At 40.3% G+C, this 72,089-nt stretch overlaps 2 protein-coding genes and 1 long non-coding RNA gene across 3 annotated transcripts; 1 reads left to right on the plus strand and 2 right to left on the minus strand.

Moving 5' to 3' along the window:
• Nucleotides 1–20,865: 20,865 nt before the first annotated feature.
• LOC148208622 (uncharacterized) lies at nucleotides 20,866–21,354 on the minus strand. The gene has a single exon (XM_088119127.1). It carries the CDS (start codon nucleotides 21,352–21,354, stop codon nucleotides 20,866–20,868), a length of 489 nt encoding a protein of 162 aa, XP_087975253.1.
• A 22,709-nt stretch (nucleotides 21,355–44,063) lies between these two features.
• On the minus strand, nucleotides 44,064–50,215 carry LOC148208623 (uncharacterized). The gene is made up of 12 exons (XM_088119128.1): nucleotides 49,375–50,215; nucleotides 49,201–49,298; nucleotides 48,935–49,064; nucleotides 47,853–48,017; nucleotides 47,384–47,732; nucleotides 47,148–47,266; nucleotides 46,870–47,057; nucleotides 46,645–46,710; nucleotides 46,003–46,166; nucleotides 45,688–45,859; nucleotides 45,361–45,477; nucleotides 44,064–44,165 (listed from the first exon to the last, which is right to left on the minus strand). Exons 1-12 carry the CDS (start codon nucleotides 50,213–50,215, stop codon nucleotides 44,064–44,066), a joined length of 2,511 nt encoding a protein of 836 aa, XP_087975254.1.
• A 17,343-nt stretch (nucleotides 50,216–67,558) lies between these two features.
• Nucleotides 67,559–70,289, plus strand: LOC148208624 (uncharacterized). The gene is made up of 3 exons (XR_015788416.1): nucleotides 67,559–68,237; nucleotides 68,329–68,366; nucleotides 69,983–70,289. It is a non-coding gene; the product is annotated as an uncharacterized LOC148208624 (long non-coding RNA).
• The last annotated feature ends 1,800 nt before the right edge of the window (nucleotides 70,290–72,089 follow it).

Consider the following 72,089-nt stretch of genomic DNA (forward strand, 5'->3'; position numbering starts at 1 on the left):
ACTGATTTCACCTTCTCTCTCTTTTTGCTTTTCTAGTTGTTTTCGAAGTCTTTGCTCCTTTCGAGTTTTTCGAAGGGTCCGCTCAATCTCAGGGTCAAGGGGTAGAAGAAAAGATCTTGTGCTCATGCACTTTAACTTACCCTTGTCAGATAAACGACCAAAAATATAGAACAAAAACGGTGGATGGAAATTACACCCAACAACAATTCACAAAAATAAAAACTAAAAGAATTTTAAAATAATTTTAAAACTAAAGTCCCCGGCAACGGCGCCAAAAACTTGACTGGTGGTTATGCTGAACGCACGCACTAAGCGTGGTAACAATTATATAGATGCAAGCGCACACCTGTCAGAGTAATATAAAATGGATGGAGTATCCAAGTATCGATCCTCAAGGACTTCTAAATAATTTCCAAACTCTAAAGTTTTAAAGAAAAGTGAATGTCGAAATGAGTGATTCTTGTAAAATGGGAAGTGGTCACAAATAATGGTTTTGGATTTGGGATTTGGACTTATAATGATAAAACCTAGCCCAATTACTTCAAGTTAGCCAACAAAGAATCAAGGACATGCTAAGGACAATATGCATTTTACTTTAGAAACCAACGACTATGCTTCTCACTTGACTTATGTCTAAGCAAGTTCAAAGTCCTAAGACATTCCCTAATATGACTATTACGAGAGATATCTTAGTTTTAGGATGGAAATAGTCGCAACCTCGGGTTAAGGTTCTATGTCTAGGCTACTTAAGCGGAACCCTTATGTATAAGGCGCTCCCCTCCTCGGTTTAACCACTCAACAATGCAAATAAGCAACCTTTTCAGTATTGACTTGTTAAGACTTACAGTGGCCTTCTCTAAATCCTAACTTTTTGAGAAAACATGTTGAGCAATGAATGGAAAGCAAAAACACTACTTCTTAGCAACCCTTTTTAGAAATAAAAGGCTAACTATCCATAACCGGGCTAGAGACGGGAATTTAGAAAGACATATTGAAGAAAATACAGCAAGTAAAATGGTTGAATGTGAAATGCATGTGCGAAAAACAAAAGTTAACTAACGGATAGTTTTTCTCGGGATTGAGAGCTTCGCCCTTCTCTTTCAAGCAAGGGGGAGTGTCACATGCTCTTTCCTCCAAAAACACAACTCTCTTAACTAAAAATAAAGTAAAGGAAAAGAGAAGAGAAGCAAAGTGCTGGATTTTTATATATTTGAATAAGTAGAAAATAACTAAGTACAAATGGAAACAAAACAAAGCTCAATAAAGGAATGTAAAGTACTCGGGATTTAAAAACCAAAAGCAACTAATGAAAGCAACTCAAAAGTACTTAGAAAGCAACAAAGAAACACTAAAAAAGATCAAGAGAAGGAAGCAAGGCTTGATGAATTTGGTGGAGAAGTTGCTGGAATTTATAGCTGTGCAGAATTGGTTAGGTAGGTCCTAAAACGATGGTGAATCACCTATTTCCAACTCTTTTGACTGACCAAATCGTGCTCAAACTGATAGTGGAACACTTCTTCTACACGTATGCATCGGTTGGAACCACCAAAACGCATTGGAAGACGCGTTTCATTAAGGGCAAAGTTGGAAGAAAAACTGTTTTTCTGCAGGCACGCAGGCGCCTGGCGCCTCCCATGAAGCTTTTTCCGTCTTTTTGCTTCTTTTGATTAATTTGCACTCCCAAATGGTCCTAAAATGTCATAAATACAATATAAGCCAACCACAAACCATAATATATGAATTTTGCATGAATTGGAACTCAAACGACCGAAAAAAATCCGAAACAAAGCTGAAACATTGTAAAAACAGCATCTAAAACCTTCTTTTTACGCATGTAAACAAGCGTAATCACAGACCAACACGAGTCCACACGAGTCCTTCTAGCATGCTTTGTCCTCACTCACATGCTTCCTAGTAAAGCAACTAGGAAGTCACCCAACCTAAGATTGCTCCAAGCCAAGCACGCTTAACTTTGGAGTTCTTACGATTCAGCCACCGAAAAGGAAGGTACACACCTTGTTGGTATAGGTAGTGACTATCAATTCTTTTTAACCCTTTATTGACCATTCTTCAATAATCTCAGGATCCCTCTCATTCGGATGTGGTATCGGTTCATTCATGTACCCCTCCTCTCGGGCGTCACATGTACTGTAATGCCCCAAGATGTTATTTACCATCCTAGGCAACGCTAAATAATTCACATGGCTAGCCTTAACTCTAAACACGAGATAATCAACTGCCTGGGAAATAATTTAAATGAAATAAAGCTTCGACTCCCATACGTTCTATCAAAAATATCAATTTTATAAACTTTCAAAACTTCGCTCTCCGTGGGCAATTTAAAAACAAAGACATCTCATATCTGCCTCAGTGGCTAAAATTCTTAAATAAATAAAACAACGGTACACCTAAACTCCAACGACAACGGTGACGTGTTTACCAGCAACATCCATAACAAAATAAAGTAGTTCTAAAGAATACAAAATTCCTCCTCGGTCCACACTTAGCAATAACATAAATCCCAACGCTACTCGTACCAAACGTCGTTTCCCTCTATCCTCACTATCGCGACTAGTGATCTCTCCTCGGTCAAGCCCTCTCCACGTCATCACCGCGGTTGACCCTGTTCACGCCTGAAAACAAATAAGGATAAAAAGGGGGGTGAGTACGTAAGGTACTCCGTAAGTAGCACTTCTTAACTAACATAAAAATCATGCTCACAGTCACGACATATAAAATAAACGATAGCAAGGCAATTAAATAGACAGCGAGAGATAGCGAACAATAACTTGACATTTACATGCAATAACCATGCGTCGGAACTACCAAGACTACAACCAATGATTCACTAGCCCTTGTCCCACAGTACTAAACCTCCCTCTACACCCCCCCTGTGTTACTCCCCGTTTAACTTCTCGAGGCAGGATGGCTCTTGACATTTATTCCCCAGATACCGCCCCCGCTCCTTTTACAGTACTCGATGTTCGACCTTGCCATTTATTCCCAAGGCCTAGCACCACTACCTCGCAAGCACCACTCTACTTTAATCCCTCAAGCCTAACTCCTCGAGTCGCATTGACCCTCGACATTTATCCCCAAGGCCTCAATACTCCTCTACAGAAACTTGATGTTCAGCCTTGCCATTTATTCCCAAGGCCTGAACTGTGCACCGGTCCTTGCCGTTTATCCCCAAGGTACCGATGACTTTCCAGCGTATTGGTCCTTGACATTTATCCCCAAGACCCCAATACTCATTTACAGAAATTTGACGTTCGGCCTTGTCATTTATTCCCAAGGCCACTACTCAAGGCTTTGAACCTCCAAGCGATTTATATGCATTTTCAGGTCAGAACACCCATAGTTAACGGACTGCCAACCCGTCCCATCACTTTTCACCCTTCACCACTTCACTAACCCTCCCATGACCACCTACAGGTAAATTTCCCACATTCCAATTCACTGCACAGTTCACAAGCATGCTTTTCCTCGTAATAAACAAGACACACCCAACAGCTCACAACTAAAACAATATAAACTAAATTATCAGTTTAACAATGCGAGCATTTCATTTACAACATATTTACAAAACGTCATGAGCCAGTTACTTCTAACCACAACAATTCAGAATCTACTAGTCACCTACAACAATAAGAACAGAAAGCATGTTTCCCATAAGTGTTCAATAATAAGAATACGGCAACAAAATCACTAGAAGTTCACAAATCAAAACTAACAATCCTCACATGCTCAATTAAATTATTTTAGCAAAAAAATAGCATCAAAACCATTACGTTAACGCTAAAAAACGTACGCACTCGCCCCCTGGTGCTACTTACACAACCACGTCCTTAAGTTTGCGTCGAACTCACACCTACGCACAAAAACAGAAAAATACAGCAACATAAATATAATGTTCAGCCTTCGAAAACAACTCTAAGAGGGTTCAACGGGTCTCATTACCGCAAAACGATTTCGTGTAGGTGTGGGTAAATTAGATCTAGCTTGCAAAAGGGTGGGTAGTGTAACTCGGGCTTCGAACGGATGAAGTTAATCACCGATACCACCCAAAACACTGCTGTCCACGTTTTTACAGCAGCGAGAAACGCCCAAAATGACCTCCAACGGCTTCGATTTGATGTCCGTTACTACAAAACAATTTCGCTTAGGTGTGGGTATTCCAAATCGATTTCGTTTAGGTGTGGATAATCCAAATCTAACTTCGAACAAGGGTGGGTCAAAGAAAATTACAGGGCTTCCCGGATCTAAGCTATTCGAGTCGTTGGAGTTTGTCGGATCGAGGGAAAACACCGTGAACAGCCACCACGCGCCGCCCCGCCGCACCTGCTGCTGCCCGATACCACGCGCCGCCGCCTGCTGCTGCCCGACGCTGCTGCTGCGCTGCCCGACGTCGCCTGCTGCACCGACGCTGCTGCTACGCTGCCCGACGCCGCCTGCTGCTGCCCGAGCCCGACGCTGCACCTGCTGCTCCGATGTCGCCGCTGTTCGTCGCGTCGCCTGAACGGAGTTGCTCGCCGGAGAAGAAGAACCCGAGTGGGGGTGGCCGGCGGCTCCAAAAAGAGAGGGAAAGGAAGGAAGAAGAAGAGGGAAAAATAAGGGCTAGGGTTTTTCTTTGTTTTAAAACTTTAACTCCCTTGGGCTTGGATTCTTTTCCTTTTGTTTAAGGCCCACTTACCCGACCCCTCCTTGTTAAAACAAACCAATAATATAATTTCGTAAATGACCCAATGGTCCAAAACAAGTGTCACATAGCGGAATCCGTACTAAACCATAACTTGATAAATAACTACACGCTACTAACTCACCACTAATTCTGTAACAATACACACTAGCCGAGATGCCACACTTAAATTAAATAAAGATAACTGATGAATCAAATAAAATAAATAACTAAATAAAATCTATTTTGTTATAAAAATTTCCCGGAACTCGAGGCAAGCTAACCTGAGTAACGCGGGACGTTACAGAAAAGAGTGGTAAAAACAATGAGAGTTAAAGAAAATGTATCTATGATTTCTGTGTCCTACTGTAGACACCCATTTAGTTTTAGGTTGGGTGTTGACTTTGAAAATAGCAGTAAGGATGGTGATAAGTGACTTCGTGTTTTTCATTGTCGTCGTCTTATGACCTAGCTGTTAGTTTCAAAGTCTTTCTACGAGTAGCTGTGGTTCAAACCATGTTAGTGTGTGGAAACCTCAGGGGCTAGTAGCCGGTCTTTCAGATGTAAAAGTCTCAATGTAAAAAGGGAGTGTGCAGATTCCTTAGGGGTATTTGAAAACGTTTTCTGTTTTTTAAAGGAAAAAGGATTTTGAAAGAGAAAGTTTTTATCATTTCAAACTTGGTTTATAGTGACTAAGCTTACAAAGGCAATAGAATGGTAGGCTTTGACATCTTTTCCCTGAGACAATTTATGATTGAACATCTCGGTTGCTTTTGCTTTACCTTGTCCATGTGTTAGAAAGCTGCCTGAGGACAAGCAAAAAGATAAGTTTGGGGGTGTGATTACGCTTGTTTACATGCGTAAAAAGAAGGTTTTAGATGTTGTTTTTACTATGTTTTAACTTTGTTTCAGACTTTTTCTCGGTCGTTTGAGTTCCAATTCATGCAAAATTCATATATGATGGTTTGTGGTTGGCTTATATTGTATTTATGACATTTTAGGACCATTTGGGAGTACAAATTAATCAAAAGAAGCAAAAAGACGGAAAAACCTTCATTGGAGGCGCCATACGCCTGGTAGGCTGCAGAAATCCTGGTTTTCTTCCAACTTTGCCCTTAATGAAACGCGTCTTCCGATGCGTTTTGGTGGTTCCAACCGATGCATACGTGTAAAAGAAGTGTTCCACTATCAGTTTGAGCATGATTTGGTCAGTCAAGTGGAGTTGGAAATGGGTGATCCACCAGCGTTTTAGGACCTACCTAACCAATTCTGCACAACTATAAATTCCAGCAGCTTCTCCACCAAATTCATCAAGCCTTGCTTCCTTCTCTTGATCATTCTTAGTGTTTTTTTGTTGCTTTCTAAGTACATTTGAGTTGCTTTCGTTAGTTGCTTTTAGTTTTTAAATCCCGAGCACTTTACATTCCTTTATTGAGCTTTGTTTTATTTCCGTTGTTACTTAGTTATTTTCTACTTATTCAAATTTATAAAAATCCAGCACTTAGCTTATCTTTACTTTTCCTTTACTTTATTTTTAGTTAAGAGAATTGTGTTTTTGGAGGAAAGAGCACGTGACACTCCCCCTTGCTTGAAAGAGGAGGGCGAAGCTCTCAATCCCGAGCAAAACTCTCTGTTAGTTAACTTTTGTTTTTCACACGTGCATTTCAATTTCATCCGATGTCACTGCTAAGGAGATCATGGACTCGCTGCAGAGCATGTTTGGACAACCGTATTCATAGGCTCGACATGAAGCCCTTAAGTTCATTTACAACTCCCACATGAAGGAGGGCTCCTCAGTGTGAGAACACGTTCTCAACCTGATGGTCCACTTCAACGTGGCAGAGTCGAATGAGGCTGTCATAGATGAGCAAAGTCAGGTTAGCTTCATTCTGGAATCTCTTCCGAAGAGTTTCCTTCCATTCCGCAGCAATGCGGTTATGAATAAACTGGAGTACACTCTTACCTCACTCTTAAACGAGCTGCAAACCTACCTGTCTTTTATGAAGAGTAAGGGACAATAAGGGGAGGCAAATGTTGCCACCTCAAAGAGGTTCAATCGAGGTTCGTCCTCTGGAACCAAGTATGCGCCCTCTTCTTCTGGAAGTATGACTTTTAATAAGAAGGTTGCTGGTAAGGGGTCTAAACCTGACTCCGCTGCTGTCGCTGCCAAGAAAGGCAAGGCCAAGGTTGCAGAGAAAAGAAAGTGTTTCCACTGCAATATGGACGGGCATTGGAAGCGCAACTGCCCAAAGTACTTAGCCGAAAAGAAGAAAGTCAACAAAGGTAAATATGATTTACTTGTTTTGGAAACATGTTTAGTGGAGAACGATGACTCCGCCTGGATACTGGATTCAAGAGCCACTAATCACGTTTGTTCTTCATTTCAGGGAATTAGTTCCTGGAGGCAGCTTGATGCTGGAGAGCTGACTCTCAAGGTTGGAACGGGACAGGTCGTCTCAGTTGTGGCGGTAGGGGAGCTCAAGTTGTTTACAAAGAAGAATATGTATATATTATTAGATAATGTGTACATGGCTCCTAATATTAAAAGGAACTTAATTTCAGTTTCTTGTTTGTTAGAACATTTGTATTCCATTTCATTTCATTTGAATGAAGCGTTCATTTTAAGAAATGATGTTAATATTTGTTCTGCTTTGCTTGAAAACAACTTGTATGTGCTAAGACCAACCATAACTAAAACAAATTTAAATACCGAGTTGTTTAAAAATGCCAGAACCCAAAATAAAAGGCAAAAAGTTTCTCAAAAAGAAAATACCTATCTTTGGCACTTAAGATTAAGTCACGTTAATCTCAATAGGATTGGGAGGTTGATTAAGAATGGCATTCTAAGTGAGTTAGAAGACATTTCTTTACCACCATGTGAGTCTTGTTTTGAAGGCAAGATGACTAAAAGACCTTTTACTGGAAAAGGTTATACAGCCAAGGAGCCCTAAGAACTTATACATTCAGACCTTTGTGGTCCGATGAATGTTAAAGCTCGAGGAGGGTATGAATACTTCATCTCTTTTATAGATGATTATTAAAGGTATGGTTATTTATACCTAATGCAACATAAGTCTGAAGCTTTTGAAAAGTTAAAGGAGTACAATACTGAAGTTGAAAATCAATTAGGTAAAACCATTAAAACATTTCGATCTGATCGGGGTGGAGAGTATATGGACTTGAGATTCCAGGACTATATGATAGAACATGGAATCACATCCCAACTCTCAGCCCTGGTACACCTCAACAAAACGTTGTATCAGAAAGGAGAAACAGAACCCTGTTGGACATGGTTCGATCAATGATGAGCTATGCTCAGTTGCCTAACTCGTTTTGGGGTTACGTAGTGGAGAATGCGGCGTATATTTTGAACGTAGTTCCATCAAAGAATGTTTCTGAAACACCCTTTGAGCTATGGAAGGGTTGTAAAGATAGCTTACGTCATTTTTTCGTATTTGGGGATGCCCGGCACACGTGCTCATGACTAACCCAAAGAAACTGGAGCCTCGTTCAAAAGTATGCCTATTCGTAGGTTACCCTAAAGAGATAAGAGGTGGTCTCTTCTTCGATCTTCAAGAAAACAGAGTGTTTGTTTCGACAATTCCACTTGCTTGGAAGAATACCACATTCGAGATCATAAACCACAGAGTAAGATAGTGATTAACGAGATTTTCAAAGAGGTTATAAACACGTCAACAAGAGTTGTTGATCAAGCTGGCACTACAACAAGAGTTGTTGATGAAGCCAGTATATCACGTCAGTCACATCCACCTCAAGTATTGAGGGTGCCTCGACGTAGTGGGAGGATGGTGTCACAACCTGACCGCTACATGGGTTTAACTGAAACCCAAGTTGTCATACCTGATGACGGCGTCGAGGATCTATTGACCTACAAAAAGGCAATGGAAGATACTGACGAGGACAAATGGGTCAAAGCAATAGACATGGAAATGGAGTCGATGTACTTCAATTCCGTATGGGAACTTGTAGATCAAGCTGACGGGTGATTACGCTTGTTTACATGCGTAAAAAGAAGGTTTTAGATGCTGTTTTTACTATGTTTCGGCTTTGTTTCGGATTTTTCTCGATCATTTGAGTTCCAATTCATGCAAAATTCATATACTATGGTTTGTGGATGGCTTATGTTGTATTTATGACATTTTAGGACCATTTGGGAGTGCAAATTAATCAAAAGAAGCAAAAAGACGAAAAAGTTACATGGGAGGCGCCAGGCGCCTGGGATGCCTGCAGAAAAACAGGTTTTCTTCCAACTTTGCCCTTAATGAAACGCGTCTTCCAATGCGTTTTGGTGGTTCCAACCGATGCATACGTGTAGAAGAAGTGTTCCACTATCAGTTTGAGCACGATTTGGTCAGTCAAAGGAGTTGGAAATGGGTGATTCACCATCGTTTTAGGACCTACCTAACCAATTCTGCACAGCTATAAATTCCAGCAACTTCTCCACCAAATTCATCAAGCCTTGCTTCCTTCTCATATCATTTTTAGTGTTTCTTTGTTGCTTTCTAAGTACTTTTGAGTTGCTTTCATTAGTTGCTTTTGGTTTTTAAATTCCGAGCACTTTACATTCTTTTATTGAGCTTTGTTTTGTTTCCATTTGTACTTAGTTATTTTCTACTTATTCAAATATATAAAAATCTGGCACTTTGCTCATCTTCTCTTTGTCTTTACTTTATTTTTAGTTAAGAGAGTTGTGTTTTTGGAGGAAAGAGCACGTGACACTCCCCCTTGCTTGAAAGAGAAGGGCGAAGCTCTCAATCCCGATAAAAACTCTCCGTTAGTTAACTTTTGTTTTTCACACATGCATTCCACATTCAACCATTTTACTTGCTGTATTTTCTTCAATATGTCTTTCTAAATTCCCGTCTCTAGCCCGGTTATGGATAGTTAGCCTTTTATGTCTAAAAAGGGTTGCTAAGAAGTAGTGTTTTTACTTTCCATTCATTGCTCAACATGTTTTCCCAAAAAGTTAGGATTTAGAGAAGGCCACTGTAAGTCTTAACAAGTCAATACTGAAAAGGTTGCTTATTTGCATTGTTGAGTGGTTAAACCGAGGAGAGGAGCGCCTTAGACATAAGGGTTCCGCTTAAGTAGCCTAGACATAGGACCTTAACCCGAGGTTGCGACTATTTCCATCCTAAAACTAAGATATATCTCATAATAGACATATTAGGGAATGTCTTAGGACTTTGAACTTGCTTAGACATAAGTAAAGTGAGAAGCGTAGTCGTTAGTTTCTAAAGTAAAATGCATATTATCCTTAGCATGTCCTTGATTCTTTGTTGGCTAACTTGAAGTAATTCGGGCTAGGTTTTATGATTATAAGTCCAAATCCCAAATCCAAACCATTATTTGTGACCGCTTCCCATTTTACAAGAATCACTCATTCCAACATTCACTATTCTTTAAAACTTTAGAGTTTGGAAATTATTTAGAAGTCCTTGAGGATCGATACTTGGATACTCCGTCCATTTTATATTACTCTGATAGGTGTGCGCTTGCATCTATATAATTGTTACCACGCTTAGCGCGTGTGTTCAGCATAAACATCCCAGTCAACGGGGTAAAACCCATAGGGTGCAACTGGATCTATAAGCGAAAACGAGACGCCGAAGGAAAGGTACAGACCTATAAGGCGAGACTTGTGGCAAAAAGGCTACACAGAAAGGGAAGGGGTGGACTATGAAGAAACCTTCTCCCCTGTAGCTATGCTTAAGTCCATTAGTATACTTTTGTCTATTGCCACATATTATGACTATGAGATATGGCAAATGGATGTCAAGACTGCTTTTCTGAATGGCAATCTTGAAGAAAGTATTTATATGTCTCAACCCGAAGGGTTCATAGCTCAAGGTCAATAGCAAAAGGTTTGCAAGCTTAAACGGTCCATATATTGACTGAAACAAACATCTCGATCTTCGAACATAAGGTTCGATACTGCGATCAAATCTTATGGTTTTGACCAAAACGTTGATGAGCCTTGTGTATACAAGAAGGTCGTCAACAACATTGTAGCATTCCTAGTGTTGTATGTGTATGATATCCTACTCATTGGGAATGATGTAGGATACCTCACTGACATAAAGAAGTGGCTAGCGACTGAGTTCTAAAGGAAGGATTTGGGACAAGCTCAGTATGTTCTTGGCATCCAAATTTTAAGGGATCGTAAGAACAGAACGTTAGCCTTGTCTCAAGCAACTTATATGGACAAGATGCTTGTTCGATATTCGATGCAGTATTCCAAGAAAGGTTTATTACCCTTCAGGCATGGAATTCATCTGTCTAAGGAACAATGTCCTAAGACACCTCAAGAAGTTGAGGATACGAGACATATACCCTATGCTTCAGTAGTTGGCAGCCTGATGTACGCTATGCTTTACACGAGGCCTGACATTTGCTATGTAGTAGGGATGGTCAGTAGGTACCAATCCAACCCGGGATATGATCACTGGACTGCTGTTAAAGGAATCCTCAAGTATCTTAGGAGAACGAGGGACTACAAGCTCGTGTATGGCTCTAAGGATTTGATCCTTACAGGATACACTGATTCTGACTTGCAAACAAACAAGGATTCAAGGAAATCCACGTCGGGGTCAGTATTCACTCTTAACGGAGGAGCGGTAGTTTGTCAGAGCATCAAAAAAGGATGCATCGCTGACTCCATCATGGAGGCTGAGTACGTTGCAGCTTGTGAAGCAGCAAAAGAGACGGTCTGGCTTAGAAAGTTCTTGACAGATTTGGAAGTCGTTCCAATCATGAACTTGCCCATCACACTTTATTGGGATAACAGTGGTGCTGTGGCAATTTCTAAAGAACCTCGAAGCCACAAGAGAGGCAAACACATCAAATGGAAGTAGCACCTTATACGGGAGATAGTGTAACGAGGAGATGTGATCGTCACAAAGATAGCTTCGGAGCACAACATTGCTGATCCTTTTACGAAGACACTCACAGCTAAAGTATTTGAGGGCCATTTAGAAAGTCTAGGTCTACGAGCATTGTACAGTTAGTCTATGACAAGTGGGAGAAATGTAATGGGTATAGTGTATGCCCTAGTTTATTGTATTTTCTCTCTGCTTTATGATAATGTACACCCCACTCGAGTTTAATTCAAGTGGGAGTTTGTTGGGTGTGTTGCCCTAAACTCGTAGTTTGTATTTTGTGTAAAAACAAATGTATATTCAATAAAGTTTTATTCAATAAATTTGTTGTTGAATTCATAGCATTGCATTATCCAAAATCCAATAAACTAAACATCCGAGGTTATTTTAGTGTAACCGGGACAGTATATGTACTTGGTATATATTTGATATACCCCTGATATACGAGGTATATGTTTGATATACCCCTAATATACAAGTGGATAATGTCTCGTGAATAACCTAAAGGGTCTATAGTATATGGATAAGGCTGGGTACCTTATCCTGGCAACACTATGGATACGGCCCACTCTGTAAAGATTACAGACGACTCGATCCAGGTCATTCGTGTGGAGACATGCGAGTGGGGGTATCCTCTACAATGAGTTTGTATAACACCAGACCACGAAATAGCCAATCTTTAGATGTCACACCGTTAACTAATAGATTGTTGTTTCTTAGGATGACCAGGCAACTCATTCTCAATCCTGAGTGAGTTATGGACTCCTGCCCGTGAAGGCTCGTCCTTTGATCTGTATGTGTGAGAGTGGTCCAAGTCGCCGACTCAACATTCCTACCATTTTGGGGACGATATCGAGTGGGGAGCTGGGAACGTAACTTCACGAGATGGAATTCATTCCTCCTCGACTTTAGGGGAGTAGATGAGTGTTCTCTTAGATGCTCACTCTGGGACTTGAACAAGGGGCCTCACCCTCTCATTGGCCCGATAGGGACTTCTGTTTATTGGTCGGACCATAACCGGGTTGTTCATTAGAGGAGCAGTGGTATTTAAGGAGTAAGATGTAACTCAGGGGTAAAACGGTAATTTGACCCAACTTGAGTTACGAGCACTCGTGAAGGATTGACTTGTCATTTATGGTCGTATATCGGTGGACACGAAAATATTCTGCAGTGAGAAGAGTGCAACTGCGGGTCTTTAGTGGAGTGACTCGTAGTTAACGAATGTTGATTAACTAAGTAAATGAGTTTGGCCGATTAATCTTGTATCGTTGGAGCTTCCGATCTGTAGGTCCAGTAGGTCCCCTTGCTAGTTCATAACGGGTAAAACGAGGATCTAGGTTTTGGAAGAATTTGAACTGTTCAAATTGCTAAAGGGAATATAAGTATATTGATATATTATAATATATATTTAATTCTAAATTAGAACTATATATTATGAGATAAATTATTTGAATCAATTATTTGAATGTGATTCAAATAAAATTAATATGAATATGACTCATATTAAAACGATAGGTTAAAAATAATGTGCATAAGATGTACATTACAACTATAGGTTATGCGAGAGAAATGTTTTAGAATATTATTCTAATTTTATAATAAATAATTAAGTGTGAATTATTTATTTGATTTATATATATATTTATTAATTAATTATTAATTGGATTAATAATTAATTATATTTATCAATTAATATGATTAATTAATAAATTATATTTGTATACATATATATATATATATATATTAATTATTATTATTAATTAATAATATTAATATATAAATTAATAATTAACTCCCTTGCAAAATTGCAGGGGAGTGGGCAGTTAAGTGACGTGGGGTAACTCTCCACGTCATTGCTTTTGTTTTCTTCTTTTGCAGTTCTACAAAAACATAACAGTAGAACGAAAGTAGTACTCAAAGAATTTTTCTCTCAATCAAAGCTCTCTCTTTCAATTCTCCCACTCATTCCAAACGAGGTACTCCCACAAGCACGGTCTCGAGACTCTAGAGGATAGCAAGGAAGATTCGGTGGTGGTGTTCGAGGGGAAATTGTTGAAGAAAAGTTCTTCAAAGGTAAAGTTTTTCCCCTGTATTTTCACTCTTAACACTTTTGATTTTGTTTCCCAAAAATCATGAACGATGGTCCGCTTCAGCTCCGGGATTCTCATCCCTTCATTGTGGAGAGGAAGATTTTCAGTGAGAGAAGGAGGAGGGGCAAGCTTTTCCGAGTCTTCGCCAACGGGAAAGGGCTTTTCAGGCTGGGCTTGAGAAGATGAGGCAGTAGGGTTAGGGGCGTTTACCTGAGGGCTGTCGATATGAGGAGGTGGCGGCGGAATCTCAACGTCAGCTGGAGTGTGCTTCAAGCTGATGGGGCTTTGCTGAGCAGGGCTCTGCTTATCGGAAGCCTCCAGCAGGATGGTTTTAGCAAGCTCCTTGAAGTCATCGCTCGACCCAAACTCGCTGAGAGTTCCAGCTTCAAGACTCTCTTCCTCTTCGCTCTATGCTTGATTCTCGACATTTTGGATTAGAGTGTTGGGAAGAAGAAGAGGGTTTTGGGAGCTTAAAAAGAGAAGGGGGAGGGGTATGGTTATGGTGCAGAGTGGGGATAGAAGAATGAGGGAGACGTGGGTCTTAAAGGAAAACAAGAAGCTGTTGTGGCCCATTAAAGAAAATATCTCCCACGATTTTCTTCCAATTAATGGAAATAAAATTCCGCCCCAAAACAAAAAATAATATCCACAAAATCTCTAGCAATTATGATTTATTCCCAAAACTTTAAAGTTTTACTTAACTCCCTCATTGGAAGCCGGAATTTGCTATAAATACCTTACTGCATATCTGCTACGCTATGACACTTTCACCTGCATCTCTCACCACGCTTCCGCCATAAAAATGCTTCCGCCTTTGCCCGTTCTCTGTGGATTCTCTTCCTGAGTCCATTTCTTGTACTTGAACTACTCCATGGGGAAATACATGCGAGACCAAAAATGGGTCTGACCATCTCGATTTGAGATTCCCGGGGAAAAGTTTGAGTATTGAATTGAAAAGCAACACTTGTTGCCCTTTTTCAAACTTTTTAGGATTGATTCTTGCATCGTGCCATGACTTTGTCTTTTCCTTATATAACTTGGAATTTTCGTAAATGTCTCTGCAGAATTCTTCAAGCTTTAGCAATTGTAAGCGGCGAACATCTCCTGCAGCAGCATAATCCAAATTTAACTTATTCACAACCCAAAAGGCCCTATGCTCCAGCTCTAATGGGAGATGGCAAGGTTTTCCAAAAACTAATTTGTATGGAGATGTGCTCAAAGGTGTCTTGAATGCTGCGCGATAAGCCAAGGCATCCAACTTCATCGCCCAAACTATTTGATCTGTGTTAACCACTTTTTCCAATATGTTCTTGATCTCTCTATTAGATATTTCAGCTTGCCCATTTGACTGGGGGTGATAAGATGTGGATACTTTGTGTCTGATGTTATACTTAGCAAGGAGAGATGATATAGCTTGGTTGCTCAAGTGGGAGCCTTCGTCACTGATCACAGCTCTGGGTGTACCAAATCTTGTGAATATTTGCTTGTGGAAAAACTTTGCTACCACTTTGGCATCATTGTTGGCGCATGCCACTGCCTCAACCCATTTTGATACATAATCGACCGCCAATAAAATGAACAGATTTCCATTAGATGAAGGAAATTGTCCCATGAAGTCCATGCCCCATACATCAAAAAGCTCCAACCCTAAGATGTACGTGAGAGGTGAAGGGATATGAATCCCGGAGCGGAAGCGGACTGTTGTTCGTGAAATTTGGGAAACAAAATCACAATGTGCAAGAAGAAAATACAGAGGGAAACCATTACCGTTGAAGAACGTTTCTTCAACTTTTTCCCAACAAACACCATCAAAAAATCTTCCTTGCTATCCTCTTGGGTTTCGAGAACCGTGCTTGTGGGAGCGTTTATTTGGAAGGAGAGGGAGTACTAAGAGAGCTTGGGAGAGATGGGAGTTCTACACTTTTTCTCTTCTGTTGTTCTGTTTTTGCAGAACGTTTCTGCAAAATATCCCAGAAAAAACAGTGACGTGGAGAGTTACCCCACGTCACTTAAATCCCCACTCCCCTGCAATAATGCAGGGGAGTTAATAATTAATTATATTAATTAATTAATATTAATATAATTAATATATTAAATAATTATTAATCAAATTAATAATTAATTAATTAAATGTAATATTCAATAATTATTAATCAAATTAATAAATAATTAATATTAATAATTAATTAATTAATTAATTAATTAATATTAAATAATTAACAATTAATTATTTAACATTTAATTAAATATATCATATTTAATTAAACAATATTCTCTCTTATAACCTATGGTTCTAATGTACATCTTATGCACATTATTTTTAACCTATAGTTTTAATATGAATCTTATTCATATTAATTTTATTTGAATCTCATTTAAATAATTTCTCTCATAATATATAGTTTTAATTTATAATTAACTATATATTATAATGTATCAATATACATATATAATCCCTTAAGTAATTTGAACAATTCAAATTCTTCCAAAAACTTGATCCTTGTTTTACCCGTTATGAGTTAGCAAGGGGACCTAATGGACCTCGTTTTACCTGTTAACTACGGGTCATTCCACTAAAGATGTGCAGTTGCACTCTTCTTACTGCAGAATGTTTTCAGGTCCATGGATATACGACCATTAATGACGAGTCAATCCTTCACGAGTGCTCGTAACTCAAGTTGGGTCAAATTACCGTTTTACCCCTAAGTTACATCTTACTACTTAAATACCACTGCTCCTCTAATGAACAACCCGGTTATGGTCCGACCAATAACCAGAAGTCCCTTTCGGGCCAATGAGAGGGTGGGGCCCCTTGTTCAAGTCTTGGAGTCAGCATTTAAGGGAACACTCATCTACTCCTCTAAAGTCGGAGAGGAGTGAATTCCATCTTGTGAAGTTATGTTCCCAACTCCCCGCTTGGTCTCGTCCCCAAAATGGTAGGAATGTTGAGTCGACAACTTTGGCCACTCTCACCCATACAAATCAAAGGACGAGCCCTCACGGGCAGGAGTCCATAACTCACTCAGGATTGAGAATGAGTTGCCTGGTCATCCTAAGAAACAACAATCTATTAGTTAACGGTGTTACATCTAAAGATTGGCGATTTTGTGGTCCGGTCTTACACAAACTCATTGTATAGGATACCCCCACTCACATGTCTCCACACGAACGACCTGGATCGAGTCGTCTGTAACCTTTACACAGTGGGCCGTATCCATAGTGTTGCCAGGATAAGGTACCCAGCCTTATCCATATACTATAGACCCTTTAGGTTATTCACGGGACATTATCCACTTGTATATCAGGGTATATTAAATATATACCTCGTATATCAGGGGTATATCAAATATATACTCAGTACATATACTGTCCCGGTTACACTAAAATAACCTCAAATGTTTAGTTTATTGGATTTTGGACAATGCAATGCTATGAATTCAACAACAAATTTATTGAATACAACTTTATTGAATATACATTTGTTTTTACACAAAATACAAACTACGAGTTTAGGGCAACACACCCAACAAGATGCATCTCTGATCTCCTGGAAATATTTCCAACTCTTTGACATTTATTACAATGTTGCACTAACTCATATGCATCCTTAAAAATGGTCGGCCAAAAGTATCCGCTCTAGAAAACTTTTGTTGCTATGCGCTGCCCTCCAAAGTCGCCACCGTATGGTGCTGAATGTCATTTAGCTAGCACCTGTCGTACTTCAACATTGGCGATGCATCTTCTGAACACCTTATCTTGGCCAATCCTATAGAGATATGAGTCATCCCAAAATTAAAACTTACTCTCATACAAGAACCTTTTCAGTTGTTGCTTGTTCATGTTTGCTGGCATAATTCCACTAGCAATATAGTTGGCTAGATCTGCAAACCATGGTTCCTCATCTTTCATCCAGAACTCCAATAGCCAACACTTTCTTATCTGGGAAGGTCCCTGTAATTTATGTCTCATGCTTGGAGCTTTCTAGAGTAGACAACCTAGACAAGTGGTCAGCAACCAAATTTTATGTTCCCTTCTTGTCCTTGATCTCTATACCGAATTCTTGCAGTAATAATATCCAGCGGATTAGCCTTGGTTTAGCGTCCTTCTTCGTCACTAGGTATTTCAGAGCTGCATGATCTGTGTAGACAATCACCTTTGACCCTACTAGATATGCTCTGAACTTTTCAAATGCGAACACCACTACTAAAAGCTCTTTCTCTATTATGGTGTAATTAATCTGTGTCTCGATCAAAGTTTTGCTGGCGTAATAAATTGGATGCAGCAGCTTCCCTCTACATTGAGTAAGAACTGCTCCCACAACATAGTCGCTGGCATCACACACTAATTCAAAAGGCTAGTTCCAATTTGGAGCTGTCATTATCGAAGCATGGGTGAGAGCATTTTTCAGTGTATCGAATGCCTGCAAACAGTCAGATGTGAAGTTAAATTATTTATCATTCTCAAGTAAAGAACAAAGAGGTTTAAAAATTTTCGAAAAATCCTTTATGAATCTACAATAAAAATCGGCATGCCCTAGGAAACTGCGGATGCACTTGACATTCACAGGTGGGGGCAATTTCTCTATTGCCTCTATCTTCGCCTTGTCTACTTCTATGCCCTTTCTAGAGACTCTATGCCCCAGCAAAATTCCCTTCTGCACTATGAAGTGACATTTTTCCCAGTTTAATACTTGATTTGTTTCTTCACATCTTTGCAGCACCTTCTCCAGATTATCCAAACATTATGCAAATGACTTTTCAAAGACTGAAAAGTCATCCATAAACACCTCAACTACTGATTATACACGGTCAGAAAATATGCCATCATGCACCTATGGAACGTTGCTGGGGCATTACAAAGCCCGAATGGCATTCACCTGAAAGCGAACGTTTCGTAGGGACAAGTAAAAATCGTCTTCTGCTGGTCTTGAGGAGCAATTGTAATTTGATATAACCAATGTAGCCGTCTAAAAAACAGTGATACTCTTGAGTTACCAGCCTATCCAGCATATGATCAATGAAAGGGAGAGGAAAGTGGTTCTTCTTTGTGGCTTTGTTCAGCTTGTGGTAATCCATACATATACGCCATCTAGATACTGTCCTTGTTGGTATCAGCTCATTCTTTGCATTTTCCACTACAGTTGATTACGCTTGTTTACATGCGTAAAAAGAAGGTTTTAGATGCTGTTTTTACTATGTTTTAACTTTGTTTCGGACTTTTTCTCGGTCGTTTGAGTTCCAATTCATGCAAAATTCATATATTATGGTTTGTGGTTGGCTTATATTGTATTTATGACATTTTAGGACCATTTGGGAGTGCAAATTAATCAAAAGAAGCAAAAAGACGGAAAAACCTACATGGGAGGCGCTAGGCGCCTGCGTGCCTGCAGAAAAACAGGTTTTCTTCCAACTTTGCCCTTAATGAAACGCGTCTTCCAATGCGTTTTGGTGGTTCCAACCGATGCATACGTGTAGAAGAAGTGTTCCACTATCAGTTTGAGCACGATTTGGTAAGTCAAAAGAGTTGGAAATGGGTGATTCACCATCGTTTTAGGACCTACCTAACCAAGTCTGCACAGCTATAAATTCCAGCAACTTCTCCACCAAATTCATCAAGCCTTGCTTCCTTCTCTTGATCATTTTTAGTGTTTCTTTGTTGCTTTCTAAGTACTTTTAAATTGCTTTCATTAGTTGCTTTTGGTTTTTAAATCCCGAGTACTTTACATTCCTTTATTGAGCTTTGTTTTGTTTCCATTTGTACTTAGTTATTTTCTACTTATTCAAATATATAAAAATCCAGCACTTTGCTTCTCTTCTCTTTGCCTTTACTTTATTTTTAGTTAAGAGAGTTGTGTTTTTGGAGGAAAGAGCATGTGACACTCCCCCTTGCTTGAAAGAGAAGGGCGAAGCTCTCAATCCCGATAAAAACTCTCCATTAGTTAACTTTTGTTGTTTACACATGCATTCCAATTTCAACCATTTTACTTGCTGTATTTTCTTCAATATGTCTTTCTAAATTCCCGTCTCTAGCCCGGTCATGGATAGTTAGCCTTTTATTTCTAATAAGGGTTGCTAAGAAGTACTGTTTTTGCTTTCCATTGATTGCTCAACATGTTTTTCCAAAAAGTTAGGATTTAGAGAAGGCCACTGTAAGTCTTAACAATTCAATACTGAAAAGGTTGCTTATTTGAATTGTTGAGTGGTTAAACCGAGGAGAGGAGCGCCTTAGACATAAGGGTTCCGCTTAAGTAGCCTAGACATAGGACCTTAACCCGAGGTTGCGACTATTTCCATCCTAAAACTAAGATATCTCTTATAATAGACATATTAGGGAATGTCTTAGGACTTTCAACTTGCTTAGACATAAGTCAAGTGAAAAGCGTAGTCGTTGGTTCCTAAAGTAAAATGCATATCGTCCTTAGCATATCCTTGATTCTTTGTTGGCTAACTTGAAGTAATTCGGGCTAGGTTTTATCATTATAAGTCCGAATCCCAAATCCAAAACCATTATTTGTGACCACTTCCCATTTTACAAGAATCACTCATTTCAACATTCACTATTCTTTAAAACTTTAGAGTTTGGAAATTATTTAGAAGTCCTTGAAGATCGATACTTGGATACTCCATCCATTTTATATTACTCTGACAAGTGTGCGCTTGCATCTATATAATTGTTACCACGCTTAGTGCGTGCGTTCAGCAAAACGCCAGTCAACAGTCATACCTCACTTCTTAGGCACACATTGCACTGGACTTACCCATTCGCTATTTGAAATCAGAGATATGATTCCTGCATCCTACCACTTGATAATTTCTTTCTTTACCACCTCCTTCATAGCCGAATTAAGTCTATGCTGGGGCTCTATAGAGTTCTTGTAGTTCTCCTCTAGCATGATCTTATGCATACAAAAGTTGGGGCTTATCCCCTTGATATCAGCAAAAGTCCATCCAATTACTCTCTAATGTGCCTTGAGTACACTCAACAGCATTTGCTCTTTTTCCAAGGGTAAGTCCACTGCTATGATGATTGGCAATGTCTCTGATAAACCCAGGTAAGCATATTTCAGATGCTGCGGCAATGCTTTAAGCTCCAACACTGACGGATCTTCAATAGATGGCTTCGGTAATCTAAGCTCCGAGGTTGTGAGGACTAAAGACTCAAACATTCTCTTCACAAATCTGTCATTGGCATTCATGCACTATGAATGGACATCTTCTAGTTCTTCTTCAAATGCGTTGGCAACACTTTCAGCGTCAACTGCTTTTAGATGCTCCAGCACGGCTTCTATTTCCAACTCCTCCATTAATGCTTCATCCAATATCTTTAATATTGAGCCCTCTTCTGATTCAGCAGGAAATTTCATGGAGTCATGCATCGAGAATTTCACTTCTTGATCCTGCACACGCATTGTGAGCTCTCCCTTGTGGACATCTACTAAAGCTCTCCTAGTTACGAGGAATGGTCTTCCAAGAATAATAGCAACCTCTTTATATGCATCATAATCCAAAATAATGAAGTCAGTAGGGAAAATAAATTTATCTACTTGTACCAAAACGTCTTCAAATTTTCCCTCTGGATGTGTAATGGATCGATCAGCCAGCTGCAATGTCACTGTTGTGGGCCTTGCTTCTCCAATTCCCAACTTCTTGTAAACTGATAACGACATAAGATTGATGCTGGTGCCCATATCACATAAGGCAAGTCTTATCTATTGTCCTCCAATTGAAACTGGTATGGTAAAACTTCCAGGGTCTTTCATCTTTGCAGGAATTTTGCTCGTGAGTATGGTGCTGCAAGCCTTAGTCATTGCTACAGTTTCATACTCTCCTAGCGTTCTCTTCTTTGTGAGTATCTCTTTTAGGAACCTCACATAATTAGGCATTTGCTCTAGAGCTTTCACCAACGGTATGTTCATGTGCAGTTGCTTTAAGACATCTAAAAAGTTCTTAAATTTAACATTCTGCTCCTTTTTCTGCAACCGTTTAGGATATGGTGGCGCTAGCCTGTATTCTCCTGGAACATTATCATGCTCTGCCTGCTTTCTTTTCTCGGGCACTCTGTTTTGTGTAGACCATGTCTCAGGTGCCCTAACAATTACTGGATTGACTGATTGCTTGGATCTGTTCTGAACCTCTTTTAGTTGTTCAGCTATCTACTCTTGTGGAGTAGGTACAACTACTTCTGCTCGCTCACTGTCTTGTTCTGACTGAGTTTCTCCTTTGTCAACTTGAGTAGGTTCCTTTGTCGATGCTGGAGCATTCAGGACTGCCGAAGGTAATGCTTTCCCACTTCGCAGAGTGAGGGCCTTGCATTGTTCCTTACCGTCTCTTTTTGGCACTTTTGTATCGATAGAAAATGCTCCAACCGGTCTGCTTTTCAAATTCGTAGCTAACTGGCTTACGTGCAATCCTAGGTTCCTTAATGATGCAGCTTGCCTTTGCACAGTGGCGTTATTATTGGTTATGTGTTACTTCATCAACTTTTCCAACGATGCAAATGATCCTTCTAATTGCTTCTGTGCTACCATCTGTCCTTAATTCCCAAAACCAGGAGGATAACTTACCTTATGCTGAAATTCTGGAGCATTGGATGCTCTCGCATGTCCTCCTTGATTGCCACTTCAACTAAAATTGGGGTGATTCCTCCGGCCAGGATTGTACGTGTTCGAATACATATTGTTTCTAATATTATGTGGGTTCTCCAAGTAATAAACTTACTCAGGATTCCCAGGGCAGTTGTTATAATGGTGGTCTCCCTCGCATAAAGAAGAAGAAATCCTTTGAATTTGATTGACATTAGCCGTACTAGCTGATGCTGTAGCTGTACTTTGCTGCGTCATACTCCTCATTACCAAGTCCGTCAGATTCTCAATATTTGAATTCAATGCAGTATATCATTCAAACTCAACTAGTCCCTTACTCGATTTTCCTTGAACAGCTCTAGGATCAGACCATGAGTGACTGTTTGATGATATTCTTTGTAAAATATTGAATGCTTCAGCATAGGGTTTTGCTAGCAAAGCCCCATTTACGGATGCACAATTACTAAGTGTGTGGCATCATCCAGACCTTTGTAATATGTCTCTATCTTGATGCATCTTGGGATCCCATGGTGAGGACACCTCTACAATAATCGTTGAAATGCTCATAGGATTCACTGACTGATTCCCCAGCAAATTGGTGAAAGTTGTTGATCTCACTGTGGTACTCAACATTTTTGCTGGGTGGGAAGTATTTCATAAAAAACTTCTTATCTAAGTCATCCCAACTTATAATAGACTACGAAGGAAGGGACTCTAACCATGTTCTGGCTTTATCTCTAAGTAAATACGGAAATAGCTTAAGCCTCAACACTTATTTGCTCAATCCTTCATCCTTGAATGAATTGAAAACTTCCATAAAGAATTTCAGATGCTGAGGCAGATCCTCTATAGCATGTCCATGAAATTGACCCACTGTCTGGAGCATTTGAAACATCACTTGTTTCAGCTCAAATTTGGGAGCTTCAATTTCTGGCTCCGTGATAACTTGATTGAAATTGTGGAGCTGCATATGCTCTGATTTCCCTGTTGATGTCGTATGCTAAGAGTTTAGAGTTGAGAGGGAGCACTGCTACATTAGGGTGAGCAGAGACAGGAACCCCATCTACTATTTCCTCTATTTTCACATTTGGTCTTATATGTGCATTAGGCTCAATTGACGGATTTATTCTGTCCATGTTGGCTGCCGCTTGTTGTCACCTCTACTCTCGTATATTTTTGTGGAAGGTACGTTCTATTTCGTGGTCAATAATATATTCTAATCCTTCGTAGTCGTTCATGCACCTTGCAAAAACACACAGCAAAATACAAATGTGAAAATGAGAAAAATCTCTTCAGCACCGTATCTACAAATATCAATGTTAAAATAAAATCACAAAAATCCCCAGTAACAGCTTCAAAAACTTATTGCGTCCACACAACTGTGTTGACAACACGTGCAAGAATACACAAACCATAGGTTGTAGTACGTAACGAGGTCGTATCCACAGAGATTTTTGGTTTATATTTTAAAGATAAAAGTAGATACCAACAAATAAAAATGCATAGATTTTGAGTATGTATATTATCTAGAAAAAATAAAACAATGTAATAACAAGACCACAGAGACTTGCAAGAGACAGTAGTTTCAAAGCTGTCAACACAAGAAAGGAGTAGCACAGGAAGCGATAACGAGTGAATAACATATATGGAAAAGACGGGGGAGATTTAGCATGCTTTCACAAGTTATCAACCTACCCTCTAGCGTAGCTAACATTTATTAGTGTCCAGCTCGACTCGGTTCCCTTATGAGACACCCCAAACATGAGTAAGTACGACTCTCGTTGCTAAATACCCAAGCAATAAACCCAAGCTATAGGCATGATTAGGGGACCCCATTCCTGAGTATCCTTATAGCTATAGAAAAACGCTAATCACAAGCAAAAAAAATCAGCACACATAAGCCTTTCTGGTTCAATACAGAAGCTAGCATACACGGACAGCGGCCAAAAGTAACGCGAAGATTAAGAAATAAAATCAGATTTGCTTAAAAATAAATGTAGCAGCTACAGGTTCGGTCTTAAGTCGGTTACAGCATGTAAACCTCCTCCAAAATGAGGCTTAGTTCATAATGGGTAACCTAAAGGGTCTATAGTATATGGATAAGGCTGGGTACCTTATCCTGGCAACACTATGGATACGGCCCACTCTGTAAAGGTTACAGATGACTCGATCCGTGTAACGCCCCGAGTCCCTCAGGTTAGTTAGTCTCGAATCAGGAGATTTTTCATTTAATATTAAATTGATTGTTAATTACATTTATCTATATTTATCGGGCTCTAAAAATCCAATTAAATTAATAATTACCGAACTCCGTATGTTGGGTCTTGTTTTAAGGGGAATGGACTAATTTTCTCTTGGGCTTGGATGGTTGGGCCTCCATTGAGGTAATTTGGTTTTAAAACAAAACAAAAGAAAAGAATAAAAAAAAAAAGAAAACCCTAGCCCAAGCCCTTTTCTCCCTTCTTCTTCTTTCTTCTACCCTAGCCGCCCCCCCCCCCCCCCCCCCGATTTCTTCTTCATTTTTTTCCAACCCAGCCGCCCCCCTTTCTCTCGTTTTCCGGCAAGTCGCACTGGTTGCTAGCCACTCCGAACGGAACGACGACACCCACGGCGGCGGCGGCGCGACACAAATCGACATGAGCGACTTCCGACGGCGACCCGGCGTACCGACAGCATCGTCTTCGTTCCAGCAGGCCGCTCGACCCGTTTCTGCGTGCAAGGCCGCGGTGCTCCTCCGTGAACTGCAAGTCCCACAGCGGCGCTCCTCCGGGTTCTGCAGCAGATTCGGATACCCAGTAACGGCGGCACGTTTCCCCTGCGATCTACAACGAACCAGCGTGGCCTCCTCCTCGCGGCGGCGCACGGCGAACGGGCGGTACAGCAGCGGAACGACGACGACTTGCTGCTACGAGCTGACGAACAACAACTTCAGCGACGGGATTTGTACGTTACAGCGGTGTTTAGGACGTTTGGCGGTGACCCACATCCGTTCGAAGCTCGATTTAGGCTACCCACACCTTGGCGAGTTAGATCTAGGTGACCCACATCTATACGAAGTCGGTTTTGGTGGTAATGCGTCATTCGAACCCTTTTGGAGTTAATTTCGAAGGATAAATAGCGTACGTAACGTGCTGTATTTTATGTTTTGGTGTGCTTAGGGTGAGGTCGACGCAAAACTTAAGGGCGAGGTTGTGGGTAAGTAGACAAGGGGCGTGTGCGTGTGTTAATGTATGCTCGATGGTCTCTAATGTGCTGATTTTGTGGCGTTAAATGCTAATTTTGTGATGTCATTGTGCTAAATAATTTTCGTTGTGTTAGTCGATATACTTGGAATGGTGTTGGATATTTGTCGATGAAAATGGTGAGTTTTCTGCTTGCTAAACTGTGACTATTGCTGTGGTAATGTTCGTTGTCTGGATATGCATGTTTTGTTCGGCGTGTTTAGTGAGCTATTATCCTTAGTAATACTTGCTAACTAATGGTGTTGGATATTGAGCATAATTGGGTTATTATTATTTCGTTATTAGAAAGTTGTCAAGGTTGTGAAAGCATGCTGAACTGTACTTGTTAGTTGAAAGATGCAGGGTTAGTGGTAAAAGAAAGTATATAGTAAGACTCGGGTGAAAGCTGGATTTCTGGAAGGAATGAAGGAGTGGGTGTCAGGGCCTCGGGTATAAATGGTCGGGGGCTGATACATCACTAATGGAGTATCGAGGCCTCGGGTATAAATGGTCGAGAGTCGATACGAGGAGTCTTTTGGAGGGAATACTATTGGGGCCTTGGGTATAAATGGTCAAGGGCCAATAGATGGTGAAGTCATCGGGGCCACGAGTATAAATGGTCGAGGGTCGATGCAGCAGGGTCGGGGCTCTGGGTATAAATGGTCAGGGGTCGACCCTACTCAAAGAAGATAGCTGTGGAAGGGTAGGATAACTGTGATAAGCGTAGAGGTACTTGTGATGTTAGGGAGACTGGAGGTTGGTTGTTAACGTGTTTCCTGGTTGTGGTTGTCACTAAAATTTCATGGAATGTGTATATGTTTGAATGCATACTGTAATGAAAAGCATGATTTCGAATGTTTCTTGATATAGTTGAGCATGATGTGTGTGTGTTGGTGAGGGCTACATATGGAATATATTTTATATACTCACCCCCCCTTTACAATGATTGTTTCAGGTGAAGGACCCGTGGGCGACCATGGCGATGGGACGGAGGAGACATGACGAGCGAGGACCATAGGCTGCTTAGTCACTCTTGCTTAGCTTAAGTGATTAGTTAAGACATTATGTTAGGGTCAATAGACTATTTCTTCGTGTTTGAATAATTGAGATATTTCCCCTTGTTGTTAGTTTCATCTCGGGATAGGTGCCTATTTTAGTTTTATTCCATGCTTTGAGTTTTGCCTAGTTTGAATAATAAACTTGTCTCGTGAGGTGGCCCACGAATGTGGTTGAATGATATACTATGAGATTGATTTGTCGTTAAATTTATGAGAATTGGAATTTGATTTTATAAATTTGTTGGTATAGGGAGCTGGCATGACGTATTTGGGGGTTAAGTTTAATTAGTTGGGTAGTTAACGTGACCTAGAATTGTGTGGGAAATTCTGGGTCGTTACAATCCAGGTCGTTCGTGTGGAGACATGCGAGTGGGGGTATCCTATACAATGAGTTTGTATAAGTTACCGGACCGCGAAATAGGCAATCTTTAGATGTAACACCGTTAACTAATAGATTGCCATTTCTTAGGATGACTAGGCAACTCATTCTCAATCCTGAGTGAGTTATGGACTCCTGCCCGTGAGGGCTCGTTCTTTGATCTGTATGGGTGAGAGTGGCCCGAGTCGCCGACTCAACATTCCTACCATTTTGGGGACGAGACCGAGTGGGGAGCTGGGAACATAACTTCACAAGATGGAATTCACTCCTCCCCGACTTTAGGGAAGTAGGTGAGTGTTCCCTTAAATGCTGACTCCGGGACTTGAACAAGGGGCCCCACCCTCTCACTGGCCGAGAGGGACTTCCGGTTATTGGTTGGACCATAACCGGGTTGTTCATTAGAGGAGCAGTGGTGTTTAAGGAGTAAGATGTAACTCAGGGGTAAAACGGTAATTTGACCCAACTTGAGTTACGAACACTCTGAAGGATTGACTCGTCATTAATGGTCGTATATCCATGGACACGAAAACATTCTGTAGTGAGAAGAGTGCAACTGCGGGTCTTTAGTGGAATGACCCGCAGTTAACGAATCTAGATTAACTCGGTCAATGAGTTTGACCGATTAATCTTGCATCGTTGGAGCTTCAAATCTGTAGGTCCATTAGGTCCCCTTGCTAGCTCATAACGGGTAGAACGAGGATCAAGTTTTTGGAAGAATTTGAATTATTCAAATTACTTAAGGGATTATATGTATATTGATACATTATAATATATAGTTAATTGTAAATTAAAACTATATATTATGAGAGATATTATTTGAATGAGATTCAAATAAAATTAATATGAATAAGATTCATATTAAAACTATAGGTTAAAAATAATGTGTATAAGATGTACATTAAAACTATAGGTTATACGAGAGAAATGTTTTAGAATATGATTCTAATTTTATAAATAATTAAGTGTTAATTATTTATGTATATATATATATTAATTATTAATTGGATTAATAATTAATTTTATTAATTAATTTTATTAATTAATTTTATATATATATTAATTATTATATATATATTATTATTATATATTATAATTATATATATATATATATATCTATATATTAATATTAATATCATTATTAATATTAACTCCCCTGCAATATTGCAGGGGACTGGGGGAGTTATGTGAGGTGGGGTAACTCCCCACGTCACTATTTTTTCTGCAAAACCAAAGAAAGGTTACAGAAAACAGAGAGGTTACAAAACTCCCAAGCTTCTCTCTCGTGCAATCTCTCTATCAAACTTTCCCTCTCGTTCCAAAGAATTTTTCTCCCACAAGAACGATCTTGTACCCAGAGGATAGCGAGGAAGGCTCGGTGGTGGTGTTAGTCTGAATTTTGTTGAAGAAACGTTCTTCAAAGGTATTGAAGTTCCTCGGTATTTTCCTTCTTTGAAATCCGATTTTGTATCCCGAAAAACAGCAACGAAGATCCGCTTCCGCTCCGGGATTCACATCCCTTCAACGTGGATGAGAGGTGAGATTAAAAAAGAGAACTTAAAATGTAGGGGTGATCATTGGTCGGTCGGAATTGATTTTGGACTCAAACCGACACCGACCAATGAAATGTTCAGTTTCTGTTTGTCGGAGCTCGTTGTTTTTAGAAGGCTCCACGATTCCAACCGATCAGCTACACAGACGGTCCGTCGGTTCTAGTCGGTACGGATGATCGGCCGGTTCTAGTCGGTTTGGTGTAGAGGAAAGGGAGAAGAAGAAAAAAGAGAAAACAAAGGAGAATAGGAACAGAGGAATAAGATGACTGGGGTGGGATGCATTGGTATGAACTGGAAAGTGAGAAGACAAAAAGGGTGTCGTGTCGTCGGGGACTGGGCTGCCCGTTTGAAAGTGGGAAGAAGAATGGTCGTGGGTGGTGAGAGATAACGAGATGAAAATGGGGAGGAGAGGAGAGGAGAAAGAAAGATTGGGGGAGAAAAAGATTAAACAAACTAAAAAAATAAAGGAAATTAAAAAAAAATTAAAAAGATAAGAAAAAAATTAAAATAACCTCAAACCGGCGGCCATTTAATGCCGTTCATTTTCAAGGGCTGCTGCAGTCCTAGACTACAGCATCGTAGACTGCATTAATTGCATTTGTTTCTTTTTTTTTAATAAATATTAGTTATTCGGTCGAAAATTACTTTTCCGACCAAACCGACCAATATAAGTCTGGTTTTTTTAATAAAACCGACTCTGACCGAAAATTTTATCAACTTGATCGACTGACATCAGTTCGGTTAGTTTTGATCGGTGGGATCGCTTTTACGATCTCATATGCTCCCCCTATTGAAAATGACAAATTAGGTATTATTTTAAAAATCAAGTATAATCTTCTTTCATTTCTAAATAATTAGGAGAGTAATTAATTTTAAATCACTCCTTAAGAGTATTATAAATGCATTTAATTTAGTAGTTCCAATATATTTTTATAAATTATTTAACTATTAAAATTTGAAAATTGTTTTACTTCCACTATTAATCATTATTAAATGAAAAGTAATTAATTTTAGGACAATCTTACTATTATACTATGTTATACATTTCAAGAATTTGAATGGTTGGGGAGGGAGAATGAAAGATTAATAGAAGATGATACGCGACAACCCAAGCTTATTGAGCTACTCGAGCCATAAGCCACTTGAATCCAATCGTATAGTTGGTTCAACTCGAAAAGTTAAAGAGTTAATGGATTACCTTTGTAGTCGTTACCTTGAGCAGACAGAATACTCACTATGCTCGAGGTCGGAAACACTCCACGAGTTTGATGACCAATCAAACAAGCATGCTCCGAGGGGTCAGATAGAAAAGCTTAAGTTCAACCACACAAAGGGATTCGAAATTTGAAGGGAGGTTTGCACACTGCAAGGGGAAAAACACTATATGTTTTTATTCAAATTGTCATTCAAAAGATGCCTCAACAATGAGGGGGTACACGCCTATATATAGGCCAAGACCCTTGGCCTTTTAAGGAAATAACAAATACTAAAAAGAAAATAAAAATTGATAATTTCCTAAAAGTTGCAAAACTTTCCTAAGGTTGGAATTTAAATTTGTTAAATAAAAAGAAAATAAAACAAAATCAAATTCAAATCAAATCCCATCAAATAAAATAAAATCATAAGGAAATATTTTCCTTATATGGGATTGAATCGGCGGCAAGGCAAGGTTGGGTAGTCGGTTGGCGCGTGCATGGGCGGGGGATAGGGGCTCTATGCGTAGGCACTGGGGCGTGCAGGTGTTGGGCACTAGGCTTTGGCACTGGGGCATGTGGGTGTTGAGCGCTGGGCGGTAGGGGTGCCGAGGGGCGTGCGGTGAACACGGGTGTGGGCGCTGGTGGCATGCGTGGCGCACGGGCAGGCATGGCGGCATGCATGGGTGCTGAGGCGGACAGAGGACGCGTGGGTGCTGGGCCAATCATGGTCGCGTGGGCATGTGCGGCAGGTAGGGGCGCACATGGGTGCTGGGCAGGAGCTGGCGTGGGCGGCAGGTGCTGACGTGCAGGCGATGGGCGCTTGGGTAGACAATGAGTGTAGGGACCGTGCGCTGCGAGGTTAGCAAGACAAGACGTACTCGTGACATGGGTTCTTCACTAGGCCGCACCTCGATGAGGCACCTATGTTGGACCTTGGTGCCTTCATTCTCTTCCACTTGTATGGAGCTAATCGGTGTTTCACATATTTCTCCCTGGCTCCTTGAAGCTTATTGGCACGAGCTCTCATAATTTGTCCTTGTCCAGCTTGGTGGCTTTATGATCACATCATCTCTTTCTTCTTGAAAAGGATTCATCCTCGAATCAAATTCTTCACCGACATCAAAAGGAGTTAAGTCAGAAACATTAAAAGTGGCACTAAGACCATACTTACCGTGGAGATCGATTTTGTATGCATTGTCGTTGATCCCTTCAATCACTTGAAAGGTGCCGTCTCCTCTAGGATTGAGTTTGGAGCTTCTCTCATTTGGGAACCGTTCCTTCCTTAGGTGTACCCAAACCTAATCTCCTTTTTGAAAAGCCACATGCTTTCGGTGTTGATTAGCTCTTGATGGAACTTTGTTGTTATTCTGTTCGATCCTTTCCTTCACTTCTTTGTGTAGAGAGCGCATGAGATCGAACTTGCTTTCGGCATCAAGACTAGCAAACTTGTTAGGTAGCATAAGTAATAAATCAAGTGGAGTTAAAGGATTGAAACCTTATACTACCTCAAATTGTGAACAATGAGTAGTGTTATGTATTGCCCGATTGTATGCAAATTCCACAAATGACAAGCACTCTTCCCAATTCTTCAAATTTTTGTCTATAACTGATCGAAGTAAAGTAATGTTGTTACTTTCTCTACCTTCAAACAGATTAGAGACTCGTGCAAGCGCACACGGTCACAAGTAATACCTGGTAGTAATTCAAGGTCAAATCCTCAGGGACTTGTTGCTTTTCAAAATCAAGTAATGTCGTGAAATGGTTCAAATATGTAGTTGTGATTTAGGAAGAAAATAATAGTGAAATGTTGTTTTTTGGGGTTTTAACTAGTAAGGAATTTAATAAAACTCAACCTCTTTAATTCCTACCTTGGTCTTGATGCAAAACATGGAAAACACACTATGTTGGGGAAATTGCGCCAGACGCAATTCCTGACTTTTCTTGGGATTTGAGTTCTACTCTTTCACTACTGCTTTTGGTTGCTGCAGAGACTATGGTAACCTACAATCATATGCCTATGTGTGATTATAATCATATATAATATCTACGAACTCACTTGCATTATGGATCAGAGGGCCTATGTCTAAGAGAATGTTTTATGCGCTTATGCCTAAGTCACATCCCATATTCGTTTCTTATTATTTTACCTAACTCACCTTTCCCAAGGTCGGGCTTTGGTGTATAAATCAAGTTCTCACTGGCCAAATGGAAAAACAGACGTAAAAAGAAGTTTTTTAGAAACCAACCCAATAAAGTGCCAGGCACAATTCTCGGCAAATCCCGAGCGTGTTGAAAATTAAATCATTTTGACTAAGGCATTCCACCAAGAGGTTGATAACTAATTTAGGACATAATTAAAGGAAAGTAAATTCACGGAAATATAAAAGGAAGTATTTTTCATTGCATTTAAATAAATAAATAAATCGTACAATGAGTTCTAGCTTAACTTTCTTCTCTCTCGAGCGTGGGGGGAGTTGAAATTCACTAAAGAACATTAAAAGAATAGAATGAACAAAGAATGGAAGTAAAAACTTGAATTAAAAGCAATACAAAAGGTAAAAGCATGAAAAACAAAGAAATGAACAACTAGAACATAAACATAAACCCTAAAAACGTGTTCTACAACTAGAGAGCAACTAAAACAAGATGAAATGAAGCTTGGAAGGGATGAATTTCTGTTGAAGGGATGATTTCTTTTTATAGCACCATAGGTTGGTTGAAACTCCCTCCATTTTAGGTGGAAATGAGTTGAGATTCACCTAACCACCTCACTTGGACTTGGACTCACGGTTTTGAACATATGGGAAATGTCCTCGTTGCCCTTCATTAATCAGAACATGCGTTTTGACATTGTGTTCTCCAAAAATGCATCGGGCGCAATTATGCAAAAACAGATTTATGTTATTTTCTTCCAACTTTGACCGCATTTATCTCATACTTTTCCTAAAGTACCATAGTTTGACTTTTATGCAGAAATGTTCTATGTATGTTCTATTTTAAAAATATGTGGTCCTTTTCGGCAAATAATAATGGGAAATGGGTAAAAAACGTGGTCAAACAGGGCTACCGACACATGTTTCAGCAGTAAAAAGTCAACCATAACACACCCCCAAACTTAGTCATTTGCTTGTTCTCAAGCAAAAAAAAAAAAACAACAACAAATCTAAAACAATCAAAATGCTAAAAATATGAATGAGCAACAATCTAAAAATTCTAAGTAAATGAATCATATATGTCTCAGGAAAATGATTCACAAGCTAAACGTCCTAACTTTAATCTCAAGCCAACAAACCATAAACCATAATTTGTTTTGAAAAAAAAATTATTCTAAATCCTCTTCCATTCTAAAACACAAAACTTTTTACAAAACCAAAAGGAATATACACACTTCCATTTTTATTCAAAAGTTCTAACATCAAGTGGACTAGCTACTAGCCTCTGTGGTTTTCAACACACTAACATCGGTTTCAAACCACAGCCCCTCATAGAAACTTGTTAGGTAGCAACCAGACATAAAATGATGTCGACAATGGTTTTCACTAAATCACCTTAATATGTAGGCTACTACCCTCCAAGATGCTAACGCCACCCAAAAATTGATTGTCTATAGTGGGACTCGCAAAAATAAGTGTGCTTTCTTTCCTGTCATGTTTCTTACCATTCTTTTCTTACTCTCACTTTTTCTTTTCTTTCCCCCACTCTTATTTTCTCTCAAGACTCTTTTTTGACTTGCTTTTCTTCTTTTGTGCTATTTTTTATACTCTTTCTTTCAAAAAAAGTTTCTTGGAAATGACTATTTTTACATAAGACTCCTTTTATTGCTTGCATTTTCTTTATTGACTATTTTTTCAAAACATAAAATGCATTTTCTTTCTAAAAACAACAAGACACAAACTGTCTCCCCCAAACTTAAGGGAAACAGTGTCCTCAATGGGGAAAGAAATTTTGAGAGATGTAAAATTTTGGCACAAAAAAGACAAGGACTTCCAAAGCAACGAAAAAGTTCAGGTTTCAAAACAAAAAGAAGCAGAACGTAGTTTTATAACCAAAACAAAAAATTAGAAAATGATTTTATTGCTTGATCATGAAACTAGGAAATCAAACCTATTCATGGCCTTAATAATCCTCATCGACATGATACAAAAACCAAAGAACAAAGGAAAGCATTTCATTAAAAAGATAAACATGTTGAGAGGTTAGAAAAGATGCATTGAAGAAGCTAAAGACAAGCTAGTAGCTAGAACAAAGAAGCATGCAAGCTTGAACTTTAAAAATATGCAAAAACACACTTTATAAACATTCCTAACAGCACACCATCCCAACAACTAAACTACATCTAAAACTAAGCTAAACAACATATCATGCAAAAAAATAATAATAATAATGAAAACACAAAAGCTAGCTACACAACCTAATATGCAACCTAAGCTAAACAACTAAACAACCTAACATACAAAATCAAGATCCAAATATCAAAGCAAAGAGAGGGAGATACTCCCCTATTCATCATCAGAAGATTCATCGTCGGTGGAATCAGTAGGAAGACGGGAAGAAGATGGTAAATCGGCCGCAAGCTCATCGGGGAAAGAAGGTGCTTTATCGTCGTATATCTTATTGAGCAACTCACATATGGCATGTTAAGTAACCAAAAGAAGCTCGTACTTGTGCCTAAGTTCGTCATATTACTCCATAGTCACCACTCCTCAGGTCTCGGGATCCACGGCGGTAGTGGAAGAATCTCCTTCTCAAACAAGCGAATATCCCCGAACTCTTCTTAGGGATGTGACCGACTTCTTGGGCGTCACTACTTTTGCATCATCGGCCTCTACTCCCACCTGCAAACATAACTAAATTAATAGTCTAGGAAACACAAGGGGACCTACCATTTTCTCAGAGCAATTCCGTATCTTATTTCTTATGAGTCCCCAAAGTTGAACTCAATGCCCTTCATGAGGATGTACACATGATCGCCTTATTGCGCTTAATAGAGGAATCGTGAGAAGTAGGAATCAACCAATTCTTCACCACATATGTCCAAACCGTCAAGGGGCTTTAAGGAAAGTTTCCTCGTGGTTGAGACAGTCCATGTCTTGTGTGGTCTACAAATAAGCCTACACGGCTCCTCCACTTGCTCGTCTGATAGATGTGCCAAAATCTCATTACCTATGACATTAAAGACATCCAACAAACCATAGTGAGTGTTAATAATGGAAGGTGAGAATTTTACCACTTTATCCTGTACTATCACTACATCTCCTTGGTTGGGATTGATCATAGCATAAAACTCCTTGACTAAGGCCTCAGATACACGCGTAATTGGGGCAAACAACGACTCCCAACCATTCTCCACAAGCCTTCTCCTAACATATTCCGACACGGGCTCTTGTGCTTCATCAAAGCCTCTCTCAAGTAGGATTTCACGTGCTGTGAAGTCGGGCCTTCGCACCTCCAATCTCACCCTTTTTACTCTTGATGAAGTTTGTTCGGCATAATCGGGCTCCTCTTCATTGCTTCCTCAAGTAGCTCTTCTGCCCCTCTAGGCACCTTAGCACTCTTGGCTTATTTAGATGGACCAACCTCAGCTTTTTTTTGTGCAACCAAACGTGCTACAGTGGCTCGGGTCCCAGGCTTAGAAATTGCGCCAGGCACAATTTCTGCCACTTTCTTTTTCTTTTGTGTTTTCTTCACCACTTCGATCAAGCTCACCTCCTCATATGAAGTCTTTGCAGTAGTAACAAAATTTGGGTCAGAAACATTCAAACTCGACAAAGAATGGGTCTTACCTTGTGAAGAAGAGGAACATGATTCCTCCACGGCCTAACTAGGGACATCCATAGGACCGGATGTTCTTTCTTGCTCTCGTGCAGGGGGCTCCTCATCATCTTGCTAAGATTCGTGCACCGGAGTTCATACTCTCACTTCATATTGAGAGATATCGTCATTGTCGTCTCATCTTCAAACTCATCTCCATGCACTTGGGGTAATTCTCCAAGATCTTCATTTTCTCCTTCAACCTCCAATCTTTCTTGAGTTACCCCACTGTTTCCATCATCCTCAAGTGGATCTTCTCCCCTCGAAAGCCACCAAAATTCCGGCCGTTGTCTTATCCTGTTCTGAATGATAAAAAAGTAGGGGCTTTTTAGTCAAGATAAGATCTGGAAAAGATGGAGACAAAATACCTTGTACAGTGGCCGGTGGAGTCTTATCCAAAATGCGCCAGGCGCAATTTGGCACTGAATTTCGATCATGGCTGAATCTGAATGATGCAAGGGCTTCATGTCGTGTTTTGGGTCTCCACTAACCTGTTCTTGACCTTCAACATGCACAGCAACAGTAGTGGAAAGAGGGGGAGGGTTAGACACTTCTAAAGACTCGGAAACAAGGTTATCTTGAGAAGAATTCATCCTCCTACGTATGCTCATGCTATTTAACTCAAGTTGAATCTCCTCACTCACTTTCTTTGAGTTTTCTATGAATTCTTTCCATTTTATGTTTAGTTTCTCAATTTTTGCATAAACTCTCTCATTCTTTTTATCTCTAATTTCTTTATTTTTACTGAACATCTCTGCTCTCTCTTGAAGTCTAGTTATCTCCTCATCTAAAGTAGCACCTTTTTCCTATAGAGATTGATTTTTTCGAAGATAGACTTTATTAACCCTCCTAATTTCTTCTCACTAGAACCTTTTTTACTAACCCTAGCATCGTGAGATTCCATATTGATGTTTTTAGAATTTGTACCACCTATGGATAGATTTCTCCTAAGGTTCATTCTTATAGCTTCATCATATTTTCTTCTTTATTCCCTAGGATCAAAAACTAGCTTTTCATGAGAAATCCTAGGAGGTCAAGAGGAATCATATTCGGTTCAGTTGGTGGAGGCAACAACACTTTCTTCTTCTCTATCTCTTTGTCGTATGGCTTGGAGGAAGATGAACCTTCCATGGTTCTTGATATTGCTTCACGATCAACAAAGAAAAACCCCCCAATAAACCCTAAGTATGCCGAGAAAGAGAGAGATGAGAGAGACTTTAAGATTCTTTGAGATTTCTTGAGAGAAGATTTGAAAACAAGTGAGGAAATCTCGGTGAAAATCGTGAATGGGGGGAATTTGAAATGCTAGGATTTTTTGTTTTATGTTTTAAAACATATTAAAAACATAATCGGGTTAAAAATTGGGCCTCTTTTAGATTTAAAAACAACCCAAAAGCTCATTTAAACATAATTCACATAAAGCCCACGAATGCCTTAATCCATAACTCAAAAAATTAATTTTGACGATGGACGAATCTTGATCCTACAAAATTCAAATGTAAAAATAAAAATTAGATTTGGAATCTACACAAGAAAGCATTAAAGAAAATGTAAAAACTTTGCAAAAAGAAGACAAAAAATATTTTACATAAAAACGCCCCCCGAACTGTCCGAGGGACTGTTTCCACTATTTTCTCACGGGTCTTTCAGTAATACAGAGGTTTTACCTCTATCAATATACTTACCATAATATTTCTTGACCCAATCCCCTTTACCTTAAAGATATTACCTTTGGAACCCCTTAAATCCAGCACCCCATGTGGATAAACATGTTCAACTACGAATGTGCCCGACCACCTAGACTTAAGCTTACATGGAAACAACCTTAATCTAGAGTTAAATAGCAAAACTAAGTTTCAAGGTTCTAAATTTTTGTCCATTATCTTTTTATCATGCCACTTTTTGGTTTGCTCTTTATCTTGGCATTCTCATAAGAAAACTGACGAAACTCATCCAACTCATGTAACTGGAGCAATCTCGCTTCACCTGCAGCAACATAATCAAAATTTAGTTTTTGCGTAGCCCAATATGCTCTATGTTCATGTTCTAACAAGAGATAACATGCTTTACCAAAAACAATGCGATAAGGGGACATGCCTAATGGAGTTTTATAAGCAGTTCTATACGCCCACAAAGCATCATCAAGTTTTATAGCCCAGTCCTTCCTATTTACATTCACAAACTTCTCTAAAATTGACTTTATTGCCTTGTTTGATATCTTTGCTAGTCCACTGGTTTGAGGGTGATATGCAGTAGCAATCTTATGGTGAATTTTATAATTTTTCAACAAATTACTTACTGCTCTATTTAAAAAGTACGTGCCTTCATCACTAATCAAGCATCTAGGTGTAACATATATGGTGAAAATAAACTTTTGCAAGAAGACAGAAACTACCTTGGCATCGTTAGTAGGGGTGGCCAAAACCTTAACCCATTTCGAGACGTAGTCCACAGCCAAGAGAATGTAATTCTTATCGATTGAAGGTGGGAACAGACCTATGAGGTCGATGCCCCAAACATCGAAAAGTTCAACTTCCAATATTGGGTTTAAGGGTATCTCATGTTTCCGTGTCAAGTTACCTAATCTTTGACATCAGTCACAACTTTGAGCGAATATGTGAGCATCTCGAAATAGGGACGGCCAAAGGAAACCACTTTGAAGAACCTTCGCTGCAGTTTTACGTCCAACAAAATGTCCACCATGCGGTGATTTGTGGTACGCCTCTAGAGTCTCCTTCTGTTCATGCTCAGCAACACACCTACGAAGAATATTGTTAGGTCCTAGTTTAAACAAGAAAGGTTCATCCCATCTATAAAACATAACATCATCAAAGAACTTATTTTTCTGGTGCTTACTCAAATCATTAGGAATTATTTTGCGAACCAAATAATTCGCATAATCAGCATACCAAGGGACTTCAGAAATAGCTAAAATATACTCATCCACAAAATGCTCTTTAATCTCACAACTATCATGCTGCAAAGAAGACTCTAGTTTGGATAGATGATCTACTACTTGGCTTTCTGTTCCTTTTCTATCTTTTATCTCTCGATCAAACTCTTGTAGCAACAAGATCCATCTAATCAACCTATGCTTAGCTTCTTTTTTATCAAACAAGTATTTAAGTGCAGAATATCAGTAAACACTATCACCTTAGTCCCAATCAAATATGAACGAAACTTATGAAATGCGAAAACAATAACCAAAAGTTCTTTCTCAGTCACAGTATAGTTTAACTGACTGCTATTCAAGGTTTTACTTGCGTAATAAACAGGATGAAGAACTTTACCTTTTCGTTGACCCAACATCACACCTACAGCAAAATCACTTGCATCACACATTAGTTCAAATGGCAAGTTCTAATTTGGTTCAATTATGATAGGTGTTGAGCTAAGTGCATTCTTAAGTGTCTCAAAAGCTTTCAAACAACGTTCATAAAAAACAAAGGACCGATCGACTTCCAACAATGGACACAAGGGTTTAGAAATTTTCGCACAATCTTTTTATAAAACGATGGTAGAAACCCGCATGTCCTAAGAAACTTCTAACACCTTTTACATTTGTAGGAGGGGGTAGTTTAGTAATCAAATCTTGGCCCTATCGACCTCAATTCTTTTTCCTGAAATCTTGTGACCTAGGACTATACCTTCACGTACCATAAAATGGCACTTCTCCTAATTAAGCACAAGGTTAGTCTCTTCACACCTTTTTAAAACATTCTCTAAGTTCTCTAAACAAACATTAAACGATTCACCAAACACGGAAAAATCATCCATGAAAATCTCTACCGTGTTTTCTATCATGTCTGAAAAAATAGCGGTCATGCATCCCTGGAAGATTGCGTAAGCGTTACAAAGACCGAACGACATCCTTCGTAATGCAAATGTCCCATGGGGACACGTGAACGTAGTCTTTTCTTGGTCCTCCGGAGCTATTGTAATCTGGTTGTAACCCGAATAGCCGTCTAGGAAGCAATAGCACTCCTTCCTTGCAAGACGATCAAGCGTCTGGTCAATAAAAGGAAGTGAAAATGGTCTTTTTGAGTTACCTTGTTTAGGCGACGGTAGTCCATACACACTCTCCAACCAGTTATCGTCCATGTTGGGATAAACTCGTTGTCATCATTTGTAATCACCGTCATACCACCCTTCTTGGGAACGCATTGAACCGGGCTAACCCAGTTCAGAAATCGGGTAGATCACCCCGGCGTCTAACCATTTCATGATCTCCTTCTTGACCACCTCTTTCATTTTGGACTTAAGCCTCCTTTAGAACTCAATAGAATTGGTGGCTCTTTCCTCCACGATGATTTTGTGCATACGAAATGTAGGGCTAATTCCTCTAATGTTCGGTATAGTCCATCCAATAGCCCTATTATTCATGCAAAAGCATCTAAGTCTTCCACAATCATTTCTTGGAGTTCCTCCATGATTGCCCCTATTGCAGACCAGTCTCTAACTTCATCTGGGAGCCGCATTACATCAAGGACGTTGAAGGTTACCTCTTCATCACTGACCTTCATCGTGATCTCTACTTTCCGAACATTGAATATTGTGTCTCCAGTTACTAAACACGGCCTCCCTATAATGATTGGCACCTCAAGATCTGCTTCACAATAAAAAATTATGAAATCGGTGAGAAAAATAAACTTATCGACTTTAACAAGCACATCTTCTATTTTTCCTTCCGATTTTTTATGGACCTATCAGCTAGTTGTAAAGTGACAGTAGTGGGACGAGATTCTCCTATATTTAACTATTTAAAGACAGAAAGAGGCATAATATTAATGCTTGCTCCTAAGTCACACAATGATCTTCCTAGGTTCTTACCTTCTATTGAGCATGGGATATTAAAACTACCTGGGTCCTTACATTTAACAAGCAATGGATTCCCTAGAGCATCACTACTACACTTTTTTAAGGCTACCTTCTCATGCTCACCTAATTTCTTACGCTTAGATATGATGTCTTTTAAAAACTTGGTGTAGTTAGGCATCTGTTATAAAGCATCAATGAGAGGTATATTTATATGCAACTGTTTTAGAATCTCAATGAACTTCTTAAAATGCCTATCATGATTATTTTTCACTAGCCTTTGGGGGAAGGGTGAAGGAATCTTAATATTACCTACCTGTGGAGTAGTACTAGGTACTACTTGATTACCTTTATCCGCCTTCTTAACTTTTTCATCTGAACTTATGGGTTCTGCTTTCTCTTCTCGTTGTGGATTGGAGGTCGACGCAGCAACAGGTGAAACTGCATCAGTTCCTTTGTCTGGGAGTGAGGGTCCATCATAACTTAGTCCGCTTCTTGTGATAACCGCCTTACAATGGTCCTTTCTCTGATGGTCTCTCTTCGAGTTCTCCGTGTGTCCAGACAATGTACCTTGAGGTCTAGATTTTTGGTCATTTGCTATCTGCCCCACTTGCATCTCCAAGTTTCTTATCGTAGCATCAATTATTGCCCTACTACCACCTTGTTGAGTAGTATTTTGAGCTCTTTGTTGATTGTATTGTTGAGGATGCGACACCGATTGAATTGCCAAGAGGAGTGTAATTTGTAAAACAATAGAGGGTTCAAGCATCGCCGAAGTGGCGGTTTTGGTTTCCTTCTCCGTTGTCAACTGCTTTAGCATTTGGTTCATAGCTACCATTTGGGCTTACATTGAAGCTACTATGTCCAACTCAAAGACTCTGGTTCATACTTGCTTATTTGGCAATTACTTTCCTATTTTGCCTTGGTCATTAATGTCTGTCATCTTGTTGAAAATGTCAATCATATCATTTACCGACTTTTTTAACAATGAGCCATTGGCTGTGGTGTTCAACATCATTCTCGATGAACGATCCAATCCTCTATAGAATTGCTCAATCTGCACACGTACGGGCAATCCATGGCTCGGGCATCTTCTAAGTAATTCCTTAAAGCACTCCCAAGCTTCTTGAGCTACGTCATTCTCCTTTTGTCGAAAAGCCACGATGTCTTCTCGAAGGTCTGCGTTGCTAGTCAAAGTATGGTACTTTGCCAAAAATTTCTCCGTCAGTTTCGTCCATGTGTTGATAGAATTTGGTTCTAGCGCGTTTAGCCAAGTCCTTGCACCATCCCTGAGAGAAAAAGGAAACATTTTTAATCTTAGTGCATCCTTAGAGACACCAGGAAGTTGAAATGCATTAGCTATTTCAATAAAGGATTTGAGATGGGAGTAAGGATCTTCGTTAGTTAGTCCTTCATACTTGCCCATTGTCTACAACATCTGGAACGAAACTAGCTTAAGCGCGAACTGTGTGGCGTGGGGTAAAGGATTATTTATCCCTGAATTTAAGTTATGGAATGCATGAGTAACATAATTCTGCATCGCTACATCTCGTTATCTGCTAGAAGGATCGGATTAGGCACTTCTTCTACTCGGTTTGCAGCTCCTTCACTTGTCATATCTCCATTCACAAGTGGATTTTGTGGAGGTGGAGGATCTTGTGGATTTCTATTCATCTCGATGGTCTCTTCTTCAACTTCTCCTTCTTCAGCTTCTTTCTCTTTTTGACTTTCTATTTCTTTTCTCAACCTCTGGTCACTGATTACGCTTGTTTACATGCGTAAAAAGAAGGTTTTAGATGCTGTTTTTACTATGTTTTAGCTTTGTTTCGGATTTTTCTCGGTCGTTTGAGTTCCAATTCATGCAAAATTTATATATGATGGTTTGTGGTTGGCTTATATTATATTTATGATATTTTAGGACCATTTGGGAGTGAAAATTAATCAAAAGAAGCAAAAAGTTGGAAATACCTACATAGGAGGCGCCAGGCGCCTGCGTGCCTGCAGAAAAACTGGTTTTCTTCCAACTTTGCCCTTAATGAAACGCGTCTTCCAATGCGTTTTGGTGGTTCCAACCGATACATACGTGTAGAAGAAGTGTTCCACTATCAGTTTGAGCACGATTTAGTCAGTCAAAGATGTTGGAAATGGGTGATTCACCATCGTTTTAGGACCTACCTAACCAATTCTGCACAGCTATAAATTCCAGCAACTTCTCCACCAAATTCATCAAGCCTTGCTTCCTTCTCTTGATCATTTTTAGTGTTTCTTTGTTGCTTTTTTAAGTACTTTTGAGTTGCTTTCATTAGTTGCTTTTGGTTTTTAAATCCCGAGCACTTTACATTCCTTTATTGAGCTTTGTTTTGTTTCCATTTGTACTTAGTTATTTTATACTTATTCAAATATATAAAAATCCAGCACGTTGCTTCTCTTCTCTTTGCCTTTACTTTATTTTTGGTTAAGAGAGTTGTGTTTTTGGAGGAAAGAGCACGTGACACTCCCCCTTGCTTGAAAGAGAAGGGCGAAGCTCTCAATCCCGAGAAAAACTCTCTGTTAGTTAACTTTTGTTTTTCCCACATGCATTCCACATTCAACCATTTTAGTTGCTGTATTTTCTTCAATATGTCTTTCTAAATTCCCGTCTCTAGCCCGGTTATGGATAGTTAGCCTTTTATTTCTAAAAATGGTTTCTAAGAAGTAGTGTTTTTGCTTTCCATTCATTGCTCAACATGTTTTCTCAAAAAGTTAGGATTTAGAGAAGGCCACTGTAAGTCTTAACAAGTCAATACTGAAAAGGTTGCTTATTTGCATTGTTGAGTGGTTAAACCGAGGAGAGGAGCGCCTTAGACATAAGGGTTCCGCTTAAGTAGCCTAGACATAGGACCTTAACCCGAGGTTGCGACTATTTCCATCCTAAAACTAAGATATCTCTCGTAATAGACATATTAGGGAATATCTTAGGACTTTGAACTTGCATAGACATAAGTCAAGTGAAAAGCGTAGTCGTTGGTTCCTAAAGTAAAATGCATATCGTCCTTAGCATATTCTTGATTCTTTGTTGGCTAACTTGAAGTAATTCGGGCTAGGTTTTATCATTGTAAGTCCAAATCTCAAATCCAAAACAATTATTTGTGACCACTTCCCATTCACTATTCTTTAAAACTTTAGAGTTTGGAAATTATTTAGAAGTCCTTGAGGATCGATACTTGGATACTCCATCCATTTTATATTACTCTGACAGGTGTGCGCTTGCATCTATATAATTGTTACCACGCTTAGTGCGTGCGTTCAGCAAACAACCAGTCAGTCACGCCTTATCCTCTTAAGGGTTCTTTTAATCTCCGGATCAAAGGTCAGCCAACCAGACCCTGTGCTCATTACACAACTCCCTTAAAGGTTAGATATAACAATTAAGTCCAATGACAGAGGTATGCAACAATCACACATGAAATAATTCACTTGAAAAGAGTATGGTTTTGAAAAAAAAAAGTCCCCGGAACGGCGCCAAAAACTTGTTGGTACTTTCTCTACCTTCAAAAATATTAGAGACTCGTGCAAGCGCACACGGTCACCAGTAATACCTGGTAGTAATCCAAGGTCAAATCCTCAAGGTCTTGTTGCTTTTCAAAATCAAGTAATGTCGTGAAATGGTTCAAATATGCAATTCTGATATCGGAAAAAAATAGTGATGAAATGTTGTTGTTTGGGGTTTTAACTAGCAAGCAATTTAATAAAACTCAACCTGTTTGCTTCTTACCTTCGTCTTGATCCAAAACATGGAAAACACATTATGTTGGGGAAATTGCGCCAGACACAATTCCTGACTTTTCTTTGGATTTGCGTTCTACACTTTCACTACCACTTTTGCTTGCTGCAGAGACTAGGGTAACCTACAATCATATGCCTATGTGTGATTACAATCATAGAGAATATCTACCAACTCACTTACATTATAGGTCATAGGGTCTATGTCTAGGACCATGTTTTATGCGCTTATGCCTAAGTCACATCCCATATTGGTTTCTTATTGTTTTACCTAACTCACCTTTCCCAAGGTTGGGCTTTGGTGTATAAATCAAGTTCCAACTGGCGAAATGGAAAAAAACACGTAAAGAGAGGTTTTTAGAAACCAACCCAAAAAAGTGCCAGACACAATTCTGGGCAAATCCCGAGCGTGTTGAAAATCAAATCATTTTGACTAAGGGATTTCACCAAAAGGTTGATAACTAAGAATATAATTAAAGGAAAGTAAATGCACGAAAACATAAAGGAAGTATTTTTCATTGAATTTAAATAAATAAATAAGCCGTACAATGAGTTATAGTTTGACCCTCTTCTCTCTCGAGCGTGAAGGGAGTTGAAACACGCTGAAGAACTTTAAAAGAACATAATGAACAAAGAAGGAAAGTAAGAACTTTAATTAAAAGCAATACAAAAGGTAAAAGCGTGAAAAACAAAGAAATGAACAACTAGAACATAGACATAAACCCTAAAAACGTGTTCTACAACTAGGGAGCAACTAAAAGAAGATGAAATGAAGCTTGGAACAGATGGATTTCTACTGATGGGATAGCTTCCTTTTATAGCACCATAGGTTCGTTGAAACTGCCCTCCATTTTAGGTGAAAATGAGTTGAGATTCACCTAACCACCTCACTTGTACTTGGACTCACGGTTTTGAACATGTGGGAATGTCCTTTTGCCCTTCATTAATCAAAACGTGCGTTTTGACATTTTGTTCTCCAAAAATGCGACGGGGCAATTCTGCAAAAACAGATTTATGTTATTTTCTTCCAACTTTGACCGCATTTATCTCATATTTTTCCTAAAGTACCATAGATTGACTTTTGTCTAGAAATGTTCTATGTATGTTCTACTTTAAGAATAGTGGTTATTTTTTTTTTAAATAATAATGGGAAAGGGGTAAAAAATGTGGTGAAACAGAACTACCAACACATATTTCTACAGTAAAAAGTCAACCCTAACAAGTAACCATGATCCTATTAACGACTTCGGTTTGTCCATCCGTTTGTGGGTGACAAGTTGTTGAAGATAGTAGTTTTGTTCCCAACTTTCCGCACAATACCTTCCAAAAGTGACATAAGAACTTAACATCCCTATCACTAACAATAGTTCGAGAAATGCCATGTAACTTAACCATTTCTTTAAAGAATAGATTCGCAACTTGTTTGGCATCATTAGACTTTAAACATGGAATAAAATGTGCCAGCTTGCTAAAGATATCCACCACCACAAAAATACTATCCTTTCCTCTTTTTGACCTTGGTAACCCTAGCACAAAATCCATAGATATATCTAACCATGATGTTATGAGAAAGGGTAAAGGCGTATATAACCCGTGTGGCATAGTCCTAGACTTGGCTTGCTTGCATGTTATACAAGTCTCACATACCTTATTGACATCATGTCGCATTTTGGGCCAAAAGAAATGTTCGACAAGCATGTCCAAGGTCTTGGCAGCTTCAAAGTGACCCATAAGTCCTCCTCCGTTTGCATTCTTTTGACAAGTAGCTCTCGTGTGGATCTTTGGGGAATGCACAACTTGGCCTTCTTGAATAGGAATCCTTCAAACATAGTATAAGGCTAAAAAATTCCTCCATTAGTACAAATCTCAAAAGGACTAGCAAAATATGGTTCAATAGCATATATGGACTTGAGGTTCTCAAACCTTACGAGTTTGGTATTCAAAGTAGAGAAAAGAAAGTACCTCCTCGATAGTGCGTCGGCCACTATGTTCTCCTTACCTTTATTGTACTTGATCACATATGGAAATGTCTCTATGAACTCCAACCACTTGGCGTGCCTTCGGTTGAGTTTTTCTTGGCTCTTCAAATGCTTCAAGCTTTCATGATCTGTATGGATGACGAACTCCTTCGGCCATAGGTAGTGTTGCCAAGTTTGCAAAATTCTTATCAATGTGTATAGCTCATTGTCATACGTTAGGTAGTTCAAAGTTGCTCCACTAAGCTTTTCACCGAACTACGTGATCGGTCTTTGGTTTTGCATCAACACGGCTCCTATTCCAATGCCACTAGCATCACATTCAATTTCAAACGTTAGTTCAAAATTAGGCAAAGCAAGCAAAGAGGCATTACATAAACGAGATTTAAGAGTGTTGAAGGATTTATCTTGTTCGAGACCCCACTGAAACTTCACATTCTTCTTGACTAGCTCGTTGAAGGGAAAGGCAATCAAACTAAAATCTTTGATGAATCGCCAATAGAATCCGGGTAGACCATGGAAGCTTCGTATCTCACTTACGCTTTGAGGGGTCGACCATTCTTGATTTGCTTTGATCTTTTCTTGGCCACCACGTTTTGTTTCTTACTTTTCCAAGAAACTAAATTACCTCCGACAAATACACAATATCCTGAGGTTGATCTTCTATCTTCCTTAGAACCTGCGCAATCAACATCTGAAAAACATTCAATATTAAGATGACCATGATCTTTATATAACAAACCACGTCCAAGAGCACCTTTCAAATAACATAAAATATGTTCCAATGCGATCCAATGGTAAGTTGTAGGAGAACTCATAAACTGACTCATAATACTAACTGGATAAGCTATGCCTTCCCTACTAATCTCCTATACTTCTCAAGATCCTTCAACAACTCCCCTTCCTTTGTAAGTTGTAAATTAGGTATCATTGGGGTACTACGCGGCTTAGCAGCTAACTTTCCTGTTTCAGTTAACAGGTCAAGTACATATTTCCTCTGTGATAAGAGAATCCCCTTCTTGCTTCTTATTACCTCAATTCCTAAGAAATATTTCAGCACTCCCAAATCCTTCGTATGAAATTAACTATGAAGGAAAGTTTTGAGTGATAGGATGCCTGATGAATCATTACCAGTAATCACAATATCATCAACATATACAACCAGTAAGATAACACCAGACTCAGTTTGTTTATAGAAGACAGAATGGTCTGACTTACTCTTCTTCATTCCAAAGTTCTCAACCACCTGACTGAATTTTCCAAACCATGCTCGTGGACTTTGTTTCAACCCATATAAGGATTTACGAAGACGACATACCTTTCCATTCTCCCCCTGAGCAACAAACCCTGGTGGTTACTCCATGTACACTTTCTCTTGAAGATCACCATGGAAGAAGGCATTTTTAATATCAAGCTGATGTAACGGCCAATGGTGAATAGATGCCAAAGAAATGAATAACCTAACAGAAGTCAATTTAGCAACAGGAGAAAAAGTATCACTATAATCAATTCCATAAGTCTGCGCGTATCCTTTAGCAACAAGGCGAGCTTTCAAACGGGCAATGGATCCATCAGGATGAACTTTAAGAGTAAACACCCATTTACAACCGATAGGTTTTTTTTCTGCAGGAAGAGACACTAAATCCCAAGTACCATTGTCATCTAAGGCAGTCATTTCCTCCAACATAGCATCCCGCCAACCAGGATGAGACAAAGCTTCATGAACAGTTTTAGGAACATATACAGACTCAAGGGATGCAAGAAACAAACAAGTAGGTGAGGACAAATGGTTATATGAGACAAAAGAAGAAACAGGATAAGTACATTTACGCTTACCTTTTCTAAGAGAAATTGGAAGGTCATCACTTATTCCTGGATCCTCGGGCAAAGAAGCTGCTGGTATAGGGCATGAGTCCGTTGGAGGTTGCCGACGAGAATAAACTTGAGTAATGGTGGGAAGAGAAGGATCAGACACATAGGAAGATGTATTGCTAGGAAGCTCTTAAGTGGATGAGAGACAATGAAATATACAAGAAAGTCATAATCTTCTTGTGAACTCTCCCCCTGACTGGTAGTCAAAGATGATGAAAAAGGAGTATTTCCAAAGAATGTAACGTCAGGAGAGACAAGATATCTATTGAGATAAGGACAATAACATCGATACCCTTTTTGAACACGAGAATAACCAAGGAAAATGCATTTCAAGGACTTAGGGTCCAATTTGGTGAGCTGAGGGCGAACATCACGAACAAAACAGGTGCAACCAAATATTTTAGGTTTAATAGGAAATAAAGGTTGCATAGGACATAGAGTACGATAAGGTATTTGACCCTTAAGAACTGATGAAGGCATGCGATTAATCAGGAAGCAAGCCGTCGAAATAGCATCGGCCGGAAAATATTTTGGAACATGCATTTGAAACATTAAGGCCCTTGCTGTTTCGAAAAGATGTCTATTTTTTCATTCTGCAACTCCATTTTGAGACGGAGTATCGACACAGGAGGATTGGTGAAGAATAATTCACTCAAATAAGAGCCAAGAGCTCCAGAAAAATATTCTTTAGCATTATGACTTCATAGAACTTTAAGAGAGCCACCAAATTGAGTTCGAATTTCAGCATGAAAGTTACGAAAATGAGAAAGTAACTCAGAACGATGTTTCATTAAATATAACCCCAGTTACACGGGAAAAATCATCGACAAAGGTAACAAAGTACCGAAACCCACCTTTGGACTCAATAGGACACGGACCCCAAACATCAGAATGAACTAATTCAAAAAAGGTAGTAGCTCGTTTATTGACTATAGGATACAAACTAAGACGATGAAACTTAGCAAATTGACATGACTCACAATCTAAAGAGTGCAAGCTATGAAATTGAGGACGAAGACTCTTTAACATGGGGAGAGATGGCTGACCCAAACGACAATGTTCTTTGAAAGGAGTTGGCACTCGAGTGCAAACAGTGGCTGTAGGTATTTGTGTATCAAACGTGTAGAGGCCATTGGATTGACGCCCTTTACCAATAGTCTTCTTCGTCGTAAGATTCTGAAATAGGCAATAACCAGGGAAGAATAAGACAACAATTAAAATCACGGGTGAGTTTACTAACAGAGATCAAATTAAAAGAAAATTGTGGTAAATTTAAAACAGATGTTAGTGAAAGGGATGTGGAAAGATGAACTGTGTAAGAGCCAAGAACAGGAGAAGTTGTGCCATTTGCTATGGTAACATCAGGCAAAGATGTAGATGGGGAGAAATTAGCAAATAAGTTAGGGTTACCTGACATATGATTTGTCGCACCAGAGTCAATGACCCATTTTGATGTGGAGGAAATAAGACAATTCACTGGTGTTACCTGACTCAGCGATGGCGGTAATCGGATTAGAGGACGATGCCGTCAATGACTCTTGATACTGTTGGAACTTAGCAAATTCTTCCGCAGGAATTGTAACTAACTTGCCAACATTATCAGGAATAGATGCAACATGGGCAGACTGTGTTTTCTGACCTTTATTCAATAGCTTTCTACATTCTCGTTTTGTATGACCAGGCTTATGGCGATAATTGCAAAAAATAATATCTCCTGAATTTGACTTTGGAGCACTAGAACGTTGAGCGTTCGAAGTCGTGGAATTCCCTTGGTAGGTATTACCTCTGTTTGCATTTGTACTACGTCTAACCAAAGCACTATTAGACTGAGATGACAAGATGGGTTGTGACTTCTCAACTCGAAGTACTCCAGTGTATGCCTCCTCTAAAGCTGGAATTTCCGAACCAGAGAGTAATTGGCCTTTGGCCATATCAAATCTAGGTGGAAGACCAAGAAGAAAACTGATAACTGCTAGTTGTTCGCGTTGGGCAAGCCGAACTTTTGCATCATTACTATCTGGGAGTAATGCATTAAACTTTGTGTAAATTTGTTTGTGTTCCATAAAGTAATTTGTAAGAGATTGGTCACCAAACTCAGGTTGGTAGAAGCACTTGCAGATTTCAAATATTCGACTAACATTTCCTTTTCTAGAATAAAGGAATTCTAAATATTTAAGTAACTCTTTAACGTACTCACATTCATTGACCAAGCCAATAATGTCACCCTCAATCGAATTCTTGATCTGCAGAACCAGTCGAGCATCATTCTGTAACCAAGCTTTCTTGCTCTCATCCTTAGGCGGATCCTCAGTTATGTGATCGTCCATATTAATACTTCACAAAAAAAGACGAACATTGATTTTCCATGAAGAATAGTTTGATCAATTCAACTTGTGTTCTGTGATTTTTGATATCATTGGGATCACCTCAGAAGTTACGATTGATTTCTTCTCAGCCATAACAAACAAGCGAACTTATTTGAACAAAACGACAGAACCAAACTAAACCACTTGAACCAAACAAAACAGTCGGCGGCGGCGGCGGCGGCGGTGATCGGCAACGGCGATGGTCGGCGGCAGCGGTGGTGGTGTTGGATAGCAATGAACAAAAACCCTAAGGCACAAAACGCACAAAACCCTAATGGGTCCAACACCCTAATGGGCACAAAACCCTAATGGGGATCAAAACCCTAATGGGCAGAAAACCCTAATGGGCATCAAAACCCTAATGGGCACAAAACCTAGAGCTCTGATACCATGTAGAGACTAAGGTTGGAGAGAATCCAATGTACTCTATTCTCATTATTAAAGTCTATATATATAGACAAATATACAAGGTTGACCTAATACTATAAGGAGAAGGTAAATGACAAATTAATATTAATACAAGAATATAAAATATACTAATATATACTCTAACAAAACAAAAGCTGAGATTAGCAAAAGATACTAATATATACTAATGTAGAAACCTAGGCTCTCTTCATGCAAAAGCTACACTTCTTGAGATTAGCAAAGAGCCTCTCGACCCTAAAGGTAACTAACACACACTTCACGTGTTCCACGTTCTCATCCAATGATTTAGAATATAGTAGCTAGGATGCATCAAAGTAAACCACAACAAATTTTCCTGGATATTCTCTCAAGACATGGTTCATTGCCTCATAAAAGTGCTAGGTGCGTTGGTCAATCCAAAAGGCATTACTAACCATTCAAACAAACAAAGTTTTGTTTTGCGGTCTTCCATTCATCACCTATTTGCATCCTAATTTGATAATATCCGAATTTTAAATCAATTTTAGTGAACAAACTACAACCATGGAATTCATCAAGCATATCATCTAACCTTGGTATTGGATGTCTATATTTAATGGTGATCTTGTTAATAGCCCTACAATCTACACACATGCGCCAATATCCATCCTTTCTAGGCATAAGTAAAACGGGAACGCTACAAGAGTAAGAGATTCTCTTACATACTTGTGAGCAAGCAACTCCTCCACTTGCTTTTAGATCTCTTCGACCTCCTTGGGGATGGTTCGATACGCCGATCGATCGGGAATTTGGGATGTCGAAACGAAATCGATTTTTTGTTTTATTCCTCTTAATGGTGGGAGCTCCTTAGGCATTTCTTCGGGAAACACGTCCTTGAATTCCTGTAAAAGCTTAACAAAAACACTAGGCAATGTATGTTGAAGTTATAAAGTTAGGAGACACGTACCTTTGCACATAAACATGAGGAGCATTTGGTTATAACACAAGGCTTTCTTGATCTCACTTGAACCTACCATGAGACTCACGATCTTCTTACCTTTTATAGGAGGTTTGTCCTTTTCTTGTCGAGCTTGAGCAATCTTCTTGATCTCGGCCTCCTTTCTTCTTTCTTCCAACTTCTTTTGGTCAGTCCTTACCTCCCTTGGAGATAATGGTAGTAGTGTGGTTTTTGTACCGTTAAATGAGTATTTGTTGTGAAAACCATCATACCTCACTCTCTTGTTATATTTCCAAGGTCGTCCAAGTAGCAAATCACATGTGTGCATGGGTACAACGTCGCAAATAACTTCGTCTCTGTACCTTCCTATAGAAAAAGGAACTAAGACTTGGTGTTGGACCTTGATTTCCCCACTATTTGTCAACAATTGTAGATCATATGGTCATGGATGGGGTGTGGTGGTTAACTTTAACCGTTCCACGGTGTCGGTACTAATGACATTAGCACAACTTCCACTATCAATAAGGATACTACAAGGGATAGCTTTAATAGTGCATCGTGCATAGAAGAGGTTGTCTCTTTGCTCTCCCAAGGTATCTTCCTTTGGTTGCGCACTGAGGATCCTTCTAGCAACTAAGGCATACTTGCTTGACGTACTTGCTCCTTCTCCGTAGGTGGCTTCTATCCTCCTTAGTGACTCCATCCTACACAAGTAAAGGTTAGTATAAACAAAGAAAATTTATCTCTCACTCCCTTACTTATCCTTTCGGCTTCCTCTCGTTTGGTAGGGTGAGTATAAGCCTACAAGCAACTTTGCAAATATATATATATATATTATGACTAAGGGTGAATGGAATAGATGATAGCAAAGATAAGAATCAAATGTTAACAAACAAAGACCAAATGAAATTAAGAAACAAAAGATATCAAATGATGATTAAGAAGGATGAGACAAGATATAAACAAAACAAGATAAATGACACCTTAAGCCTAATGCTTTTGGTTTCTAAAGACTTGACAACAATATGCAAGTTGATGTCAAAGCTAAACAAAGAAAAACTATGCAATAAAAATCAATGAAATAAAAAATAAACATAATAGATGTACAGAAACCCACTTTATAGTACAACACACATAAAAAGATTTTCTTACTAACAAACAGTGAACTTGGTGGCAAGAGGGGTATCTTTGGATGAAGGGTGCGTGATGTATACAACTCAGATGGGGCTCCAACCAGTGGCAAATGGTAGCACAACCAGCGTACATGATGTATGTGGGCTGTCAAAAGGTTTGGAATTCGTTGGAGGGGGCTGCTCTTTCAAACAAAATTATGGGGCTGCTATTTCAAAGAAAATTCTAGGGCTGCACAAAGGCCTCTCTCGGGTAGCCCAGTGGGTTAGGTGGCTGTTCTCCTTCTTTTTGGCTGTCAAAATTTGTCAAAATAATCCAACAATATTTTTAAATCAAAATATAATCAATGTTAGGATTATTTGCAAAAAAGAAATCGATTTGGACAATATTTGATTGCCCAAATATTTTCCCAAAATCGTCCAGCTTCAAATATGGAAAATTTTATGCTTTGAAATCTTCTCTTATTTCGCCAATAACTTCTGCTACAGAACTCGGATGGTGGCGATCTACATGTCCCTGAAAAGCTCTTTCAAAGACCTTTAATTTGGTACCTGATGTGGCTTTATTTAGCAAAAAGGTCAGCAAGATATGATTCGTTGAAGTTGGAACTATGTACTCTTGACTACTGCAGGATTTTCTAGAAAATAGTTTTTACAAAAAACTCGATAACTTCTAAACTACAGATTAAAAATTAATGATTATGGGCTCTCTTAAAAGCTAACTCAGAGTTCTTTCGAATGGCATAAATTTCACTCAATTTAGACTTTGGAGCAAAAAGTTAAGAATTTTTTAAGTTGGCTCTTGGTTTTGTGCTCTCTGCAGGTTTCTCTCAAACTCTGAGGTTGAAAGAAAAATTGGTAACATTGGAAATAGGGCTCTGAATAAAGTGAAACTTGTTTTGTTGGAAAGCTTTTGAGGTGTTGAACACAAGCAAACAAGTTTTGTGCACTTTAAAGTAATTTTTGAAATCAAAATTTCTTTTACAAGAATAATAGATCAAAAGTTGGCACGCGGAATAACAAGAACAATGAAACTTTTCTTTTATGAGATTTTCGAAAAAAAGGAATGAAAAGATATTTAAAGACTGAAAATAAACATATATCCCAGTCTAGAGCCTAAGCTTGGATATCAAATGATACGTGACGATCCAAGTGTATTGAGCTACTCGAGCCACAAGCCACATGAATCCAATCGTATAGTTGGTTCAACCCGAAAGGCTAAGAGTTAGAATATTACCTTTGCAGCCATTACCTTGAGTAGACAGAATACTCACTATGCTCGAGGCCGGAAACAGTCCAAAAGTTTGATGACCAATTAAACAAGCATGCTCCGATGGGTCAAATACGAAAACCAAAGTTCAACCACACAAAGGGATTCGAAATTTGAAGGGGGTTTGCACACGGCAAAGGGAAAAACACTCTATATTTTTATTCAAATTGTCATTCAAAAGATGCCTCAACAATTACGGGGTACACGCCTATATATAGGCCAAGATCCTTGGTCTTTTAAGGAAATAACAAATATTAAAAAGAAAATAAAAATTGATAATTCTAAGAGTTGCAAAACTTGCCTAAAGTTGGAATTTAAATTTGATAAATAAAATGAAAATAAAACAAATCCAAATTCAAATCAAATCCCATAAAATAAACCAAAATCATAAGGAAATATTTTCCTTATATCGGATTGAGTGGGGGCCAAGGTAAGGCTGTGCAGTCGGTTGGCGTGCGCGGAGACAAGGCTGACATGGTTGGCACGCGCATGGGTGGTAGACAAGGGCGCTGGGCATGCTGGTGTTGGGTGCTGGGCGTTGGTGCTGATGGCATGCGGGGCGCTGGGCGGCAGGGGTGTTGATAGGCATGTCGTGCGCGCGGGTGTGGGTGCTGATGACGTCGGGGTGCTTGGGCGTGGGATGCGCGGGCACGCATGGCTGCGTGCATAGGCGCTGGGTGTCACAATCACACTTTTCAAAGGACTCGTAAAGCGATTGTGCGGCACTTGCTCTTGCCCATGAGCAAGTCAGCCAACGTGAATCGGATAGCCGGTGGCACTACGGCTATATATCACAATCTCCACCCCCGTCCTCGAGAAAACGGTTTTGGAAAACGGGGTTAGAGAAAAAACGTTTGGAAAATGTTTGAAGACAGTTTGGAAAGCTTGTTGTATGCTTGAAGGCAAGAGAATAGATTAGCGGCAAGACAAGAATACAATTCGATGTAGGGATGAGAGTACGTGTACCCCCCTAAGGTATATTATAAAGCATTTTGCCTTTGGCAGGTGTGAACATGCAAAGTGGCGAGGAGTCACTCGCCACCAAAAGTACAATAAAAAGTAAATAACATGCAAAAGTAAATACATGGCATAAAAGTAGGATGAAAGATGCTATCATGGGCATGCAGCCATGGCCAACATGCACTAGACGAGCATGACCATGACATCCTCCCCCACTTAAATGGTTGACGTCCCTGTCAACTGACATTGCTCGAACTCCGCGATCTGGGTTGATGCTGATTTCAAATCTTTTGCACGCTCCCAACTGATTTCTTCATCTAGAAGCCCTGTCCATTTGACTAAGAATTCATGTACGTCCCTTCTCGGTCGTCCAACTCGACGAGTTTTTTCAGCTAAGATTTCTTCAACTTCTTTGTCCTTCTTGTTGTTCAAGGTGACTGCTGGTCTGATCACTTCGTTACATGCGGGATCAATGGTGTCGGGGTGATAGGATTTCAAGTTGCTCACATGAATCACTTGGTGGATTTTCATCCATGAGAGTAATTAGACCCTGTATGATGTCTTCCCGACCTTCTGAATAACGTTGACTGGACATTCGTATTTTTGCACAAGGCGTTGATCTTTGTTACCTCGGAATCAGAGCTGTTCCGGGCATAATTTAATGAGCACTTGATCTCTTACTTGAAATTCTAACGGTATGCGCTTCTTCATGTGCTTAGACGCCTTCTCAAGGTATGCTCAGGCAACATCTGTGGATTGTCGCCATTCTTTGGTGAAGTTATAAGCTTGGGGGTTCTTTCCTGCATAAGGATGGTCGATGATGTGAGGTAACACAGGTATGCACTCGCATACTATTTCAAAAGGAGCCTTCCCTATAGTAGTGCTCTTCTGGCAGTTGAAATAAAACTGGGCTACATCAAGCATTTGTATCCAGTTTTTCTGTTGAGAATCAATGAAGTGGCGGAGGTATTACTCCAACATGCTATTGAAGCCTTCTGTCTGACCATCGGTTTGCGGGTGGTAGCTTGATGATATGTTCAAGTTGGAGCCAAGTAGTTGGAAGAGTTCCGTCTAGAAGGTTCGAGTGAATCTTCCATCTCTATCACTCACGATGCTCTCGGGGACACCCTATAGTTTCACAATGTTCTTCAAGAATAGCTGTGCTGTCATCTCTGCATAACACATCTTCGAAGTTGGGACAAAGTTGCGTATTTGGAGAATCTATCGACAGTAACAAGGATACCTTCGGATTTTCCAACCTTGGGCAGGTGGGTGATGAAGTCCAGGGATATGCTCTCACAAGGCCTTGATGGCACTGGAAGGGGCTCCAGTAAGACCGCAATTTTAGTCATCTCGACATTGTCTCGTTGACAGATGAGACACATCTTGATGTATTGCATAACGTCGTCTCGCAAGTTCGGCTAGTAGTACCCTTTTTTCAGTAGGGCATAAGTTCTCTGCCACCCAGCGTGGCCAGCCCACATGGTGTCATGGCATTCTCCCATCAGGAGTTTCCTCAGGTCTCCTGCTCGCGGAACATAGAGACAATTGCCTTTGGTAAAAAAGAGGCGACTTCGACTCAAAAATGGCAGGTCTTCCCGTCTTTCGCTAGCTGAATGATTGTTTGTCCTGCTGGATCATCTTTTAGGTGTGCCTTGATGGCTTCACGAATAGACCCCGTCAACTGACTTGCTTTCAGATGAGCTAACATGCACAGGACCGCATGTTCACTCTTTCGACTAAGGGCGTCTGCCGCTTGGTTTGTCCGACCAGGCCAGTGTTCGAATGAAGTCGAATTTTGTGAGGTACTCTTGTCATCGGGCTTGTTTCAAGGACAACTTCAGTTGATTGAAGAAATGACATATCAAACTGTTGTTGGTTTTGACAACGAACTTGGAGCCTAAGAGATATTGTAACGCCCCATGTCTTTCAGGTTAGTTAGTTTCGAATTATGAGATTTTCATTTAATTCTAAATTAATTTTAATTAAATTTATGTATATCGTATTGCACGTGATTGGTTTTATCTCAGGTTGGGATGGGTTTTTCTTTTGGGTTTTGTTTATGCTGGGCTTTTAGTTGGGTTGGTTTGGTTTTAAAACAAAGGGCAAAATAAAAGAAACCCTAGGGAAAAGAATCAAATTATCTTTTCCTTTTCCCCACTTTCAGCCGCCGTACCCCTGCCCACATCGTTCCTTCTTCTTCTCCGTCCACATCGTTACTCGCCGGCGCCTTCTTCGTCCGGCCAACAGTTCGCGCGCGCAGCATCCTTTCGCAACAGCGGCAGCGCACGGCGGCAGCGTCTCCTCCGCGGAACAGCAGCGACGGTGAGCTCGGTACAGCGGTGCGAAACCCAGGCAGTGTTCGCGGCGTTTCGACTTCGACGGATTCCGGGTATTACCGACGGTTTCTTCGATTTCGGCTGCGTGAAGCTCGTCTCCAGTGGCCGGCCAGCAGTAGGAAGCTTTGATGGTGGCTGTTGTTCCAGTCTGGGCGCGATTTTCTTGTCGAAAGTAGCGTTCGGGCACTTTTGGCATCAACCCACATCTGATCTAACCCGTTACGCGTAACCCACCCGTCGTTTAAGCCGTTTCAACGTTTTCGGCAAGGACCCAATCGATTTTTGTTGCTTTCGACTCGAGAACTAGGAGCGTTAGGCGTGGGTAAGTAGACAAGGGGCATGTGCGTGCGTTAATGTGTATTAGTTGGTTTCTATTGTGCTGTTTTGTGATGTTTAATATTGATTTTGATACGCTATTGTGCTAGGTAACTCTCGTTTGTGTTAATCTGTATGCTTGGTGTAGTGTTGAATATTCGTCGGTGATAATGGTGGAATTTTGTATTGTTAAACTGCTGAGAATTGTTGTGGAATGATGTGTGTTTATAAAGGATGCTCGTTAAAATGGAATTATTGCGATTATGATTTCTTATGATGTGAGCGTGCTAGTACAGTTTATATAAATGTCTCTTTATGATGCGAGCGTGCTGGTTGAGTATATATAAACGTTTCTTTATTATGCGAGCGTGCTGGTCCGAGTCATATTATTTTCTTATGAGATGTGGGTGTAATAGAAGCATGTTTTCGGACCCTGTTTGCAGGATAGGGGTTGTTGTGGAGTTGGTTATGATAAGGAACGTTGGATTATTGGGGAAAGTGAATGGGTAAGTGTCAGGGCCTCGGGTATAAATGGTCGGGGGCTGATACGTCACTAATTGGGTATCGAGGCCTCGGGTAAAAATGGTCGAGGGTCGATATGCCAATATTGGATAAAGATGAGTGTCGAGACCTCGGGTATAAATGGTCGAGGGTCAATGCGAGGAGTCATTTGAAAGGAAAACTATTGGGGCCTTGGGTAAAAATGGTCAAGAGCCAATAGATTGTAAAGTCATCGAGGCCTTGGGTAAAAATGGTCGAGGGTCGATGCAGCAGTGTCGGGGCTCTAGGTAAAAATGGTCAGGGGCCGACACTACTCGAAAGAGTTAGCCTTGGAAAGGTAGGATAGCTGTGATGAGCATAGTGGTGCTTGAGATGTTAGGGAGCCTCGAGGTTGGTAGTTGAATCGTACATGGTTGTGGTTATCGCCGGATCTTATAGAGCGTGTCTATGTTTGATCGTATAATGTGACGAAGAGCATGACTATGAATGTTTCATGATTTTGGAGCATGATGTTTGCGTGTAGTTGGTAAGGGCTACTTACGGAGTATATTTTTGTATACTCACCCCCCCCCCATGCAATTATTGTTTCAGGCGGAGATTTTGTTGACGATCATGGCGATGACGTGGAGGAGACATGACGAGAGAGGACCATAGGCTGCGTAGTTACTTTTGCTTTGCTTAGGTTTAGATGGTTTATACTTTATTGCTTGGACAACAAACTACTTGTTCCTATCTGTTTAATTGGGAGGTTATCACTTGTTGTCTACTTTGACTCAGAATAGGTGCTTATTTTAGTTTCTTCCATTCATTGAGTTTGCTTAGTTGGAATAATGGAATTGCTTTATGGAGTTGTCCACGGATGACGATTGATTGATAATCTATAGGATTGATTTTTGGTGAATTGATGGGAGTTGAAGCTTTATTTTATATAATTATTTCACAAGGAGTTAGTTATCTCGTGTTTAGAGATAAGGTTAAACAGGTGGTTAGTTAACGTTACCTAGAAGCGTGTAAAACGTTCCGGGGCATTACAGATATTGTCTCCAGGCACTTAGGTAGTGGACTACTGCCAACATCTCTTTTTCAGAGGCCACATACCTCTTTTCTGCGTCGTTCAACTTTCGGCTTTCATAGCCACTGGGTGTCTATCTTGCAGGCGAACACCACCTAGGGCGAAGTCTGAGGCATCAGTTTCTACCTCAAACGGCTTGGTGACATCCGCGATACCAAGCAGTGGTCCTTCCATCATGGCTTTCTTTAGTTTATCGAAAGCCGCTTGACGCTCCGGAGTCCAACTCCAAGTATTACTTTTCTTCAGGAGTTCGGTTAATGGTCCCACCTTCTTCGAGAATCCTTCGACAAATTTTCGATAATAGTTTGCTAGCCCAAGAAAAGACTGCAGTTCTGTGACGGAACTCGAAACTTTCCAATCTTGGATAGCCTAGACCTTTCCGTCCTCCATGCCAATTCAGCCACACTCGATCACGTGGCCTAGGAAGTTGATGAATTTTTGGCAAAAGCACATTTCTCTCTCTTCATATATAATTCATTCTCTCTCAGCTTCTCAAAGATCAACTGCAAGTGGGTCTGGTGTTCCACCATGGAAGAACTGTAGACTACTATGTCGTCGAGGTAAACTACCACAAATTTGTCGAGATACTCATGGAACACTTGATTCATCAAGGTGCAAAACATCGCTAGGTCATTGTTAAGGCCAAAGGGCATAATAAGGAATTCGAAGGCCCCATATCTCGTGACAGAGGTCGTCCTGGGCTCGTCTCCCACTACAATGCGCACTTCGTAGTATCCAAACCTCAATTCTAGCTTGGAAAGTATTTGGCCCCGTGGAGGCGATCGAATAGATCGGTGATGATCGGCAATGGGTACTTATTGCGTAACGTGAACTTGTTCAAGGCGCGATAGTCGATTCACAAGCGGAGACTGCTATCCTTCTTCTTTTTAAAAAAGACTGAGGCCCTATAGGGAGCCTTTGCTGGGTGGATGAATCCTGCATTCAACAATTCATCCAGCTACTTCCTGAGTTCGGCCAATTCAAGAGGCCACGCGGTAAGCGTTCTTAACGGGCAGTTTTGTCCCTAGGACCAGCTCGATTTCATGGTCGATTCCCCTACGCGGCGGTAGGGACTTTGGCAGACTGTCGGGCATAACGTCTGCGTAGTGAGCTATGACTTGTTGGATCTCACTGGGAATTACTTCTTTACTGCTCTCTTCTTCGATCACTGGGATGGCCATAAATGTTGGTTCGTCATGAGCAAGGCCCTTTTTCAGCTGCAGAGTTGATACCATCTTAACCCCACTTGGTTGTTTTATACTCGTCGGAACAACGGTGGGATTAGATCCAGTAACAACTAGACACTTCGCTAAGGGCATGGGGATGACTTTGTGCTCTAGAAGAAATTTAATTCCGAGCACGACGTCGAAGTCATCCATTTTATCAATTACAAAGTCCACTTTGTCACTCCATGTCCCGATCTTCAGTTGGACCCTTTTTGCTTCCCTACGATGGGGATGGCAGCGGAGTTAACTGCTTTCATCTCCCCTGGATCTTTATCCCATTGTAGATTAAGATAGTAAGCCTCAGTTTAGTCATGAAATTGTGGTGGCTCCAGAATCCACCATAGTACTCTTGGCAGTTTTACCGTGAACAAACACATCTACATACATGAGTCCTCTTTCTAGGGGTTCTTTTGCTTCCCCTACTTTCTTCTAGAAAGCTGACAGGAATTTTAGTGCCCCCATGCGGGGGTTTTCAATAGGCTCTTCGGTCGGTATATCTATCTCGGTGGTTTCTGTCTCTACCTCAAGGCCATTGGCTATTGTAGCTTGGAGTGCCTTCAGGGCAGCTCGATGTGGGCAGTCGCTTATGCGATGAGCCCCTTTACACAGAAAGCAAATGAGAAGCCCTTAATTGAAGTTGTTCGGTTGGTTTGGCCCACACCAGTTGGTTCCACTCCTCTGATAGGGTCTGAGATTTGCTCCTCTATTCCTATCTCCTCCCCCACTTTTGGGTGAGCTTGTTATGGTTGTTTTGTTCCCACTACTTGAGGAGGGTTGGTTTCTTATGTAATCTGAGACTGTTCGTTACCAAGATCGAACAGGCGTTCAGCCGTAGCATAAACAGAGTTGAGGTCTTGAACTCCTTGATCGTACAACTTGGACTTGGCCCATAGTTTCAAGCCTTCAACGAAGTAGAAGACTTTGTCTTTCTCTGACATGTCTCGTATGTCCAACATCAATCCTGCAAACTGTTTCACGTAGTCTCTGACATACCCAGTGTGTCGCAACTCTTGCAGTTTACGTCTCGCTAGAATCTCAATATTCTCTAGAAAAAACTGCGCCCTGAGAGCTTTCCTCAACTTCCGATGTGTTTATTGTGCATCGTCCCTCTTGAATGTCCATATACTTGGACCTCCACCAAAGCTTTGCATCTTCAGCTAGATGCATGGTTGCCAAAATGATCTTGGCCTCTTTTGTCTTTGTACTCGTAGCTCGAAAGTACTATTCGACGTCAAAGATGAAGTTCTCAGGGCCTTGGCATCGCGAGCCCTGTCAAATGGCTTAGGCTCTAGAATCTTCACCTTGTTAAACTGGACATTGCCCCCAGCTGGGCCTTGGTTTCCCACCCCTCTCATGGTGAGGTTCACCTTCGTGTTTATCTCAGTGACTTCTGCCCGTACGACTTCTATAGCAGCTCGAAATTCGTCAAAAAAATCGTTGACCATCTGCATGATCGCATTTTTGGAGCTGTCTAACTCTTCGACACGCTCCTCTACATGAGCATCAGAGCTCGTCGAGCTGTCCCCTCGCTCGAAACTAGCCATTTTCCGACTTTACCTTCTAGGGTCTCAATCCTAACCAACAACTCTTTCATTCGCAATGCATCAATTCGAGCATTTGCCACGTCGATTCCATTGGCTTTACTAGCCAACTCTTCTAGCCGATTTTCTAGGAACCGAACATGATCCGGGACTTCCCTCAGGAACAACAGTTGTTCCACAATTTCCACGAGTCGTTCGACACGTGTCTTGTTCAACTGTTTCACTGCCGATATGATTACCGATCTCGATCTGAGGCGTCAACCTAGCTTTGATACCAACTGTCACAATCGTACTTTTCAAAGGGCTCGCAAAGCGATTGTGCGGCACTTGCTCTTGCCCACGAGCAAGTCAGCGAACGGGAATCGGATAGTTGGCGGCACTACGGCTATACATCGCAACCTCCACCCCGGTTCTCGAGAAAACGGTTTTGAAAAACGGGGTTAGAGAAAAAAGGTTTGGAAAACGTTTGAAGACAGTTTGGAAAGCTTGCTGTATGCTTGAATGCAAGTGAGTAGATTAGCGGCAAGACAAGAATACAACTCGATGTAGGGAGGAGAGTAGGTGTACCCCCCTAAGGTATATTATAAAGCATTTTGCCTTTGGCAGGCGTCAACATGCAAAGTGGCGAGGAGTCACTCGCCACCAAGTACAATGAAAAGTAAATAACATGCAAAAGTAAATACATGGCAAAAAAGTAGGAGGGAAGAGGCTATCATGGGCATGCGGCCATGGGCGACATGCACTGGACGAGCATGACCATGACACTAAGCGGATAGGGGATGCGCGGGTGCTAGGTCAGTTATGGGCGCGTGGGCGGTAGGTAAAGACGAGAAGGCTTGGGTGACAGGCGATGAGCGCTTGGGCAGGCAGCGCACGCAGGGACCGTGCACTACAAGGTTAGCAAGGCGATGGCGTGCACGGAAGGGGGCGTGTTGTGGGTGGCCTATACGCATGTCAATACATACCCGTGACATGTCAATATAAACCATAACTATCCACTAAACGAATATTAAGATCTCAAATGGCAACGACAAGCTAATTGAAAATCAACATGACCAAATGATGTGATCATATTTGGCCCAACACTCCAAAATGACACCTACATCAACAATTAAGAGCAGCTTGAGGAAAGTCCCTCCAAACTAAAGAGACATCATTGGACACATCAACAAATTTTGCCATTTTGAATACCAATGAAAAACCTACTAAGGTAAAAAAGAAGCATGGAGAAGAAGAGAAGCCAAGTGAGCAGCCTCATTTCAAGGACAAACCTATCGAGAGGCCACCCGCATGCATGCACCGTTAGGTGCACGCCTCTACGCGCGCCCCTTGCGACGCACGCCAACGTGCCACGAGAGCCTCACATCACGCCCCCAGTTGTGTGCGCCAACGTCTTGCTAACCTCACAACGCTTGTCCCCTGTGCACGCTGCCTGTTGCCCACGTCTGCTCACTAACACCTGTCGCCCGTGCCTGCACACCAGCACCCGTGCACCCTCACGTGCCTGTGCGCCTCTACCGCCCCCAGCACCCACGCTCGCACGTTCATCAGCGCCTACGCCCGCACGCACCGCGTGCCCCTCAGCACCCTTGCCGCCCGGCACCCAGCATCTAGTGATCCTAGCACTCCCCCAGCGCCCAACGCCTAGCGACCGCACGCCCCCCTAGCGCCCAGCACCTCTCCGCCGCCCATGCGCGCGCCAACCGCGCCAGCCATGCCCCTCCCGCGCGCGCCATTGACTGCCTAGCCTTTGCCTTGTCGGCCACTCCATCCATTTAAGGAATAGATTTCCTTTGGATTTTAGATTATGTTAGTTGGATTTGTTGGATTTTATATTGATTTAATTTCCTTTAGTTATCACTTTGAAATTCACTTTTACGCAAGTTTTATACTTTTTAGGAATTTATCAATTTTTATTTTATTTTAAATTTTGTTATTTTCCTTAAAATGCAAAGGGTCTTGGCTTTTATATATACGTGTACCCCCTCATTGTTGAGATCATAGATCTTTCAAATTGAATAAAACAGAGTGTGTTTTTATTCCTTTGCCTTGTGCAAAAGCCCTGCCAAATATAGATTCCCTTTGTATGGTTGAATTTAGGCTTTCGTATTTGACCTCTTTTAGCATGTTTGCTTGATTGGTCATCAAACTTGTGGAGTGTTTTCGACCTCTAGCATAGTGAATATTCTGTCTGCTCAAGGTAACATCATACTGCAAAGGTAATCTCTCTAACTCTTAGCCTTTCGAGTTGAACCATCTCTACAATTGGATTCAAGTGGCTTGTGGCTCGAGTTGCTCAATACGCTTAGGTTGTCGCTTATCAGTTGGTATCAGAGCTTAGGCTCTAGACCGGGATATATGTTTATTTTCTGTCTTTAAATTTCTTGTCATTGTCTTTACATTCCTTTATTCGAAAATCTCATAAAAAGATCCATTGTTCTTTTGTCTTTCGCGTGCCCTTGATCTATCATTCTTGAAAAGAATTTTTTATTTTGAAAATTACTTAAAAATGTATAAAACCTATTTACTTGTGTTCCACATCTCAAAAGCTTTTCAACAAACCAAGTTTTACCTTAATCCGAGCCCTATAGCCAATGTTATAAATTTTTCTTCGAACCCCAAAATTTGAGAGAATCCTGCAGATAGCACAAAACCAAGAACCAAATTAAAAAATACATATCGTTTTGCTCAGAAGTCGAAATTGCATAAAATTAGTGTCATTCAAAAGATCTGTGAGTTAGATTTCCAGAGAGACCAGAATCGATACATTTTGATTAGTAGTTTGAAAGTTATTGAGTTTTTCATTAACACTGTTTTCTGGAAAATCCTGCAGCCACCGAGAAAATCCAGTCCCAACTTCGACAATTCATATCTTGCTGACCTTTTTGCTCAATATAGTCAAATTAGATAGCAAATTAAAGGTCTTTGAAAGATCTTTCTAGGAACATATAGATCGCTGTGGTCGGAGGTCTGTAGCAGAAGTTATCAGCTATATAAGAGAAGATGTCCAAGCAGAAAACTTTCTATATTTGAAGTTGGACGATTTTGGAGAAAATCTTTCGGCCATAAAATATATTCCAAATCGATTTCTTTTTGGCAAGTAATCCTAACATTGATTATATTTTGCTTTAAAAAAATATTATTGAATTATTTTGACCATGTTGAATAGCCCAAAAGAAGGTGGACAGCCTCCTAACCCACTAGGCTACCCGAGAGAGACCTTTTGTGTAGCCCCATAATTTTCTTTGAGAGAGCAGCCCCCTCTAACGAATTCCAAAGCTTTTGGCAGCCCATATACATGCCACTGGTTGGAATCCTATCCAAGTTGTATACATCACACACCCTTTACCCAAAGCACCCTATTTAACACAAAGACTACCGTTTTGTTGGTAAGTATTATTTTTTGTGTGTTTGCACTACAAATATGATTTCATTGATTTTATTTGCATAGTTTTTCTTTGTTTATCTTCGACATCAATTTTCATATTGTTGTTCAGTCCCTAGAACCAAGAGCATTAGGCTCAAGGTTGTCTTTATATATCTTGTCTTATACTTCTTAATTATCATTTGGTATCTTTTGTTCTTAATATCATTTGGTCTTTGTTTGTTGCCATTTGATTCTTGTCTTTGGTATCATCTATACTATTGATCCCTAGGAAAAAAAAGAAAAGGATATTTTTGCAAGTTGCTTGTAGGCTTATACTCACTTGTTCTAAGACCGATTCGCCACGAGCATTCAAGCGAGCATCTCCAAAGGGTATCAACACCAACACCCACCCTACCAAAAGAGAGGAAGTGGAGAGGTTAAGTAAGGGAGTGAGAGTAATTTTTCTTTGTTTATACTAACCTTTACTTGTGTAGTGATGGCAACAAGAGGAAAGTCTCATGACTCGCAAGAAGAAAGAGACAATGCCAATGTGAGCGATGAAAGACTTGAAGAAACTCAAATCAAAACCTTTGCAAGGTTCACAGAACGGCTAGAAGATCTTACCGAATCCTTACAAATGATGAACACACGTGTTTAAGGATTGAAAAGGCCACAAAGAATGCCACACCGAAGGAGACCAATGAGTCTAAGAGAGATATCCAACGATTCCCAAGAAGAAGTGGTATGTACTTTAAATAAATATTTTGCTAATGAAGAACCTTTTTATGTGGGTCCTCCAAGAAGAGGATACATTGGCCAAGGAAAAGGAAGATTCCAACAACACCAAGAGAGGCCAAGAAGGGAAAACTACCTTGGGAGCATTAAGTTGAAAATCCCAACCTTCCATGGAAAGTCTACACCCGAAGAGTTCGAATCATGGGATGAGTTAGTGTTTGCTTGCCACAACTATGATGATGGCAAGAAGGTAATTCTCGCAATCACTCATTTTAAAGATTATGCACTAACTTGGTGGGATAAAGTGATGTCTCATAGAAGAAGGAACCATCAAGGACCTATAGGTTCTTGGATTGAATTTAAGAAGGTCATGAATAGGAGATTTGTGCCACCACACTACCATAGAGCAAATTCAAGGAAACTTAATAAGCTCTATCAAGGCACTAAAGGAGTTGAAGACTACTATAAAGAGATGGACATATTGATGAGCCGTTTGTAACTAGAGGAAGATGAGGAGACCACCATGGCTCGATTATTGGATAGTCTTAATCTGGACAATAGACAAAATTGACTTGCAACACTATGAAGACATGAAGGAACTTCTACACCTCGCCATCAAGATAGAGGAGCAAAACTAAAGAAGGGCTAAAAGGTATGTCAAATCTACCCCTAAGACCACTAGTAGCAAGATGGAGAACAAATCCCTATAATCAAAACCAAAAGTTAATTATGAAAAGGGAGAGTCATCCAAGTCTAAAACTCAACCCGAAATTCCTAAGACTAGAGTGATATTAAATGTTTTAAGTGTCATGGAGTAGGCCACATAAGCCGAAATTACTTTAATCAAAGAACCATGATCCTTAAAGAGGGAAAGCTAGTCATGGATGATGAGGAGGAGGAAAGGGTAGAGGTTGAGGAGAAAAGAGAAGAAAGTGGTCAAAATGAGGAAGTAGAGGAGGATTCCAATGATATAGCCTTAGTGGCTAAGAGGAACCCGAATGTGCAATTCAGGGAAGAACCATTGGAGGCATAAAGAGAGAACCTATTCCATGCTAGGAGCATCGTTGTAACGCCCCGTGTTCCCTGACTCGTTTATTTTATGAGATAAATAGTGTCTTTGGATTTTTCCGTAAGCTGATAACTTTAATTCTTGGATTTTCAAATTTTGAAATTCTAATTTTTGGCTAAATTAGAATTAAGTTTTATTTCATTGGATTGATATAATTTAAGTTATCGACCTGTGTAAGAGATTTTTAGTTAAATCTTAAATTCACAGTTTCTAGGATTTTTCCTAAATTCTACCTTTTGGATTATTATTCTTGGGTTTTAAAGTTTAGGTTAACTATTTTATTTCGGATTATTGTGGGTTTTATTTGATTTCTAAAGTGTAATTATTGGGCCTATTGTATTGGGCCATTGTGTTATTTAGTTGGGCCTCCTTTAAGAATGAGGAATTGGGCTTTTAGTTTTAAAACAAATTAAAGAAAAATGAATTAAAACAAAAAGAAAACCCTAAACCTCCTTCCCTTCTCTCTTTCTTCTTCTTCTTCTTCTTCTTCTTCCCCTATCCACTAGCTGCCGCCCGCCAAACACCTACCACAGCCTCTTCTCCGGTGACAACACTTCGTGGCGATGCATTGTTCCTCTGACGATTCCTCGACGCAGTGGTGGCGATAAGGTGTTGCTCCTCCTTTTTCACGTAGATCTGGCATCGCTCCTCCCCCGCACTCCGATTTCTTACATCTTCGAGTAACTCCGAGGAGATCCCACAATGTTCAACAGCGACCCTCTACAAACGGTGGCGATTTGCAGCATCTCTCCGGTGGTGTGCGTTCAACGAACAAGAAACCCAGCGGCCTGAAACCATGACTAGCAGCAATTTCGGCGTCCTACATAGATCTCGCAGCAGTTAGAGTGGTTTTGCATTCATTCGTGACAGATTGGCATTTGGCAGCAGCTTCCAATGGCTTCTGGTCCAAAGAACGACTCCTTCGTCACCTAGGCTCGTATACAACAGTGTTTGGTAGCAGATTTGGTGCGTCTCCTCTGCTGTAACTCGTGGACAGCAGCATTTCAAGGGCATTCGGCGCTTAACCACACTTATTCCGAGCTCGATCTAAGTTGCCCACTATTGTTCGAATTAGGACTAAGTCACCCACGCCCATACGAAGTTAGTTTTGTGGTAACGAACCCTTTGAACTCTCTTATGATCAATTGTTATGGCTAAAAAAATGGTTTTTGACATGCAATGTTTTTTTTTATTGGATGCCTAGGTACTGAAACAACGCAAGATCAAAGGGCGTAGGAGTGTGTAAGTAGTCCGTACTTGAGGGGATTGTTTGCTATTTGATTGTGGATCTATGAGTGTCTTTTGAATGATTGTTGTGATTGATGATACCTTATAAATGTTGTTTATGATATAATTGTTGAGTAACATTTGGAAGTACACGTAGGTATGGGATATACTGTATTATGAGCTATATATATGTTGGATGTAATATTGGTTGACAACGTTGGATTGATGTTATGTTCTGGTTGGGATGAATGAGAAAGTTGTGTTAACGGTTTTGGTTCTATGATTTGTTGTGTTTGGAGCATGCTGGCTTTGTTGTGCGACTTGTATTTGAAAATTAACTATTGAGAACTTGTTTAATAAGATATGTGTTGGCTTCCTTTTCTTAATTCAAAGCATGCTGAATGTTAAGAGAAATGTATTCTTGTGATCTTGATGACCATGCATGAATGATAGTTGCATAGGTTCGTATATAACGCATGTTGCATTGATGTGAGATAATTTAAGCATGGGTCATGGCTTAGAAGGATGTAGGATTCTGGTAAGAGTTTCAGGATGTAATGAAGTGGATGGAAGACTAACAGGGCCAGAGGGCTGGCACGTCACTAGTTGGGTATCGAGCCTCCAGGTGCAAAAGTCAGGGATCGATACCCCAACTTGGTAGAGATGAGTGTGGAGGCTCCGGGTACAAAGGTCGAGGGTCGGCACGGTGATTCTAATTGTTGAATTAGTATTTGATCTTGATGTGGTGGCGGTGACCAATACGTTGAGTAGTCGTCGATGCCTTGGGGATAAATGTCAAGGGTCGATGCACAGTTCAAGCCCCTTGGGATAAATGGCAAGGTCGAACATCAAGCTTCTGTAGATGAGTGTCGGGGCCTTAGGATTAAATGGCAAGGGCCGATACGATTCAAGGTGTTAGACTTGGATGACTAACATAAATTGCTTGGAGTCTAAGGACCAATACGTTGAGTAGTCATCAATACCTTAGGGATAAATGTCAAAGGTCGATGCACAGTTTAAGGCCTTGGGGATAAATGGCAAGGTCGAACGCCAAGCTTCTGTAGATGAGTGTCAGGCCTTGGGAATAAATGGCAAGGGTTGATATGATTCGAGGAGTTAGATTTGGAGGGCTAACATAGTGTGATAGGTTAGGAGGTGCTTGGAGGCCAAGGACCATTACGTTTGGTAGTAGTTGAAGCCTTGGGGATAAATTTCAAGGTCCAACATCGAGCACCATAGAGAAGTGTGGATGCCTTGGCTATGCGAGGTCAGGGGTCGGTACGACTCAAAGGAGTAAGTCTTGGAGGAATTAGGAAAGAGAACTAGTGAATTGAGATGTAAGAATGAGTTTGACATGTATGGTGCTTGTTTAGTTAAATTTATGCATAAACTGCTTCTTCTAATATGCTTCTTTTTACTTAAGGCTTGAAGTTAATGATAAGCATGATGTGTTGATTCTTTGATAAGCATGATGTGTGGGTTCTTTGCTAAGCATGTTGTTTGTGCATGACCCTACAAGTGTGTACTGCTTACTGGATACCGTGGTTGTACTCACCCCTTATTTTTCTCACCAAACTTTGTAGGTAAGAGTGGTTGTACTCACCCCTTGTTTTTCTCACCAAACTTTGTAGGTAACAGGGTTACTCTTTAGAATGGTGGTGGCGAAAAGGAGGCTTGACTGGAAAGACCATTAGTTGTGCTGCTTGCATTTAATTTCTTTTAGTTAGGATAGTTGTAGTTATTTCATCTTGTAGTTGAGTTGTTAGTGGTTGGTTTGTTTACTTTTATGGTTTAAATGATGTTTTAAGGTTGTCAATTCATTATTCTTTTTAGAACATTAATTTTGTTAGCTTCTTGAATTATGGGACTGTCGCCTACTTAGGCTGCTTATGAATACATTTGTTTAAGTTAATCGAACTTGAGTTAGCTTTTGCTTCATTGTCATTCGATATGTTAATATTCATTAGTGGATCGTTTATGGTTAGTAAAGGTTTCCTTCAGGTGTTTGGATAATGTGAAGTTGGTATTAAATGGATTATCTGTAAAGGATTTGAGTTTTTCTTAAATCTTTAGTGTTGTTGTTTTGTTTGTTCAAGCTCTCGTGCGTGTTGAAATCAGAGTAGCGCAGAAGAAGTATGGTGGTTTTTATTGTTTAGTCTTGTGGTGAAGTTAATTCCCTTGTTTAAGTGAAAATTTTAGGTAGTCTTAGTAACGGTCCCCATTTGGAATTGTTGAAAATCCTGGGGCGTTACAGTTGGTATCAGAGCGGGAACCTCTCCCAGTAGGATGTGGTTCGGGGACGAACCAAGGCGGAAGCTGGTGGGCATGTGACACCCAACTAGAGAGGAGGGGTACATGAATGAACTGATACCACATCCAAATGAGAGGGATCCCGAGATCATGGAAGAGTGGTCAATAAAGGCTTAAAAAGAATTGATAGTCACTACCTATATCAACAAGGTGTACCTTCCTTTTCGGTGGTTCAATTGTAAGAATTCCAAAGTAAAACGTACTTGGCTTAGAGTAATCTTAGGTTGGGTGACCTCCTAGTCATTTTACTAGGAAGCACGTGAGTGAGGACAAAGTTATGTCCTGCTGACTTTATATACCTGGTCGGTGGAAGACACCTAGTCTACAGTATAAACCTAGTTGGTAGAAGACATCTATTCAGCAGAGACCTTGCCATGCCTTGGATCCGGTCATGCTCCAGAGTCTGGTCATGATTAGTTTTGTCCTTCCGTGGAGCTCGGTCGGACGTAGGTTGCCTTTTGTTGTTTGAGTTTTTCAAACGGAGGGTTGTGTTTTTGATACTTTCCCTTGACTTTTCACAGTAGTCAGTTTGTCTTTTGGATGCCTTAGAACTTCATCAAGTTGCTTTCTCCATTATGGGATTTGTTGTCGTTTCTCCTGGAACCTATTTTGGAATCTGTCGATATAGCTCATCCTGGATTTGTCCTGGAACTTGTCGATTTGCTTGCTCTAGGTCTTGCCCCATAACATGTAGACTTGCTTTGTCACAGACCTCATCGCGTTTAAGCAGTTCTTCTTCTTCTTATGGGTTGACTTATGTTACCCAATATTTGTCTTGGAATTTGTTGATTCATTCGTTTTGGGTCCTGGCCCAGAACTTGTTGATTTGCTTTTTCCTCGTCTATCTCAGAAAATAGGAGCCTTCAAAATCCATGTCGATTTGTTTATCCCTAGATCTCTCGGATCCGAGTAGTTCTCAGTTAATTTGTTGTTATTCGTATGTTAAAGGGATCGATTCTAAATCTTCAGCAGGTTTTTCCCTGTCTCGGGTGGGTGATTCCATGTGATGACCAGGGCTCGGGTCGGCCTTTTCATCGCAGTCGATTGTGTCGTTATCTGTCAAGGGTATTAAACCGGTTGCGTGATCTAATCTCATGGCATGATCTGTTTCCATCCTTCTGGTGGTTAAGTGGTCACCTACTGGAGATGTTGAACTATTGGCATGACATGTTCTCACTTCACTATCAAGACCTTGTCGTCATCCTCGTTGATTTGATTAGGGTTCTGGGCATGTTGCTCTCCCTATCTTGAAACTCGTGGGCTTATCTCCTTCGAAATTTCATCACGTAAGACCTGTCCTTGGTTCATCCCTCTTCTTGGATGACAATCGTAGTCGGAACACGGTTGATCTCTCAAGAGTTCATATTGTTGGCTTTTAGATCTTAGTCGTTCCCACAGACGGCGCCAATTGTTGATGCAGAAATTTGG

This window comes from Momordica charantia (genome assembly GCF_013281855.1).
Source record: "Momordica charantia cultivar OHB3-1 chromosome 10 unlocalized genomic scaffold, Mcharantia_2.0 BLBB01000010.1, whole genome shotgun sequence".
NCBI lineage: Eukaryota > Viridiplantae > Streptophyta > Magnoliopsida > Cucurbitales > Cucurbitaceae > Momordica > Momordica charantia.

Bases quoted from the DNA above. Each gene is read 5' to 3' on its own strand.
- LOC148208623 (XM_088119128.1), bottom strand. From the start codon at position 50,215: ATGGACGATCACATAACTGAGGATCCGCCTAAGGATGAGAGCAAGAAA. The intron at 47,058-47,147 runs GTAATGATTCAT...AATATTTCTTAG, and splicing joins TGATGATATTGTGATTACTG to GAATTGAGGTAATAAGAAGC. The intron at 46,711-46,869 runs GCATAGCTTATC...AATGTTTTTCAG, and splicing joins ATAGGAGATTAGTAGGGAAG to ATGTTGATTGCGCAGGTTCT.
- LOC148208622 (XM_088119127.1), bottom strand. From the start codon at position 21,354: ATGGGCACCAGCATCAATCTTATGTCGTTATCAGTTTACAAGAAGTTG.